We start from the raw sequence: 72089 nt of genomic DNA on the forward strand, positions 1-72089 counted from the left end.
GAAGCACAAGTTTTATGCAGTACAGAACTACAGGTTGTATCATCAAATTAATCCCTCTCAACCGAGCTGTCAACTTAGTGTGCACAGGATTCTACAGCCAACATTTCATCACAAGCCTTCAAAACTGAAACTGAAGATTTGGAGTTAAGATTATAGTATCAGAATTCGAAGAATCATTGGTTCATGTGGTTTGTTTAACACAAATAATTTGACGAAATTGTCACGTGAGTGCCAATGGCAGATCCCAAGTATTTCTATCCATCACTTCTCTGTGCACACGGTTTGAGCAAGGCAATCAAGACTTTTGGCTTTTATTTAATTAAATGCTGTTAGCTTGCTATTGTTTGTATTAATAATCCACACGTATAGACGCAAAGATATACCGGCCCAATGATTTACTGTACATTTTCAAAGCTGCATAGCACTGAGCTAAGCGTAAGATTGACTGATCATGATCACTATTGGACAATTTGGCCTTGAAATCCAATGAAATTTTCAAAGATACCTCTGGAAAGTCTAAATTTCACTGGTGGCCCCAATGAATTTTTATTTTCGTAGTCATGATCAGTTTTCATTGGACAAATCAGTAGCTATAAACTGAAAATTAATTTCATGGAGTATTCATTGGTAAAGTTTCAACGGGAGTTCATAGGTCTTTTCAGAGGAGTTTTCAAAATTGGGGTTTCATGAGAACTCTTCCAGTAGTGTAGTTTAGCAAATACGCGAACTGAAATTGACCTCTGATAGTGACCCCTCGCACGTGAGAGAGTATGGAAGCCATAAACTTAATTGCATAGCTGGTCAAATATCTATGGTCAAATCGACTTCAACCAGTAGTCGGCTACGCCAGACTATTCAACCAGTGGACATGCCAGGAGTTCTACCAGTTGTAGTTCTGCTTTTCCTTGGAGCTCTCGGCTCGTATGCCGTACACGACATACCTGACCGATACGACTTCGGTTTGAACCTGCAGTTCGATGGCCACCCCGAGGCTGCTACATTTAAGTTCTTCTATACTTATGACCGGGACAATCAGCTGTTGAGGATGGCGGTGAAGGTTCTGAGCCTGGGATGGGTGGGAATTGGCTTCTCCCGTAACGCAATGATGCCAGATACAGACATGGCTATTGGATGGGTAAACAATTCTGGAGTTGGTTACCTACAAGTGAGTTAGGAGTGTTAAGTGTTCATGTGTACCTCTCGCAGATAGCTGTGAAAGTAGTGTAGAATATTCCCACCCTCGAGTTGATGTCGACCTCACTGATACGACTGATGTGGCCCATGGGGTAGCTAGTCCGCGGCTAAAATTGCATATCTCTAATGGGATAGCCGGCAGTACCTCACAAATAGCTACTTTTATTCGTAGTGTTTTTGTAGTAGTTTTGTGCGCCTGTGTCTCAGTTGTACTGCTGCTGTTAGTTAGGGTTTCCAACTCGAAATAAGAAGGTGTTTAGGTACTTTAGTTTGTAGTTCTGGAGATTTTATGAAAAGAGCTGAGCATCATCACAACAGTAGCAAGTTGACAAACATTTAATACTCATGTTATGTGCACAAGTATTGTAATTATGAACATTAAATTACAGTAAGTTGTGGTGTAACAGCAATCTCAAGGTGCAGCCAATAATATTTTGCTGCGGAAATCCTATATGAGGGATGTACATAAAATTATTATGCTGATATCAAATGCTGCAAACAATCCAATAACGAATTAACACTTGTTTACTTTATCTTAAAGGTAGATCTGTTTGAAAATCTCCAGAAACAACAAAATGAATCACCTTCCTATTTTGAGTGGAAACCCTATGTTAGTTTGCCCTTTCGGGGAACATGCTTCCATGCCCAGCCTTTTGTGCATCATCCCTTGCATGTGGTTTGACAAAAAGATAGTAATAATAATGATGACGTTCAAGTGCAAGTCATTAATTAAGTACCGTAAACGTGAAAAATGTTTGCAATAGTGATGCACCGATAAGAGATTTTGCCGATTATCTGATTAGCCGATATTGAAAATCATATATGGCCGATACCGATAACCAATCCGATGTTTATGTTTACCAAAATTTCACACATATTTTGTAAAATTGTCACTTTCAAACTTCATTTTTGTCTTATTTTTATGAAAACAATACCATCAGGGTCAGTAAGATTAATCGGCTAAATAATCTGCTAATAATTACCAATACCGATATTGCTGAAATTTGGCCGATAAACTGATTTCCGATTATTTTACTGATTAATCGGTGCATCACTAGTTTGCAATTGTATTTTCATGGATCATGCTTTTTCCACTAACTATATATTATGGCTATCTTATTTGGTCTCGACGAAAAATTTGCTTCGAGGACAGCTAAAAACTGCGAAAATTACATCCCTTAAAAATTTGTATAGATATTATTATAATTATACACTATGTACCCAGGATTGCGTACCACCAGTTTTTAAAGGAACAATCCTCGTTAACATTTTTTCTTTGTAGTCTACCATGCAAGTGTTGTAATAGGCGGCACAGTACTGGCTCTACAGCATCACATCTGCTACCCTCTACAGTTTAAATGGCTATAGAAGACAAATCCTGATTGGCTAAGTATCTAAGCTGGTAAATCGGCATGAGTTGAATGGTACAACAGTGGTATCAGCTTCATGGGTGTTTCATGTCACTCAGAAGGTATTTGGGGTTCTCAGCTTATGTTAAATGGCGATGCTGTTGGTTGACTGGATACAGATGGACGGTTTAAGATAGGCATGATGATTGTAGCATGGTTTTCTGAGTCGTTACATGATGAAATATGGTGGCAAATTTACAAAATTTGGGACTTGTAAAATCACTTTCACATGTACAATGCTCATGCTGTATTTCAAGCATTTTTCTGGTAATTCAGTCTATTTAGAGGTGTATTAGCATATCCTTTTATTGCCTACTAAACGTTGAAGAGGTTAAATCCTTTGTATTATTAAAACACCAGTTTTACAGGAAACGTTTACTATAACTAACAAAAGATCATATATTGAAGTACAACACAGATTGGTGTGTTGATAAGTGTTAACAAAGTCAGTACGCAATCCCAGGTTCGTAGTATATAATATCTACGATGTATGGTACATAGTAGTTATACTGTTGACTACCTTATTAATATTTAAAAATATATAATATTATATAGTCGGTATGCATTCACCTGAGCATTCACCTGAGCCCGCCAAATATAGTACTAAATATCAAAGAGTTGAACATGTGTTCACCCCAAATGGTTTTGTACTGGAACAAGCATATTTTCATGTTGTAAACATATTTGTTTGCCTGAAACATCTATACTAAATGTGTGGGATATTTTTAAAGCCTCACAACTCACTTGTTCTTGCCCATATCAAAGTGCTTTTTTGATAAACTGTTCCAGCATTTAATTGGCTTCACAGATGTTTGGGCAGCTGGCCCATGTAGCAAGAGTTATTAACAAGAAACGAGGGCTTGGGTGAATGCGAACAGACTATAGTTATACATTCATAATAGGTGTCTTCAAGGATTTGAAAGCTTGAATTGACTTTTGGCATAAATAATTATTACTGATGTCACTCATGGTGTTTAAATCATTGAAGATACCTATTGCTAGTGCCTAAGTGTTTTAGACAAGGCATAGAAATAGTGAGTTGGAATCGAGATTTTCTATCGTAATCAGTGAGCAAAAAATGAGGGCATGGCAAGCTATGGAGCATTGTAGAGGTTTAATTTGTAAAGTTGCTAAAATTTGTATTTGAGGCTTTAGAGATACATGAGAATGGCAGCAAATGTGAGTCTAGTTCTATATATGTAATCAAGATGATGGTGAAGGCTTTAGCTAACCAACTACCATGATCCCTGCTAACAGAGTAGCTGTCTGCCTGAATACAATTTCTTTGTCAGTATAATCACATCATTTTGCTTTGTGTTTAGCTACATGTGTTGAATAGATTTTCGCTACTTTTGGTCTCATTGTGATTGTAAACAAGATTGCAGGTATCTTACTAATAAACGATTACTCAGAGTGAAACCATAGTACAAGATTTGACAACTTCTCAGCAGGATGTGCTATGTCATTGTGGTTGATTAGACATTTTAAGTAACAGAATTCATATTTTGTGGACTGCCCAACAATACAATCCTACATGTTTTGACCTCATGATCTCATACCAATCTGACATACTGTATGTGTTGTACCAGTATGTAAAGTTTGTAAAGTTACTTGACAATGTAATGCGTTAGCATATTACTCTATACTTCTGCAACAACGTAATACGTTACAGTTACTTATTGCTCCAAATGAATATTAATAATGCATTTAAAGTACTTTTGTTGTAGCCAACTACAGTGTAGTCTTGTGCTTAGACCTCATCCACTGTGTTGAGTTGGGTCTGGTGACAAATGCTAGTTTTGGGCCCTATGCCATTTTTCTTTTCTTACCAATCAGACACTTTACTTCAGCTACAATGCGATTTGATAGGCTAGAACGACCATCCTGAACCATGGATAGCTACATATGCATAAACAATATGGTGGCGGGACTAAAAACCTTAAAGTCTTACATAAATCACCCTAACCCTGGAGTTGAACATTATCAAATTATTTTCTTAGCGAGAAGTATTTTGACTGGAACTGAAGTCCTCAATGCTGCATTGTTTATTTCCATTTAATAATGTAAGCCTCTATTACAGAATATTCTACATGTTTTGTGTGACTTGAATTGGTCAAAATAATTACATGTAGCTACACCTATAGGTAAAGAGTTCCACAATTTCATTGCTGGGTATAGAAATTAAATTTTTTGCGGCTTAAAGATAAGATTTTTAGTTTTGGGGGATGGCCAGCCAAGAGATTTCAGTAAACTATAGTGTTGTTTATCAAAAACTAATCTGCATAGCAGCTCTGCTCTGGAGCATTTTAATTCCGTGAATGTCCTGAGTAGCATGAGGAGCCCATATTGTGGAAACATATTCTATTATAGGTCACATAGATGTTACGTAGCAATATGGTTCAATTGATATGCTTGAGCAGGGTATCAAGTTATGATGACATAACAATGCTAGTATTGTAGACAGTATTTATTATATTTTTTCCAAGTTAGTTTAGGATCTATTACTACTCCTACTATATCTTCATGACTTTTCATGGACGACTCAAACCTACATAGTAGCAGCAGAAATAAAATTAATTAGATGCTCAGAGATACACATGTATGCAGTATGTAACTGTAATATGTTTATAAAGTGCTGAGGTGGTAGCTATGTGTAGGTTTTCACCAGTATTGCTAAACAGCAATTACAGTAACAATTTCACCTTATGTGTTAATTGTCAAGAACTCTGCACAGTGAACAATGGTCCACTCTTCAAAACTTATTGCAGTTCTGAATCTGTTAAAATGTTTATTATTATAGAGCTGCAGTGACCAGCACTGAAGGTCTTACAGTTTGATCAACACACAAAATGACATACTGTTTACTGTGCTGGCAGCCTTCATACAATCATACGTGATGCAATGTTTTACACATGTATCTACTCTTAGTACTCTACAGTCTAGAATACATCTATAGCATGTTTGCATTATATTTGTAGGACCGATATGCCTACCGACGTGGTCTACCCCGTCTAGATGCTCAACAAGATTTCATACTGTACAATGCTACTGAAACAGATGGCTATACTATTATTGAGATGGCCCGACCGCTGGAAACATGTGATACGCAAGATGATATCACTATTAATGTAGTAAGTAATATACATTGATACTAAATGTATATGTACAGTGTATGTGTAGCATATGTAGTGTGTGCGTACGTGTGTATGGTGTGAGGCAGCATAGCCAAGTGGCTATAGAATTGATGTTGTAATCGAAATGTTCCAGGCTTGATGCCACGTTACTGTTGTTGTTTCCTTGAGCAAGAAACTTCCCTCACATTTGTCAACTGGGGAAGTAACATTGAGGGGAACCTGGTAAACAAATGTCTTATCTTTGTCTTGCTTAGCACTGTTGAGTTGTGGAACTTTGGGTTCCACAGCCATTCTTTGTGAGACTCCTGGAGGGTTCTATTCATGGCCCAGGAAGATTTGTCTGCACAAGACTCAAATGCAGGCTTGTTTTTGGGACAGTGGTTTGCATGGCTGCCGTCAGCTTTGCTTTTTTTGTTTGTGTGTGCATGTGTAGTGCAGTGTGTGCATGTGTAGTGCAGTGTGTGCATGTGTGTGCTTGTGAGTGTGTGTGTATGTGTGTGCATGCATGCATGCCTGTGCCTTTGTTGCCAAATTCTAATGGTAGGCCTGGTAACAGACCTCTAACATGTTGGTGGTATAACTAATACATCACCCTTGGCCCTGACTGTATGGAGGTAAGTCAGTGTTCCCTTGCTTTGGATGTACACAGTTCTCCAACAATGGGACTTACATCATACGTACACATTGGACATTGCAGGAGGGGGTGAACTTAGGAAACTCAGGTTCCGTTTGTAGCCTATCCTCCTTCCTTGGAAGTGTTCCCTCACTCACTTGCCCTAAATATCTGCTTGTAATTAGGTTGCTAGCATCCCTTTGGGTGGATCTCTGCATAGGAAGTCAAGAATGTGTGCGTGTGTGTGTGTGTGCGCGTGTGTGTGCGTGTGTGTGAGGCAGTGAGTGTATACATGTATACATGTACATGTATGCATGCGTACCTTGAATGTGTAACACACACACATCACATAGTGGGATATGGTATGTGTGTTATCATCTGTGTTGACATAAACCTGTTACTGACACACCCATACTGTACTTCTCTCTCACACACAGGGTGATACCATGTACCTGTTGTTTGCCTACAATGATAATGATCCGTCTGGTGAGGATGATATTCTAGTTCATCAGTTCCGTCAGTCCATGATCATCAACTTGTTTGGAAATATTGTGGAGCCTCCTCCACCAGCAAATGTGTCCTTCCTTGATCTCCTTAATGAAAATGTGTGTATAATGTATAGCATTGAAAATGTGCATTATGTAGCTTAAGGAAAATGACTGGTGTCTTACAAATTTGCCAGGTATTCCATTACCTGAGTATAAAATACATTTGATAACACTGGCTAATCACCAGAGGTCACAAATAGCAAAATATTCAATCATATTGTATCCACTGTAAGACACTACTAAATAGGAATTTGAACCCTGGAATATTAGGACATTTTGATAATGATGGTTGTCCTGAATGTATTGATATTATGCAAGTTCTGTTGTATTTTGTTATAGGTTACCATTCCTAGTGATGATACTACCTACTGGTGTAAAACGTTTCGACTGCCTGATACAATTATCAATACTACACACTACGTTACTGCTGTAAGTATCCTTCCTGAGCCATTTGGTAGATAGGGTAGGGAAGGAGGGGTGGCCAATTAGTGTTGATATACTCAAAATATTGCAATCATATATTGTGGTGTTCTTAAAGCTGATCCTGGGTAGGTAAATTGAGACCGCTTAGGTTAAAGGTGGTTTACTTACGTACATATTGTACTAGTTGATGATTCTTGTTCATTGTGTAATAGTACAGTGTGTGCAAATCTGCAATGCAAGACTTAGTAAAACTCAATAACAAGTTACAAACAGGAACTAAATATGTGACCAACCTGCAAAAATAGGGCATGTGGACACATAAAATTTGTCGTGTGTTTCAAACTTTCATGACTCATAACTTTTTATGTCACCCATACAATTTTCATCCTTATTGAATTTTAAATTTCCTAATGCAAATAGTTAGTATAAGGGAAAATTAGGAATTTCAAGTCTGCCGGATTAGGGATCATAGTAAAAGGTAGGGAAACAAGGGAGGTTGCCTACACCTGCAAATATACTAGTAGACTTTAATCCCTAATTCAGTCTATACCCGTGACTGAATTAGGGATTAATGTCCACTAGTATATCTGCAGGAGTAGGTGAGACCTCCCTTGTTTCCCTACTATTTACTATGATGCTTAATCAAACCTATAATTAAAATCCTTTATACTGTATAGAGGGAAACATTGGTGGGGGTAAACTTTAGTGGATAGCTATCTAAATTGCATTTGAACTTTGGCGTATTCAAGTACTTTAAAGTTCAGTGGCGTAGGAAGATATTCAACTTATGGGTGCCCAGTGGTAAAGCTGAAGACAAAAAAAAAGACTCTAGCTGATAACAATGGCTGCATATTGTATTGCTGATAATCAATTTATAACTACATAGTTGACTACTGACTGAATGAATACTGTGACTGCTCTATTAGAGTATCTCGATCATTTCAGTAATATATGGTACAGTGTGCTGACACCGTTATAGTTACGCCACTGGAATATTTATGGGTGCCCAAGCACCCATGGCACCCATACTTCCTACACCCCTGAAGTTAGGCAATCTCAGGCACTACAAGTAATTGGTGAGTTAAACTTTGGCGGATTTGTAGCAAATTGCCGAATTTGCCAAAGTTTTCCTCTACCAAAGTTTTCCTCCATACGGTACTTGTTTGTTACCTTTTTGTAACATTATTATGACTGGTGAACACATGCATACCACATCAAAAGAAATGTTTTCGTCTGAATGCACACCCCAGCTATAAATTACTGCCTCGAAAGTGAAGTGGCCATTATGCTTCACTTTCAGCTATGTTCAGCCCATTACACAGTGCTACAAATGAAGGAGAAGCCCCTCTACAATCAATCCAGTCACCACGATAAATGCAGACAATTTGCATGCTTCAACTATCAATTACCAGCTGACTTGGAAGTGGCTATTATTAATTTGTTTTCAGCTATGTTCAGCCTGATTCTCAGCATTACGAACAAAGAACAGTAGGAGAAGTTCCTCTGCAGTCACCATGGAAAATACGAATGATTTCCATTTGCAAATGTAGGGAAGCCATTGCATTACTGTGAATTGACACCTTGAGCTATCAGCAAAAAGAAAGGGGACAAAGGTAAGTCCATGATGCGTGTATTGTAGTACATACTGCAGCATACCAAAAGGCACATCTTGGGATGTAGTGACATCAGTCAAACAGTGAAAAAATCAAACCCGTAGCCTTAGCCAGTGTTGAGTTACACTTGTCTAAAGGAAGTCGTTAGTCAGTTAGTAGAAAATTCCACTAAATAAAAAAATTTAAAAAAAATTGTAGCATCTTTGAAAGTGCTTCATGATCAGGTAATATTGAAGACACTTTTGGGCTTGGTTATACCTAATCAATACTGCCAAGGTGCCATGAAGGTAGTGTGAGGCTTGTTTTAGGGTGATATTTTTGGTGAGAGAAGCCCAAACCTTCATGATCCATAATATACAGTATTACTGTACTGTGTGATTCCAGTACTAAGATACTATTGATTGTGCCCACATGCCCTATTTTCACAGGCCCAGTCACATATTACTTCGCTTGACGCATTGTACTACATACATGTATTATTATGCAATTGATTAACACAGTTACATTATCAACTTCACAAAGTCAAGTAATTTAAAATCCTAACTGTTATATTAGAGTACTTATTAACTCTGTGTACATATACATATGTTATATTAGAGTTTATGAATGGGAAACATTTCAGCCACTTTTTAAACCAGGCGTGCGCCCACAGCCGGCCAAAGGCCGGCTGTGGGCGCGCGCCTGGTTTACTGTAATTGTTTCCGTAAAAGTGTGTGTGTGTACCTATCTACATATCTACCTATCTACCTATCTACTTATATGTTTGTCTGTACATACCCACGTGAGCAAAATCATTAAATAATGGTAAAAGCAGCTTTTACGTAAGAAGTAAAAGTGAAATGAAGTCCATATCAAACTTCTGCACAGGTGAACTTTGCTCTGAGGTGGTTTCTTTTTGGCGGACTGAAATATGGGTGTGGCGACTTTCCTCAGACTACCTTCCCCTTGAGGTTTTCAGGCGCCTAACAACTGAAAAACAACGGTGCAGGCCTCGTACACTACCAGGAATAGCCTATTGCTTCGAGTTGGAAGGGGGCGTATCCCTTACGTATGCGAATGAAAATGAAGAGCAGCTTTGAGGCTTTGTTGAGAGAATTTGTGGGAAAAAACACGTTAGTCACACTATAAAACAGTTTAGAAGATACTTCTGTGCGTAATATGTTGGTAAAAGCGGTTTGTTTACCAAACGGTTCCTTAGCAGTGCATAGCAACGTAATTGAACGAATTACGAATATTTCATGAATTACGAAATACGAGAATTAGCTAATAATATTATTGCACAACCCAAAACTAACCCTATTGTAAAAATATTAATAGTAATACATAGTTGGTTAATTCATAGTAGCATATACTGTCTATAGTTAATTCCAGATTAGTTAGCTAGCTGCATGGCACCTGGTTTTTAGAAGTAGCACAACATCAACTTGTTTATATAGCAGTAAACCGTCTGTTTTCATACTGCAGAAGAAAGTGATTGTATTCTTTGTGTCTAATCCATACAGTTTGAACCAGTGATAACATCTGAGACCACTGCCCATGTCCACCACATGTTGGCCTACAAGTGTACTGATCTGACTGATATTGTTGGTGCTAACAATGCTGATGGACCATGCCATTCTGTGCAAGAGGAAGCTAGAGATTGCCAGGGTAACTTGTTGATTGCTGCGTGGGCTGTTGGTGCTGGGGTATGTGTGTATATGAATGTAAATATGCCACATACTGTACATTATTATGTGTATTTGTAGTGTACGTACTCAACTTGTACATACACCACGAATTAAAGTTCAAAAAATTAATATGAATTACAACTCATTATGAATCACAACAGTTTAAAAACATACATTTTACCATGCCCCATTCTACTGCTACAGTGTATTGTTATTATGTAGTTAAATATTGGTTGAAAGTTCTGGAATCACAGAGTAGTTAACAACGTACTTATCACAACGCAGAATGTTTAGTCTTTGATTCAGGTGTTGGAAGTATATTAATACTAATAAGTGAATACATTTACTTTTCCTGACATGACAGATTAATATTCTAGTAACAATCCCTTGGTCTGAACAAGAACTCATAAATGCCGCAAGGCACTTATTGCACCTTTCAGCGCTTATGAGCTCTTGGTCTCACCAATGTTGCTGCACTATTACCATGTAATAAAGTATCTACATGTGTCTGTACCACTTTCAAAGAATAATTGAAGATGCAACACCCTACATAAGACCTCTTATGCAGAATCAAAATTATGAAAGGTATTGAAAAATCAATATGTTCTATGTTTTGTACCTGGTCTGCCCCATTTCTTTTGGTCACCCTTGAATCTCAAAGAGTTTGTTCCAGTCCTTGTTCAGAAAAGCTGCATTGCCAAAACGTGAACATATATATATTATTTACTTGCAATAATATGGTAACTCTGGTTCCTTGTAATTGCTTATTGAGGAGTGGTGTAAACTTTGTAGATAACCGTAAAGCAGCTGAACACACTTATAATGTAACTATGCATGTTCAGTACCATAACACACAGTAAACACCCACTATAACTGCATTAATAACAATACAGTGAAGGTTTGTATGAGTTCCTAACTTCAATAGCTTGGCCTAGAAACCCCATGACATGACCACCTCCACCATTTCAGGTGAACCTTCAGATGACTTCAGCCAGCAATCCCTAGATAAAACAAAGCTCAAGATTCTGTACTATATATAAACTACGGTACTGCCTAAGTCAATGTCACACTCACTCACACACGCAACTTTGCTCAAGATTTTAAAAATCGCTAATTGAGGGGTGTGGCAATTGGTTCATTCGTGAGACAACGTGGCAGCTGTTTCGTTCATGAAAATTGCAAGCAAAACAGTTGCCACACCCCTTAATTAGTGATTTTTAAAATCTCAAGCAAAGTTGCGTGTGCGAGCGAGTGCAACATTGCGCTTGGGCAGTACCGTACATGTTGTAAACTACTTTAATTACTGAACTAAAATTTCTAGTACTTTCACTTTAATTTTCACAGTTGCAATGACTGATTGCTCAGCAATACCACATGATGGGCATTAATTACAGTTGCTATTTAAAGTCATAGTGTTTTCATAGATTGCATTAGTATCTACTTCCAGACACGTTATAGTCATTGTTATATTTCATGGTTGTACACTTTCGTGGCAATGCCAAATCTGATCATTGTGATATCCATTTGTAAAGTTCATAGGCATTTCATAGAAGTCAAGAAGTGATGAAATTGTAGCTAGTATTGATCATTTCATAGGGTTTTCATGACCATGTAAAATAGAAAAAATAATTGAATGGGTGCAAAGAAATCCATGCCGCCACTTTTCATAGGGAACTTGCAGAGTCACTGCATTACTGTTGTCACCCATGTGTGTAAATCCATAGACATTTCATAGAGTATGTGATAACATTCATGGGAATTTCCCAACACTATGTATGTACCGTGAATGGATCAAGACACACGGTAGTGTGTTGTGCGGCCAAGAAAGCCGGCGGCCACACCATGAGTATATTAACAGGAAGAAGAAAACAGCCTATTCATGCATGCATAGTTCCATGGCCCCTTCTCCAAAGCACACTATTTTTGCATTATAGCTGTCCCCAGGTAGGATACGCCACACAGCAAATTTGATTAAATTTGCAACAGCCATTAGCGAGATATCGTTGTTCAAAATTTCATTTCAATTTCTTCATTTTTTCTTCTTCTACGGGGGGCTTCGATTTCTTTTCACACACTTTGCAAAAATTGCTACAAAATGCAAAAATGTAACTAGATTGCCTTGATTTTTGGCACAAATGAAGAGCATGTAACGGTGGATTCATGCGCCAAGTTTGTTGTGAATCTGAAGAATTTTCAAGGAGTTATGAGCATTTATTCATGTAAAAAAAGTGAAACTTCTATCACAGCTGCAGGGTAAATCGAGTATAGAAATAACTTGAAAATTAGTGTGTAGATAGGCTGATCATTGCAGCAGTGCCTTTTGATAGTTTGAATAACAATAGAGCTACAGTGACAAAGTTATAAAGCAAAAACCAAGCAAGTCGGATTGAGATACTCTAATAGAGCAGTCACCATGGGGTAAAAAAGGTGTGCAAAAAAAAACAACAACTCACCAGAGTTTGAACCAGGGACCTCCATACCTAACACCTGCATCCTTAACCACTGAACCACTGCTACCTTGGCTGATCACCTCACTTAATTTCTGCTTTATAATTGAATTTTTTTTAGTTGAAATCTGCTTATATTCAAACGTTTGTAATTTCATAGATCTACCAATATAAGTACTAGATTGTTCTAGAATATTCTATGTATGTTCTATTAGAAGTCCTCAAAAAATGTGCACTCTGTTAGAGTATTACAATAATATTATCAAATATTGAATTAAATCATGCAATGAAATACATTTATAAGTCTGTCTTCAATAATCATCATTGTATCTACATAGAAAAGAAGAAATGTGAGTAAAAACAAACCTCGAAATCAGCCATAGGCTGGTTTTGGGGCCTTATAAAGTACAAAAAGAAGTGAAATCCACACAAAAACAGTCAAGCTGTGAAAAAGTGGTGCGAGCTTAAAAGCCTGGGTGAAAAAAGTTGTGAAATCAAAGGTGGTGGCCAAGAAATGGCTGCAATGATGTTAATGCTCAAAAATTTTAATAATGGCTGTGTGCATTGTTAAAAGTTATTAACATTAACATCATTGCAGCCATTTCTTGGCCGCCACCTTTGATTTCACAACTTTTTTCACTCAAGCTTTTAAGGCCGCACCACTTTTTCACAGCTTGGCTGTTTTTGTATGGTATTCTAGTTACATATATATAACCTTGTGTTACCACGTATACAACCAATTCCTTTCAGCCATAATATTATGGTATGCACCAAACAAAACGTATACGTATGCTGTTGTACATTTTGCGTACTATTGCTGTTGCAACTCAGTGGTGGATATTGACGTGTGTGATGTTGTGTAATATGATGTAACAGCAGCATGCATGCAGATGAGTAGGTTGGGCTTATAAAACGTAGTGTCTACATTAAATAAATGCCAAGGTTTTGGCATGCTTATGCATTGTATATCTTTGTGAAAAAAGAGTATATGACCCTGGTATATATTAAGGCTGAAACGAATAGTACGAATATTCGTTATTCGTTCGTTAAGAAATATTCATATTCGTTAAGAAATATTCGTTATTCGTTAAATATTCGTTAATCGGATAATGTACACATTTAACCTTGAAAACATTTTGACAACTGAAAACTGTCATTTTAAAATATAATTTTTCATCTTAATAATACATGTAAAGGACTTTTCTTTTTTAACATTTAAAGTTTTAGTAGTAATCAAAGTGATTTTGTCCCTTTCAAGCACCTAATTATATAGAAAATTCTTAAAGAATAATACGTTAATTCGTTCGTTAATTTGAAGAATATTCGAATACCTAAAATTTAATATTCGTTTCACCCCTAGTATATATGTATAAATGCATACATGTATTGCATATACATCTAAAAAAATTGATTTGACCATTGTAAGGATCAAATATAATAATTGTTTATTATGCACTGTAGAAATTTGTCTATCCTGGAAATGTGGCCTATCCTATTGGAGGAGAACGAGGGGACACATATTTGCTAATAGAGATACACTACGACAACCCTGATAATTTGGAAGGTCTGTATAAAATAGTGGGATATTTAACTGAATATATATAATTATGTAATTTTAGTATAGAGTATACTTAGAGATGGCGAATACATGGTAACATGTAGTTTGTATTAGGGCTGAGCGATATTATTGTTTTAGCAATATATCGCGATATTTTTAAAGTATTGATATCGCGATATTTTATTATTAACTATTGTGTTACCATGCCTGTACATTAAAAATCCATTTACTAGGCTAAGAATCTTTGTAAGTCATAACCTGGTTACCCTTGCAGAGAGGTGTGAACACCACAACATAACCACAAAGCATGTGTTCTAATAACTGTTACTGTAAACAAGGATGATAGTGGCTAGTTTGATGTTACCTTTAAAGACTTCCTAGCAATACACCATGTAGCTCCAGCTATGATTGACTTATTTGTAAGTATCGTGAACTATTCAGTATCGTGAATAGTGGCGTTAGTATCGACCGTGATACTAAAATGGCAGTATCGCTCAGCTATACATGTGACCATGCCTGTGATAATAGGGCATGTGGGCACATGATTTTTGCCTACTTTTTCCCAGTTTCACCACTCATAACTTTTTGTACCATTATGCTATGGCATTGCAATTCTCAGCTCTTAGTAAGCATTTAATTGGCGGCATGATGCAAGTTACAGAATGGAAATATACGTTTCCAGTACTGAGATATGATCTGTAGAGTGATGAAGTGTAGTTTGTGCCCACATGCCCTGTTTTCGCAAGCCCGGTCACATATGTGGCTTGTGAATATGACACTATATACGTAGCATCATGGCTCCTCAATTATTCAACTTTTCATTACTTGATTATCTGAATGCTTGAAGTAACTGGTTTATTCTATAAGAGTAATTTGTTGACAGGCGTACATTCTATTAAGTTCCAGTCGGCAACATAATGGGTAACCAAAACATCAGGCATTGCATCAAGCATAATAGGTAGGAATGATTTTCAAAATTTAAATAAAATAATATTATGTAGTGCACATGTTAAAAGGTCAGCCAACAATGAACACAGTACATACAGTTACGTAAGTTATCTGTTTGTTTGCTTGTACTCATATATCAAGATACTCTAATAGAGCAGTCACTTACTACAATAAACAGAGAAGGAGCTGTATTAAGTGTATGCCTTGTTGAAGTGTTGAACAAAGCACTGTAGATACATACTTTCCCATGTCTAGTAACACTCTACAATATTTACACCATGCATTCTATATATAGCCAAATTGATTGGGAATAATTGCAGACACATTCTGTAGCTGTGTGACAGACACAACAATAGCTGACTGAAGTTAAGTGACTGCTTTGCTTCTGTAATCAGGGGTGGATCCAGGGGCTGGCAAGGGGAAGGGTACAAACAGGCCAGGAGAGGGGTACAAACAGGCCAATTGTAGATGGTTGGAGAGAGCCAGATTCTCTGTTCAGTGCTGCATTTTTGAAGTAGCAAATGATCACCTCTTACTAGTGTCTCACTATTGTTTTTACCATTTTGGCCTTTCAGATGGTTGTGAAGTCATTAAAAGCTCTTTAAAGGCTCTGAATGTCTTATACAACAGCAATGCGATAATTATTTTTAGAGGCGCTTAGTACGCACGAAGGTGCTGGGTAACAATTTCAGAGCTACGTATTTTGACTTTGGTTCGCTTTGATTTCAAGTGAATTTCTAATAAAAGCTAGTAAAATGTGCATATTGTCTTGAGTTTATAAACTGATCTTGGCCTGACAAAGTTTATTAGCTAGCTATTTTAATCAGAAGTATGGCTGACTCCTCCACAAGGTGAGGGGGGGGGGGGGGGGTGCATTTTCCCCCAATACCCCATCCTGGATCTGCCATTGGTAATTATGCTGCTATTTGGGGATAGCACATATGTGTAATTATTATAATTATTATAAAATAGTTACATGGGCACAATGTGGAGTCCATGACCTTTATAACCCAAAAGGCCAAAATCTGTAGCGCACGAGGGAAGTGAGGGCGCTACTAAGGACCTGAAGGTTTATAAATTTCATGGACTCCACATTGTACCTGTGTAACTGCTTTAGACTCTATTTTACATTACATTCAGATTACTTACCTCATCCACGACTGTTTCTGCTGTAGACTCTGCAAAAGTGGCTAGTTTTCTTGCGATAATACTAGTGCCATGGTAACTATGCATGTTCACATGACAAACTCGTTGTATCACTACACATGAAAAATGCATACTGATTAGATTTTTAGCATATGTTATATTGTGCCTGAAGGTGTGGAGTATATTAAAAAACAAGGTGGAGCATCTGAAATTTATTACCCACCCAAAACAGCCTAAATAGAGTCTAAGATATATTTTATAGTTATATGTACTACGCTTACGAGGGATATGACTAAATATACGCATAATTCATGAAAGTGCGTAGCACTCGAGTGAGAGTGTATATATTTAGTTATATCCCGAGTAATCGTGTTATAACTGTATATTCTGCATCCCAGTAGATGGAACGATTATACTGTAGTTAGCAATTTATAGTGAAACAGCACCTGTTGAAGATTGAAATCAGTAGAAATCCTTGACATTTTAGACAGGATTTTGCAGAATGTACCATAACATGGTAAGCGTAGCCCCAAAGTGTGGTATATACTGCAGTTTGCTGTGGTATATCTGTTATATACCACAGTGCAGGGCTTTTGATCTCAACCACTATACAGTGGAACCTCTCTATTCCAGACAATTTGGGACCAAACATAGTTGTCCTTATTGTAGAGGATCATAGAGGTTTCCTTAATTCAGAGGTTTTCTTTTTTTGCTATTATACATCATTGTAGTACTTCTTAAAGCATACACAATAGTTCAGTATAACAATTATTTTGTTCACACACTATACAGACAGTTATCCATTGCAGATAAGAGTATTTCATACAAGTGATATCACACACCAGTGAGAGAAGTTAACCAATACATAAGCATGTGGAATAGCTAGCTAATATTGTCTCACAAAGAATCATTCAATGTTGAAAAGCATACACCCTAGTTCAATATAGTCACACACTAGAAAAAGTCATCCAATGTGGATTGCTTTGTGCTTTGTAGTACAGAGCAGTGGAGGCATACAACTTCATTACTGAGCTTAGATGTTTCTATAGCCATGTCTGGATGACCTTTTCTCTCCAAGAAGAAAGCAACATCTTCTAATGCTTGAACTGCTTCTGGATAGGTTTTCACCTTAGAAACTATTTCTATGTCACCTGTATCATCTTCATCGATATTGTCATCATTGTCATCATTCGAGACTGGTTGTTCACTTCCATCATCATTGATCCTAGCGAAGAATTCTGTTTCCCATGTTTTACCAAATATGTCATTACAGACTGGGATCTCATTATCAGCATTAATAAACTCGTCAACTGAATAATGCTCCTGGGTGGGGTTGACCTGCTCTATTAAGCTCTGTAAATCTGTCACATCAACACTGTTATCTAAATCCTCAAATGGGTCTTCATCACTGTTGCTGCCACTAGTGACCACATCAAACTGTTTTGTTGAAATACTTGCTTTGCGGAAGCATTTCTTGACAGTATCTGATGACACCATTTGCCATGCTTGAGCAATCCACCTGATGGACCTAAGAATGTTTACTGATTGTACAACATCATAAGCCGAGGAACATTCCTCAACTTGGGAAAGTACATAGCGTAACAAAAGCTTATGATAATATACTTTGAAAATTTTGATAATGCCAAGATCAAGAGGTTGAAGAACTGCTGTTGTATTTGCAGGTAGAAATGCTATCTTGATGTTGCTGTATTTGCTAACTAAATCCTCAGGATGGCAACCAGCATTATCCATAAACAAATTATCGAACGAGATTTTTGCTTCAAGCTGTTATTTTAACTTTTTGAGAACAGTGTGCATAATCTCTCTGCTCATCCATGTGTTGTTTTGATTAAAGTAAGTTACTGGTAAGTGTACTTTGATAATGTGTTTAAAGCATCGAGGGTTTGCTGATTTCCAGACCACGATAGGCTTTTTTTATCACCAGCAGCATTCACAAATAAAGCCACAGTTACTCTTAGCTTACTTTTCTTCCCTCCATGACAAGCTTTTCCTTTCTCAGCTAGTCCTTTTTCAGGCAAGGCTCTCCAAAAGCACCCTGTTTCATCAATATTCCAAATGTTTTGGGCTGTGTATCCCTCTAATATTTCGGGCAACCGTTCTTTCCATGACTCAACTGTTTTGCCTGACACTTCCCCTGATTCACCGCAAATAACCATCTTCTTGATGTTATGTTTGGCTTTCCACTTTTCCAACCAACCATAAGATACTTTGAAGTCATTAATGTTAAGATGCTCTGCTATTAGTTTAGCTTTCTCTATTAGTGTAGGACCATCAGGATAAATATTCTTTCGTACTGCAACTAAGTACCATTCATACAGTGCATCAATGACCTTTGAAAAAGGAGATTTCCTACTTCACTGCACAGAATGGCAGGCATTAGCAGATACATTACATTCATATTGCTGAATAATTGATGCATTTTCTTTCAAAATGCTGTACACTTGCATTTTACCACAATCACAACTTCAGCCAAACTTCTTGCGTTGCTTCTTGTTCTTTTCAGCTTCCTTAACTAATTCATATCTGGTCTTCAATGTTAATTCTTTCTGTCCTTATTAGCGTGTTCCATAGCAACCTTCAGTGACAGCTATTGGCACACATGATTGAACTATCCAATCCTGTGGGTGACGAGTCTGGCTCCTGGAACAGGATGGCTAGGGTTGAAGGCAGTGATTGTTATGAATTTGGTTCATTTAGTAGAGGATACCACACTTACAAAGACGTTTGGATCCTTAGAATTGGTGAAGTGTTATTATTGAAACGGGAGCTTGAAAACAAAGTGGACAAGAATGCAGTTGCTGTGACCATCGGTAGTGGGGAAGTTGGAGGACACGTTCCCTACAATTTAGCTCTGCCTTTGTCACAGTTCCTTCAAAGAGAATTTAACAAAGGCACATGTGAAGTTACAGGTGACAAGCTTAACCGAGGAGCTGGATATGGTATTGAGATGCCTTGCGTATATCGTTTATATGGTCCACAGCCTTTCATCGCTTGCTTGAAAACACGTGTAAAGAACTTACAGAATAAATCACTCGTAACATTGTAATGTAGCTAGTTATGTGTCCATTCTTAGAGGTGCATTTATGCACTGTGAGAATCTATGAGAAGTGCACGTGATTGTCCGCAACACGGAATAGAGAGGTTCCGCTTTCAGAGGTTTTGTAGTGTACAAATAGTATGGGAATATTTAGGACCAATGAAAATTGTCCGCATTACTGAGGTTTCTGCGATTCAGGGAGTCCGTTAAGAGAGGTTCCACTGTATATATGTATATATATATATATATATGTGTGACCAGATTTTACAAAACCGATCCAAATCGGACATCAGGCAAAATCAAACTAACACCACCAGTGGATAGCTACACTATCGTACTACTAGTTTTGACCCTCAGTACTACTCAAACTACTCGAGGCTGGTTTTAACAGACGTCTTTTCTGGGTGGTGTGGAGTGCTCAAATGGCGGTTTCAGGCCTTGTGAAGGACCTGGCTTGGAAAGAATCAGTGGTTTACTGGTGGACAGCCTTATAATGTTGGCCAGACGTTTTCTCTGTTGATTTTGCTACATATCAGCCACTAAGGAGCCAGCACAGCCCTGTAATCTTGTGTCTGGACTCCAATCGTGGCCTGCCTCCATTTTGAGGTCTATCTCTTGTCCACCCCGCCACCCCCCACCCTCCACCCCTTTGTGAGCACTCGTGATACTACTTCGCTCGTCCAACTGCTCAGATTTTCTATCTTATTTGGTGGGAAACTCTACAAGCAGCTACAAGTACTGGAAGTGGCCTGAAAGGTAACAGATTGATGCATCTTTTATGTAAATTTCATATGCGTGCTTGCTATTTTTGGAGACTTATGCTGGCTTCAATTCTTTAAAACCGTTTATCTCGAAACTTCTAATGTGCGATTTGGATCGTTTTTCCAAAATCCAATCACATATATATATATATATATATATATATATTTTGTTCTATTCTTCCCATTGGTGAGGTAAGTGCATAGTCTAAGAATTCCCTCCTAAAATGAATGGTACCAGCCCACTTGCTGCCATTAAGATGGCACCAAAGCAGTAACACACATTCTTGACAACAATCTGCTGTGTCTCAACATGGTCTCCATTTTAAGACATACTGAAAGCTAGTACTTAATTGTGCATGCAAACAAACTACACACAGAGGAATCTATCATTCGTAGGGAGTATAAAGCGTAGAGCTGCTCTCAAAGCAAGAAATTGGTGGTACTTAGTGGACCACACAAGACGTGTTATCTCTCGATAACCTCGAGTTTTAGCTCCAGCACTTCACATGATGAAAGCATACTATTACAAGAATAATTCTACGTATCAATAAGTGGAAGCGATGTACAAGTCGAAATATATGGCATTTATAAGCAGATGAGAGCCTTGTTTCACCGTTCGCACCAAGCAAAGAAGCCGTAAAATTGATATATGATATACTGATATGTAGAATTATTCAGACACTATTGCTTATCATTCGTACAAAGTTTCGTTGTTGTTCAACCCGTATCTACAAAGAAAAGACCATGTTTGTAACAGGTTGTAAGGTGAGTCGAAACAAATAATAATTATTAGTGGCGCTTGTTTTCACATTGTCCAGGTTGTTAATTTTATTGTTGTCAACATTATGAAGTTTTTGATACAAGTATGAGTATGAATGATGATAATAATGCTTAACAACATATGTACATTTTTAGGCAGAGTTGACAATTCTGGTTTAAGATTCTCACTGACACAAACACCAAGGGAATTCAATGCTGGAGTAACTGGAATTGGATCTATCATCAACTCCAACCTGTTTATACCCCCTAATGCTGGCATATTCGATGTTTTTGGCTACTGTCCATCAACTTGTACTAGGGAAGTGAGTAGACATAATATTCTTATTGGTATTATTTTTACCAAATGATTAGTTTGTAGCTAGGGACCACCGGTTATGCCTTTTATTTTACCTATTGTGCTATGCTTGCAGCAGCAGTGCTAAAATTTTTTGCCTATGCCCAAAATTATACTCAACATTTATGCCTCGGTTCCTAATAATTTTATTGGCAAATAGTAAGTGGCTGAAGCTTGTCAAAATGCATGTCACAGAAAAGTTTGACATACTCTAATAGAACAGTCAGCTAACTGATTGTTCTATTAGAGTTAGCAACCATTCTGTTGGAATATTATCTGTGATATGTACTTGACAAGCAAGAATTATAGTATATTTTGGCTATTATGCTAGCATTATGCTCAATGCTTCAGGAACCTAATATGTTTATAATGATGTCAGCATAATCTGCAGGTGCCCTGTTTGTAGCGTGCATACTGTATATAGAAATTAGGTTAGGTAATCCAAAGGCTGTGGTACATGTTGCTGTCAGACCTTCAGTGCTGGTCACTGTAAAGTGTTAATAACAATAACAATATATGTACATATCTACTGTATTTACTCGATTTGTACCACACCCTCGAATAGTACCACATCATGGTACTATTCGAAGGTCTTTATCCTTGTTTCTGAAAATGATTTTAAATTGTACCACACCCTCCAATAGTACCGCACTATTTTTAATACTTTTGTAATACTCTTTACTAGTGCTCTCATACCTTTAGTATTAATGTCCATCTTGATTTAAGAAAGGTATTGTCCAGTTAAAACTTAAACAGGTGTCACACAGTCAAAATTCTGGATATTGGTTAGTAAATTGACTACGTACGTAGCATGAGGTATGACATATACTCATACAAGAACTTGAGTGAAAGAAAAGTCTTGTATAGAAGAAGTAAGTAGCAACGTGTTGCCATTTTAAAAATAAAATTATAATGTAGAATAGCTATAGTAGTGGCAGGTTTACAATATTAGCAGTGCACCCTTGAATAATACTGCAGTGTGGCACTATTTGAAGGCTTTTACCCTTATTTTGGGTGGGGCAAAAAAAAAAGTACCTCTGAGCCACAAATCGAATAACTACAGTATGTGTGCACAAAATTAAATGTATGCTTTTAGTGAATGTTGTGATATTTTCATTGTATGATGAAAGTGTTTGTAGCAATCTCTTCTTTTTTCTTGCATTCTAGTTTTTCTCTGAAAATGGAATAACAGTGTTTGCAAACTTACTCCATACTCACACAGTTGGTAAGCATGTGTCACATACACAGATTACTACAGCTTATATTAATTTTATGTATCTATTATGTACATAATTATGATATCAAGATGTCAGTGTGGTCCAAGATGCAGGCTCACCACACCAGTGTGTTATTAGCAGGAAGAATATCATGCCTACATAAAGCACAGTACATTAACATCAAACAGTACGGTAGTACTGTTTACGTAGGGATCCCCCAAAAGTGACACGTGCTTTCCAAAATTCCGCCTTTAAAAGTCATCCTAGAGACAACTTACGCCATGAAAATCACCTTTATGGAATAATATCAGTCCATCTAACATGAAATACAGCATTATAAACAAGAAAATACTTTCTGTTGACCAGATATAGAATTTAAAAAGTCTCCAAAACTTGAAATTTTGTCTCACTCACTCACTCACTGACCACAGTTGCAAGCCTAGAGCCCAAATGAAATGGTGCACGGTCACCATTTTATGCCACACGGTCACCATTTTATGCCACAACAACAAACTCACCGGTGGGATGTACCTTTTAGGGTTCCGATGAGTGTACGCCCTGTGCGCCTTGTCTTTCCTTTTATCTTCAGTCAGGTTGGTTGTCTTCTTCTTCAAGCATCAAAACCATACCGAGGCATTAATTTTCTGTATCAACACTTTTCTGAAGACTCCACAAAATTATTTCAGAAAGTGCTTATGCTGCTGAGAGAGCAGGGCGCTTATAATTTCAAGTGTTGCATGTGAAACATTAAGGCTGCTGAGTTGTCACTTCAACTTTTGCCAACGCCTGGACTGCAATCAATGAAGAGATTTGCTTTGTTACTTATTAGATGGACTGATACTCCACGGCTTGGTCCTCTGAACACACTGACTCAACCACACGGTGAAATAAGGCGAGTGATTGGACAGTACTCAAGTGGAAATTGTATTACTTCATCCTGTTAGTCGAGACTAAGCTCCTGACAATTGAAAGAGCCTGTTCGTTTGAACAACTTCCTGCCCGGCTGTATAGAATGCGGACCATCGTACTGAGACAGGTCATAGATCTGAGTGGTGCCACTGCTACTACGAGGTAAGTTATGCACGTTACTGCAGGCCTATGTGCTTCCAATTTTGGCACAGTACGTACTTTTTAATAAGCTGTACAGGAACTTAATAGCTAGTTCACAAGTTACACTGTAACTAGCTGTGCTAGCTACAACAAAGAACTAAACAAACTAATATTTAAAAAAAAAATGTTAATTTAAAAATGGAGTAGAGATCTATGCAATAAAAAGTAGTGAAAGAAGAGATGATATTACAGCATAACTTGATGGGGAAGTCCCTACTTTGGCAAATTAGCTATAATTTCTCAATGTCAAAGTAGGGACTTCCCCATCAAGGTATGTGTAATACCATCTCTTGGTTTTACTACTTTTTATTGCATAGATCCCTACTTCATTTTTAAATTAACATTTAAAAAAAATACTATAATCTATAGCCTATCCGAATTTCCAAGTTTGACGAGTCACAACTCATCATGTGTTTAATCTATTGTCAAATTACATCCAGGAATATGTTAGGAGTGTGAAGTGACCAGATTTCAGGCTGGTACCATACTTACAAATTAAGTTGTTGATTGCCAAGTACAAGTTCGCAGAACTGGTCACATTTTTGTTGTTGTCATTTATGTGTCATTGCTTTATATTTTTAAAATTTAAAAAAGCATCATCACAGCGTGAAATTTTTGTCAACAATGTACATTTTTAAACCTACTGTAATTGTTTTCGTAAAAGTGTGTGTGTGTGTGTACCTATCTATCTACCTATGTTTGTCCATACGCACTCACGTGAGCAAACTCATTAATGGTAAAAGCAGCTTTTACATAAGTAATAGCGAATGAAGTCTGTATTAACTTACATACAGGTAAACCTTGCTCTGAGGTGGTTTCTTTTCGGCGGTCTGAAATACGGGTGTGGCGACTTTCCTCAGACCTTGTGAATTACCTTCCCTTCGGGTTTTACAGGCGTTTAACAATTGTAAAACAGCAGTGCGGCCTCGTAGACTACCAGGAATAGCCTACCCCTTCGAGTTGGAAAGGGGACGTATCCCCGACCTACGCAAACGAAAATGAAAAGCAGCTTTGAGGCTTTGTCAAGAGAATTTGTGGGAAAAAACAGTATAGTCAATCTATAAAACAGTTTAGAAGATACTTCTGTGCGTAATATGTTGTCAAAAGCGATTTGTTTAACAAGCGCTTCCTCAGCAGTGCATAGCAATGTAATTGAAGAATTACAAAAATTTCATGAATTACAAAATCTGAATTATGGATTATTGCACAACATAATGAAGTAGTTATATAGTTAGTTAATTCCAGATGTGTTAGCTAGCTGCATGGTGCCTAGTTCTTAGAAGTAGCACAACATCAAGTTGTTCTGACTCAATAGTGTATGCTTGTAGTATGGGTGTGAGTGTGTACATTGTGTATAACATATTTTATGTGCTTTTAGGCCAATCAGTGTCTCTACGACAAGTTAGAGGAGGAGTGGAACTTCCACCTATTGATCAAAACCTGTTTTATGATTTTGACTACCAACTGACTAACCACATTACTCCAAGAGTTGTCTTGCCTGTGAGTATATGGTGGTTGTGACCTTCACAGCAAAACCAGCATAGCTTGTACAACTGTGTATACTTTTCTAATAAAATGCAATGAATAAAAATGAATTTAATGCTTCATTTACACCAATTATTATTAAATTTTAATGTGTATAATACCTCATGGATTACCAGGACTGCAGGCACATGATTTCCTTGTTTTGTGTTGCCTTGGAGCACATTGAGAAGAGCAACAGTTCTGTAGGATTTAAAAGCCTGGCTAGCAGTCACTTCAGTGTATCTTGCCTGGTATATGACATAGCACACAATCAGGGAAATGTAGAAATACCGCAATAGAAAATTGTGTCATTCATTCCTGGTGACATGTCGTTACTGTATGTACTGTTACTAATAATAAAATGAAAAGCAAAGCAGAACCTTGATTATCCAAACTAATTGGGGGTAAAGGATGTTCATATAATCAAACAGTACATAAAATTGAACATCCATACATTGATATATGGAGCTTTGCTGAACTACTCTAATAAAGCATACACAAATTTAATGTTCTGATTTAGCAGTCAATTTAGTGTTAGGATAATTCGGTTAATCAGTGTTCAGATATAACAATTCCTAATATTGAAGATGTTTGGAGGACATTACAATGTTATACAGCAATAAGTACATATAATAATCGTGTCAATGGTGAAAATATGACCATCATTAGCAATGTCTAGCCAGTATTTTGCTCATTGCTATTACTTGCCTATTGTGCCACTAAATTTTCCAGAATTGACACATCCTTTGTGAAGGTTGGATGAGGAACTATAATGTAGTACTACTGTACTTCGAGGTAAGGTGTTAATACTGTGCCCACTAATACATGCATTAATGCCAACATCTATGTATTTCTGGCTCAGCCACCATGAATGTTGACTCAGCATGCAAGAATAGGTGACTAAGCAATCTAATATATAGCCTCTGCATTATGTGTAGTACCATGTGTAATAGTATAGACAGCTCTTGCCGATATGTCATCATACTTCTTTTTTACCATTTAACATAGGGAGATGACCTCATCGTGGAGTGTCGCTACAATTCAACTGGACGCAATTTTACAACTTTTGTAAGTCTTGGTAACTTTGAGTACTCGTGTGGTTGTCAACATATGTAATTGTGACCTGCTGAGCTAAAACCCGCCGTTATCACAAAATTCTATTTTGCTAAAACCATAATGAAATAAACTGGGTAAAAATGAACATGCTATATGAAAATTTTGCACATGTTTTAATCGCTTTAGTATGTAATGAAACAAAGCTCAAATCAGTAAACCCTGTACACCACCAGATTCTCCTGTTCATTGGGAGCTTTGTTTCATGTTTGTACAGTGTATGGTGTAACACACGAGATATAGCACTTATTTATGATTTGGTAGACATGGAGACATACATGGAAACACCATACCTTGATCAATGTACCAGTTCATGGTGAACAGATTGAGCAAAACCTTGTCTTTGTAGTTTGTTTCAGTCATGAGTTACGATCGATTAAATAAGTACCTGTATTTTATTTGCTGTATTGTTGCAGCTATATAAATGTTTATTCCTGTTCCAACTGTGCAACGCCATAGCTCCAAGGTCCACTCCTTTGTTACTATAGATAACAGAGAAACAATAGAATTGAATTTGAGGAATGTGCAAAAAAGGCCAGTTTTTGCTCAGCGTTTAACAATTATGTAATTGGATCTTCAAAAACTTGACACAGTAGTCCACTCTTTGAATTCAATATTTATAATCTTATTAGCCAAGTGTTTGTTCTGGTGGAGTTTTAACCTCATTATGTAACCATTTTTGCACAAAAATAGGGACCAGCAGAATTTTAAAATCTCCTTATTATCATGGTGTATGTATCGCAGCATTTGTGACTGGATTTTAGAAAAACGATCCAAATCGCACATTGTAAGTTTCAAGATAAACAGTTTAAAAGAATTCAAGTCAGCATAACTTGCCAAGAAAAGCAAGCACGCATATGAAATTTACACAAAAGATGCATCAATGTATTACCTTTCAGACCACTTCCAGTACTTGTAGCTACTTGCGGAGTTTTCCACCAAAATAAGATAGAAAATCTGAGCAGTTGGACAAGCAAAATGGTATCACGAGTGCTCACAAAGGGGTGGAGGTTGGTGGGGAGGGAAAGAGATAGACTTCAAAATGGAGGCAGACCATGATTGGAGTCCAGACACGACATTACAGGACTGTGCTGGCTCCTTAGTAGCTGATATGTAGCAAACTTTTAACAGAAAAATGTTTGGCCAACATTATCAGGCCATCCACCAGTATACCACTGATTCTTGTCAAGCCAGACCCTTCACAACACCAGATACTGCCATTCGAGATTTCTACACCACCCAGAAAAGGCGTCTGTTAAAACCACCTCTAGTAGTTTGAGTAGTACTGAGTGTCAAAACTACTAGTACGATAGTGTAACTATCCACTGGTAGTGTTAGTTTGATTTTACCTGATGCGTGATATGAATCGGTTTTGTAAAATCTTGTCACATTTGACAACATCCTTTGTTTTATGGGGTATGCCGACTATACTGTGCTATCATACTGTATGGTACCCCGAACCACAGACACCATGATAATCAGGATACTGGTTCTATCACACTTGCATAAAACATATATGTACATTTAATTCTACCCCTGAAATTTTAGATGAAAACATTTTGCAAAAAATAAAATGCCCAGAATAGAGAGGGTTCCACTGAATAGTGGCTTGTATATTCTTATGCCATAACCATTGACAGTACATACAATTACATAAGCTGTGCAGTAGTGATTGAACCCGAACTTATTTGTGTTATCAACAGGTACTACTGTATGTTATACAATTCGAAAATGCACTAACAACTACCAGAGAATTTTTTTACTCAGTTGTAATATATGTGACCCACTGAGCGAAAACCATCCATTTTTGCAAAATTCAATTTTGCAATAAACTGGGTAAAATAAAAATATGCACGTTTTAATCACATTACTGCACTAAAACAAAGCACAAATCAATAAAACATATACACCAATCGATTTTCGAAAATCTTTGTTTCATGTTCGTACGTATAGTATATGGTGCGTGAATTATGGGCTCTTTTATTTATGAGGCTTAGAAATAAAGCTTACCATCATCATTAATTTTCTTTGATGAAATGGCCTTCTTTTTCATCTGCGTGGAGACTTACAGGTAAAGCACTATAATCTACATTATTTTCCCGATTTAACTGAGCCAAGCTACATATTCGTAGCTTGATTCAATCGTGAGTTATGATTGATTAAATAAGAGCCTGTGATTTATTTGCTCTACTATACTTATTCCAACTGTCTATCGCTATGCATACCACATCACAGAAGGATGAAACTTACTACTTTGTTACTATAGATAACAAGGAAGTAATAAAATGGAATTAAAGAAATGTGCAAAAATGACTGGTTTTTGCTCAGTGGGTAGCATAATTATATTACATCCTTTTGTTTTCACAGGGTGGGGAGAGCACCACTGAAGAGATGTGCTTATCTTTCATATACTACTACCCGGAAGCTCCTATCACTTACTGTGCATCCGTCCCCAGAACAGATCAGTATGCAGATTGGGTGCAAAAATATGCACCGTAAGTTAAAATGTGGTGGTGGTGTAAAACATACGTATACTGTATCTGGTTGAAATGTAACTATGTGCTTTCTCATAGGGTCTTACATGTAATTCCATAAATATCTCTGCCCAGTAAAACCATAATGTGTATGGTCCAGGTACTTGTAAATGTTACTGCATTAATGATCCCAATAATAAAACCCTTGTTGAGTTCAAGAGATGATATTGCAAGTCTAATCTCTTCTAAAAGTCATAAATTAGAAGTAAGACTGAATTGAAGCTGCTAAAATTTGAAATACTTTAATAGAACAGTCAACTACTCTAGTAAATGAGGAACAAATATCAATGTTGGAGCTGAAATTGAACTTCTTCTGCACTGCTATTTCACCTGTTTGCTGGCATACAAATTGCAATTTAAGTTGAACTTTTATGAATTGAAACATTAAACATCAATTGATTTTCAAAATAGGGATACGTGGTTTATAATCTATTACTACCCCAGCAATCTTTTCTTGTTTACAGACTATTTTCAGCGACCCCTAGTCACTTTTGAAATTTTAACTTTTAAAATTTATCTATTTATATTTTTAACTACATGGTGCAAAATATATACCTCAAAGTAAAAACTTACATGCCTGTAAGTTTAATGCAGACACTAGCTATCAGGGTCTATAAAGTTCTCACATTGGGGGTTGCTTTCAACCTAAAGCTTCTTTGCCACACAAGTGTTGGGTGTGCGGGCATACATATAGACAAATATACATACTGTAGATCGGGAAGTTTCCATGTTAAAAAAAATTCGAATGTGATGTTATATGAACTTAAATCATGCAAAAAATTTTCTACTATGAAATTTTCCTGCTCTGTACCTAGTGTGCGCTTACAAGTTAGTAATCGTAACTGATCGTAATTGAGTGCAATTAACTACATTTGTAATAAATATATGCCCCCAGTGTGTTTTTACTATTTTTATATATTCCTTTAAGATCGGAACACAAGCTAGCCTCATGCGCCTGGGCTCATGAGACTATAAGCACAAGCCATGACTGTTGCTATTTGGAGATCCAGTGTAGCATACGTATCTACACCTGCACCACTAGCTAGCTATTGTATTTGAAAGCAGTGAAGATTAACACATATACAGAGGTGTGTATGTGCGTGTCTGCAAACAGTGATTGAAAATGAGGTGGACGAAGAATTGTTCTGGAGTTTGCTCATGGCTCAGTACTCTTTTAATTTGCAGGAGCTAGCTATAAAGGATCGGTATACACTTGACACCAATGTAGCTATAACTTGGGACTTTCCCAGTGACTTCTCATAATATGCTTGTGTGAATGTGACAGCACGATAATAATCATAATAGTAATAATCATTGTACATCTATGGCTCAGTAAGGTAGCGAGGTTCTCTATACGCATGTAGACTATGTAGCTGGCATGCAATAGCTGCAGCTGGTAGCATTAATCTTCTGGTTAATTTGTATTATGCTCCACTGACTCAAGGATCCACTGCTAATTTTTTAGCTGGTGGTTGCCAGGTTACCTGTGAAGACAAGAAGGAGAAAACAGTATGAAATACAAGTGACTATGCATCAGACATGGGGCCAAGTACATTTAAAAGTACTTAAGTAAAGTACAAGTACTTTTGAATTTTCCAAGTACAAGTACAAGTACTCCAGCAGCAATCAAGAGAGTACTTAAGTAAAGTACAAGTACATGCTGGAAGTACTTAAGTAAAGTACAAGTACATTTTGCTGTAGTAAAATTTATGCTGTATTCAGTGTATTGTAGTATGTAAGTGTGCCTAGGGGGGTTGGTTTTTGTCAACTATTCTCTCTCTTAAACTCTTAAAACGCACTAACTTGAACAACAGCATTGGCGACATCGTTAATCGTGGCAACATGATACACAGTAAGGTTGGGGAAGGCAGTAGAAGAATCGCAAGAAGTTGTAAACTGCACCTTCATACAATTTTGATATTCTCATTGTACACCCACTGTGTACAAACTATGTACAATGTTTGCAGCACTTACAAGTACTTTAAGTACTCAAGTATACAAGTACTTAGCAAAGTACTTGAGTATAAGTACAAGTACATTGGGGAATTTAAGAAAGTATTTAAGTAAAGTACAAGTACTTTCAAATCTGTACTTAAGTGTACTTAAGTATAAGTACTCATGTACTTGGCCCCATGTCTGCTATGCATGCATGTTATATACCGTATAGCTGGTAATTTTCGAAAGGTTTTTATTTTCGGATATTTCGAAGAGGCCCTTCTCTTCGAAAATAAATTCCCACGTCCGGTTGTTTTTCGAAAATAAATTCCCACAAGTGAAAGCAACCGTCCAACTTTCGGCGATTCGTTCGTGTATTCCTCGAGTTTTAGCTCAGTATTGCTGATGATAATGGGTAACTGTACCAATAACCAAAAAACAGGTGATCCAGAATGGGAATTGATGCCGTCTGCTCTAGAATCTATGGTGATATGAGCTAGCTATGATGGAGCGTGATCGTGCCAGTGAGTTCACTCCACCTGAGACTCCCTCAGTCTTCTCTCCAGTGCACAGGAATGGAGATTATTCCATCAGTAAGTCAGTTTTTGGCAAACATTCACGCATTTTCATAATTTGTGACACGAATTTCCGTTTATTTGAAATCCATCCGGACTTCGAAATATGCACTCTTTGAAATTAAAATCTTTCGAAATTCAGATTTTGCTTGTACGAAAATTTCTGTTTCGAAAATAACCCGCTATACGGTACTTTTGTAGGTGTAGCTGTAGCCAGTAAAAGTTGTGTAAGTTCGCAAAAGTAATTATGCGCATCCATAAATTTCCACGTTAAAATATTTTTGTATGCATCTTAACTTTTTGAAATTATACTTTGGAGTTTAATCATAATGCAATTTTATAACCCGGAAATTTTCTGATCTAAGATACATAAAAACATTTTTTGGGGCAAACAATTTGGTAAACCAGACATGCCTACAGCCATACATCAGTTATGGGCACATGTCTGGTTTAAGAATCTGCAACATGTGCTTTGTATTAGAACATTGTATATAGTACCATAATTTCTGTACAAAATACATAGTGTAAGGTATAGAATTACATGGATGAGTTACATATTGTATGTTGTAACATTTTTCAAATAAGCACTTCATTACTGCAGTAGCATTCAAACATCTGCTCATAAGTATAGTTAAAAGTCTATGTTAAATTACATGTATTGATTTTACGTACATGCATTTTAATATTCTCATAGGCAATTTCAAGATGACTATAGACAAATTCGTTTACTAGGAGAAGCCAGTGATTTCTTTAATAGTTTCCAGTGGACTGATCAAGCTTTCCGTGATATTGAAGATGTGAATCTGAATGGTGTCCAGTTTATATTTTGTGGATCTGAGGTACTGTATGATTTTATGTTCTAGCCATTAGGTATAGTATGTTACCATTTCGTTTTGTTGTAATTTGGTGTAATTTTGCTCTCGATCTTATGATTATAATGGTAACATACTGTACCTAACAGCTTTTATATCAAGCCACACGGTAGTGTGTTGTGTGGCCAAGAAAGCCAGCATGCCACACTATGAGTATATTTACAGGAAGAAATAAATTGGAATTTTATGTGCCCACATGCCCTATTTTTGCAGGCCCAGTCACAAATGCAAATGCATACCTTGATTGTCTTGAGTTTTGGTACACTTTAAGAATGTATTGCTGCCCAATCACGTACCACGTTTGGTGCAAATCTGATTAATAGTCATAGAGCTATGGATGATTATTTGCATTAAAAAGGTTGACTTGTTGTCATGCCTACAGGGTAAACCACTTATGGGAATAGCTTACAAATTGGTATGTATATAGGTTAACCATCGTAGCTCAAACCTTTTGTGGTGTAAAAGAAATGGAATTGACAGCTATAGAGTTACAAGGCAAAAGCCAAACAACTGTAAACCATGGGGTCAAAATGTTCTAATAGAATGGTCACTGCAGGGTAAAAAAGTTGCATGAAAATGTTGAGAAGAAAAACTTACCAGCGTTCAAACCAGGGACCTCCACACTGAACACCCAAATCCTTAAACTCTGAGCTGCTGCCATCACTGCTGATCACCTCACTTAAATTCTACTTCATAAATGAAAATTCTAGCTAGAATCTACTCATTAGTAAAAAAGGGTCATAATTTCATACATCTACTAATAGAAAATCTAGAACATTCTATGTGTGTTTTATTAGAAATCTTCAAAAAAATGTGCACGCTATTAGAGCGATACAAAAGTAATCAAATAAACTCTGCTATTACGACAACTTCTCTAGTATTCCATCGAATCAAAGCCAATGACTATAGCTATTTTGGTACAGTAGTGCACTACTATTAAGCAGAGTGGATTATAACAGTCGGCCATCAGACATTTACCGACCAAATAGCTTGAAGACTGCCCAATTACCTACTGAACTGATCAAGGATAGCAGACTATTTTCTACTAAAAAAACTGATATACTCTAATAGAGCAGTCAGCAACTCTAATAGAGCAGTCAGCAACTCTAATAGAGCAGTCAGAGTTTCTAAAAACGTATACCTAAAAATGCAAAAAAAAAGTCTGACTTGGGGAATCGAACCTGCACCTTTCAATGAAGTGCAATCTGTACCATTCTACCATATGTTCACACACTGTTTTAGTGGTTTCTAAAGGGTTTTTGGAGTATATGACCATAATTGTTATAGATTTTACATTGGATAATTTCCATGTTATAATACGGGATGGCACATCATCGACCAATCCCACCTATACTGCTCGCAGTGTGGCGGGATATGGGTGAGAGTGTACCTGTTGCGTGCCGAAAGATGGTGAACTATGCCTGAATAGGATGAAGCCAGAGGAAACTCTGGTGGAGGCCCGTAGCAATTGTAATGTGCAAATTGATTTTCAAATTTGGGTATAAGGGCAAAAGATTAAATTTGCAACAGCCATTTGTGAGATGTGGGTGTTCAAAGTTTCATTCTTCATTTTTTTCTTAGAGTGTAACAGTGGATTCACGTACCAAGTTTGCTGTGAATCTGAGTAATATCCAAGGAGCTATGAGTGTTTATTCACGTAAAAAAAAGATCAAACTTCTGTCACAGCTACAGAGTAAACCAAGTATAGGAATAACTTGAAAATTGGTGTGTAGATAGGCTGATCATCATAGCAGTGCCTTTTGATAGTTTGAATAGCAATGGAGTTACAGCGACAAAGTTATAAAGCAAAAACCAAACAAATGTAAAATCATGGGATTGAGATAGTCTAATAGAGCAGTCACCACAGGGTAAAATGGTGTACAAAAAATGTCGAGAAAAAGACCTTACCAGAGTTTGAACCAGGGATCTCCATACCTAACACCTGCATCCTTAACCACTGAACCACTGCTACCTAGGCTGATCACCTCACTTAATTTCTGCTTTATAAATGAAATTTTTTAAGTTGAAATCTGCTTATATTCAAACGCTTGTAATTTCATAGATCTACCAATATAAGAACTAGATTGTTCTAGAATATTCTGTGTATGTTCTATTAGAAGTCATCAAAAAATGTGTACTCTATTAGAGTATTACAATAATATTATCAAATATTGAATTAAATCATGCAATGAAATACATTTATAAGCCTGTCTTCAATAATCAAACAGTATGGTCATACCGTTTAAGTAGGGATCGTGGTAAATGTTTCGTGTGCTACCCAAAATTCCGCCTTTAAAAGTCATCCTACAGACATTTTACACGGCAAAAATCACCTTTACGGAATAGTACTAGTCCATATAATACATAAAACAGCATTAAATGCAAAACACTTACAGGTGGCTGGATATAAAAATTTTAAAAATCGCCCAAAACTCCAAATTTAGTTTCACTGCCTCACTCACTGCCTGACCACAGTCGCAAGCCTAGAGACCAAATGAAGCAGCGCACAGTCACCATTTTACGCCACAACCGCAAACTCACCAGTGGGATGTGCCTTTGGGGTTCTGACAAGTGTATGCCCTGTGTGCCTTGTCTTTTCTTTTATCTTCAATCAGGCTGCTTGTCTTCTTCTTCATCCAACGAAACCATATCGAGGCGTTAGTTTTCCATATCAACACTTTCTTTAAGCAGCCTAACAGATGCCACAAAATTATTTAAGGTGCTTAGAGTATGCTACTGTATGGAGGTACTCCACGATCGATTTATTGATCGAGATCATGTCCTTTTATGCTAGCTGTATTTGTGACCACACACCTTCAAGTTGGTAGGCTGATTTGAGATACTCTAGTCTAATAATCGATCAAAACCACGATGAACACACCCTTTTTAGGAAGCACACATCTTTTGCAGGCTGACTCGAGAGACTGATACGGCAGTCACCCTAATAGAACAGTCACATGTTTATAGCTAGCTGTATGCTTTAACAAAAAACTAAACAAACCAGTATATCAAAAATTATGAATTTAAAAATGAAGTAGGGTTTCAAGCTATAAAAAGTAGTAAAACAAGAGGTGAACAATGCTAGTTTATTATTATTTAGTTGTTACAGCATAGCTCAGTGGGAAATCCCTATTCTTTGGCATGGTGTAACAATCATTTTGTGTTCATTGCCAAAGTAGGGATTTCCCACTGAACTATGCTGTAGTAATTACCATTGTTCATCTCTTGTTTCACTACTTTTTATCGCTTAGATCCCTACTTAATTTTTAAATTCGTAATTTTTAATATACTAGTCATCATTGTATCTACATAGAAAAGAAGAAATGTGAATAAAAACAAACCTCAAAGTCAGCCATAGGCTGGTTTTGGGCCTCATATAGTACAAAAAGAAGTGAAATCCTCACAAAAACAGCCAAGCTATGAAAAAATAGTGCAGCCTTGAAAATCCTGGGTGAAAAAAAGTTGTAAAATCAAAAGATGGCGGCCAAGAAATGGCTGCAATGATGTTTTAATGCTAAAAAAATTAATACCGGCTGTGTGCATTGTTAAAATTTATTAGCATTAACATCATTGCAGTCATTTCTTGGCTGCCACCTTTGATTTCACAACTTTTTTCACCCAGGCTTTTTAAGGATGCACCATTTTTTCACAGCTTGACTGTTTTTGTGTGGATTATTATGTATGTACGTGGCTTAACAATGATGCAGTGTATGGCTGCTGAAAGAGTTTTGGGTGTCAAAATACTCACATCCAAGCTTTGAAAATCCAATTTTTTTCAGGGGACATGCCCCAGATCCCCTAGCTTGTGCACAAACATTGCTATGCAATGTCAGATCATGTCAGGTTAATTTTGACTTTGATCTGACCTTGACTTTGGTCTGACAATCTACTCACCATGTTTAGGCTACTACTTTGTTCAAAGGTATCAAGAAACCATACTGTACTGTATATACCATGCTACCACAGGAAGTTACTATGAATTTGCTGGTACACTAAGCTAACAAAGACTATTGCATTTCTACATTACATATCTGAAACACTCACTCACTTTGAATTGGGCATGTGTCTATTGTGCTGGCATAATTTATTAAATGCTATCCCACTAGGGACCTGTGAGAAGGCTACAGCCTGTGAATACAGGGAGTCTGAAACATGTAACTGAAATGTTGAAGAATGCAGAAAAAAAATTCCAGACCCAGTAGTGACTTGATCCCCAGCAACATGCAGTCTAGGCACTCGCCAGAGGAGCCACAGCAGCCGGGATCTGTGATCTTAATTTCAGGAATATTAGATAGTTGAAAGAATTGGGAAATATTCCAGAATAATCAAAGCAATAATTGGTATAAAATTATATGTTTTCCGATGCGAAAATCTTTGGAATACACCACTGAAACAGTGCAAACATAAAAATGGTTGAAAAGATCGAGATACTCTAATAGAGCAGTCATGTAATTCACTCTAATAGAGCAGAGCTTTCTAATGTAGCAGTCACTTATATATAATATGCTTATATTTCAAATATTAGATAGGGAATAGTTTTTGGATAATAGGTGAATAGTATAATTGGAAAATTTTGGAGCATAATTTTATTTTCATTGTACAAAACAATTTGCAAATTGAAGGTTTAGTTCTTGAGATATGGAAACCATTTAGGTTGTAATTGCTAATGTATGACATGCATGATCATTTAGCCCAATAAAATGCCATGCATGCAGATAACTCACTGGAACTTTGAGTAATATAAAGACAATTACCAGAGAAATTAAAAAAAAAGACCAGATGTAATGGTTTAGACAGCAGTTTAATTAGAACAGTGGCTATATATATTCTATACTGAATGCTCTATTAGAGTATCATGATAATTTTACAAATCTAAATAGCTGAAAAAGTGGTCCAACCAATGTTGGACTGGGACTGTGGGCTCCGGCCCTGCCACATGCTTGTTTGCTAACATTTGCCAATACAGAAAGCTAATAAGACTATTCATCACTAAGTATCCTAAAAATTTACTCCGGCACTTTGAATGGGAAGCAGTAAAATGACTGGGCTGAATCAGCAACATTAGATCACATGACACAGTTCCCACCATGATTTGGTCTTAGCCAGAGCATTAGTATTCTTTTTCTTTCCATGTTAAAAATGGGCTCTTTTGATCCACTGGCACATTCCATACCAATAAAAAAACCACATGCTCTGCCCTCAGTCCTGTGAGTTGTGTTTACAAAGCATATAAATACCTATAAGTGTGTTGTATAGCTACTGTATAGTATTACTTGTAGTATGGTTCATGGGTAGATTAGGGTGTTACAAATCAACAGTGTTGGGAGTAACGCGTTGCGTAATATTATTACTTTTGTGGTACCTAAGTAATATAACGAAATACGCTATAAAAACAGGTAATATAACTCACTTATCAATGTAACGCGTTACCTAAGTAATATAGTTACTGTAACGAGTCTAATATTAAGTAATATTATTACTACAAGTAACGAACTTCCTAGCCACAACGAAGTAACGAAGCCTACTGAATGATGCTTATTCACCAGCTTCTTACTTATAACCAAGATTTGCACATTGTCCAACAACACAATCATGTCACGTGATAAGGCAGTAGTTTCACATGTGACAGCTTAGGGCCACGGACACGAAGTAATATAATATGTAATATTATTATAGTTACTTTATTTTACGGATAATATGTAACTGTAACTAAATAGTTCCGTTGAAAGTAAGATGTAATATGTAACTAGTTACTTTTAAAAAGTAACTTGCCCAACACTGCAAATCAGTTGTATAAGCATATACTGGTATACACCAGTAAAATCTTTAAGCCACACAGTCTGGCCAGTACATAACTCAAAAAAATCAAACACTTTTGCTAGGAAGTGACAATGCAAACTATGAGTTTGTCAAAGCATCAATTGCTAGGGAAGATTATTATATTGCTGTGTTAATTCAGCTATGAATATCTGAAACACTTTCACTCTGAAGAAAGTGTGAATCACAAAAAATAGACCAGTTATGTGAGTTTTTCCAGAGATTTAGATTTCTTTACATGCATAACAGAGTATCTGAAAGGAGGAAGTTCATGTGGCAAGTTATAGTCCGAGCCGCATTTGCCATCCGCACTTTTGTATGGGATTCACGATAGTTGTTTACCATGAAAATTCTTGGGCATGCCACTAATCTTATCATATTGATCAATTTTTGTTCAAATAATAATACGTTTAAATCCTCTACTAGTGAACTACCTATAGATAGAAACATTGTCCCCCCTTGGGTACAGTTCTTAGTAATATCCTCGTAATGTTAGAATAGTGTTCTTTCACCTTTTGTGCCACCTTTGATCTGTGCATATCCCATACCACCCATGAGGTTTGTATCTGATTGTGTAGCCCTCAAGCGTCATATTTACAAATTAGATAAAATCCTCATGGGTGTGTTAAATTATTGTATAACTGCAAATGTAAGGTCATTTCCAATAAACAACCAGAGCAATACTTTAAGGTTTAAATTTTCATATACTCTTACATCTACCCTTTTGCCTTATAAATCATTCCAATTGCCATAAAAATAATGATGGAATTTTGAATCTTTTTGATTCCAAGTTATTATTCTTAAAATTACACTATGTTATATGTCAAACAGAATTTCTAAGATTATCTGTGATACATAGTACTTTTGTAAAGAAGTCACTGTTGCTCATTTGTTTTCAGACGACTGGTGATGACGGTGGCTTCCTAGGAAGAAGTGAAAGGCCTCCACCAATTAATCAGCCATATGAGCCACCGGATGTTTGTTCCACTGGAGGAGCAGTAGTCCAGTTTGTGTATTCTACTGTACTTGTAGTCCTGATGGCCATGCTGCCATTTCTGCTGTAGATTTTTGTAACTCTTTGTACTGATAGACTATTAATTACTGTATATTGTTACTTTTATATTATTGACAGTTAAAAACAAAGGTAGCATGTATGTGAGTTGTTTTATATTAGTAGAATTTGAATGTTGCAACCTGTTGACTGTTTGTTTTCTTTCAATCAATACAGTTGAAGGGGTCAGTGGAAAAAGGGGGACTTTTGCCATTTTAGATTTTCTATTTTGTAAAATAAGAACAGCTTGTTTTAACCAAGTGAACAATGTTGTCACTAAATAGACAACAGAATTTATTTATTTGTTTATTAAGGCTTTACAGCACAAGTGTTGAAGGGCTGTAGGACATTTGAAAGGAGAAAAATCTATGACTGGACTTCGAACCTGCAGCCATCTGATTAATGTTCAAATGCTTACAGGAGTCTGCCAGGCAGTCAGGATGTTTTCTCCTTGTCAATTTCATGTATATGTATCCAAGGAAAAGCTCATGGCAGTCTCAATTTAATTCTTAGCAAATATTACAATAATTCAGTTATGTCCCAAAATTCTGTTTAATTCCCATTCTAAATTTTCAAATGGCACTTGTCCTTTTTTGCTGCTGGCCCCTTCAATTTTATTGTACTCTTTGTGACCAGTTTTATTGCTGTTATTAAGAAAACTTTATTACAGTGGTCCCAATTAATGACCTTGTTATTAGTAATTTCAAAAGGGGAAAAGGGAACACAAAGAAACTAGCTACAAAGCAAAAAGATATTTTTAGGATAGTAGTGTAAACCACAAATCCCTATCTAGGATCTTTGTCAAGAAATGTTAATTGAATAATACCGTATTCATATTATTTGAGATGATTGAGCCAAAATAGAGATTTGTGATTACATTCTTGTTTTGTGTTTGTTTCAGCAATGCCTATTCCCCTTGTGTCATATGGATTTGTTGTATCGGTAATAAAGGTTGCTTTGGGTAGTTCACAGTAAAAATTCAAATGGATAAATTTGTTCATGACCTCCATGGGTAAATTTGAACTACAGAGAGTTTGGTTAAAATGACCATCTAAAGCTAGGTGATTGTAACCGGGGTAGGCATTTGAACTAAAGTAGTCAATATAACCATTCACCTAGTATGTTGAATTAACCTATTTTGGTAAATTCAGTGTGTATTGTTATGTCAGCTATAGTAAAGTTTAGATGAACAGCTACATGGTTACATTGGTACACTGTCGTTAGGCACCAGTCTATTATGCTTCTAATTTTGCCTATTATGCTATGCTGCAGTGCTCAAACTTTTTGCCTATTATGCTCATAATTATGCTCAATTTTTCTGCAGTTCCCATGTTTTGTTACTTTCTAATGGATAATGATAAACTTTGGCTTATGAATAACTGGTTAAATGTAAAAGTTAATGCTCATTATGCATTAAGAATTTGGCTGGATTGTAAACTATAATAATAGTCATGTCAAATAACTATGCTCCACTGAGCTAGTCTGGCGTAGCCGACCCTCGCGCTACGCGCGCGGGTCGGCTACGCCAGACTACCACTGAGCATCAACTGTTCTGTCCACCTTTTTCAGTGACATGCATTACAGTATGACATAATTATTCTGCCTATTATGCTAACATTATGCTTGATGCTTTCAGGCACCTATTAATTATGCTCAAAATTATGCCAGCATAATAGGCTGGTGCCTAACTGTTGTTATGGCATTTGTGGTTAACACTGTTACATTCCACAATCAAAAGTGAACATGGAGAACATAGGTTTTATATACAATTTGAAAACACTATAAGATCAGGTATGTTTAAAGTACCGTAATTAGCTTTTTTTTTCGTTGAAAAATATTGTATGCAAAATTTGTACAAAATTTTTTTTACAGAAGATCAAACTACTCTAATAAAACAGTCATTCACGTAAAAATCATATGAAAATATTGTTACAAAAAAATTTTTATCATGAAATTCTTTTGTACGAAAATAAAGCGATTTACGGTAGTAAGATGTAGTATGTAACGATATGTGTCATAGATAGATTAATGTATGGGTTACTAGTGATGATGGACTCGATAATTAATGTAAACAACCAAACAAATATTTTGTGACAAAAGTTAATTTTACAACAGATGGTTAGAGCGACCATGATAGCAAGGTTATTTCAAACACTTAGCTAGAGGTTGAAGAGACCATGGGACATCTGGATAATATGACTATAAAGCAAGCACATCCTGGGTCATTACCACCAAAAAATCGGTCATTTGAATTGCAGGAACAACCCAAAAATTTGGATCATTTGTACCTATTTGAATTTACAATGTGACATTCTACACATTATACAGTTAACCTTTAATCCTTTTACTCTTATACATATTTGTTTACTTCTCTTGTAATGAGATTGTGAATGTACCCATACTGCATCAAAAACACAAATGCTGTCAGACTTAATGTTTTTGTTTGAATGTACGTATGTCTCAACTATATATCAGTTGCTGAGAAGTCATGAAGTGGCCATTACGTTTTGTTTTCAGCTATGTATGTTCAGCCCATTACACAGCACAAAATTATTGACAACAGTACGAGAAGTGCCTCTGAACTCAATCCAGTCACTACAGAAAATATATATGAATGATTCCCATTACACATGTGGTGAAGCCATCACGTTTGACACCTGTAGTTGTTAGAGATTGGACACGAAGAAGGACAAAGGTAAGCTAATAATATTTTGTATTGCACTTTCGAGGGTCACATGAAATACTAGGTGGTGCTTAAGTGTGTCCAACCTGGACATATCAGGCAAACCACTCATGTCCATGTTACAACTATAAAATGTATAATATATATATATATATATTAATCCAACAACTGAATGTGTTACTGTATAATACTCTCAATAGCAGCTTGACATATTATATTGAAATACGTCAAGCGATTAGCCAATAGAATTAGTATTACACTTGTTTGTCAAGGTCCCATGACAAAAATCTATAATACTAATTTGATTGGCTAAAATAGTGGTGTGTTTATATTAGAAGTAAATGTCCGATTTGACAACTATTGTTACCATAGTGATAGATTCCCCAAAGGTATGACACAATATGGTTACTTAGCAACGGTTGCTAGGTAACCGTTGCTAAGGTAAAAGTCTTTTGAGACCATAGCAACGGTTGCCAGGCAACGGTTGCTAAGTGTGATTGATTTTTGCAGTGGTTATTTTTTGAATTTCTGTTGCCTAGTAACAGTTGCTATGGTTGTCGGATTAATTTGCAATAGGACGGATGGCTGTGGTATTCGGGATTAATAGTTCTCGCATTGTAAACAGGAAGGAAATAGTGCTCGGCTTCGCCTCGCACTATTTTACTCCTTCCTGTTTACAATGCTCGCACTATTAATCCCGAACACCACAGCCATCCGTCCTATTACATATACATATATAATCTTACAAAAAGTTCATTGACTTCCCCATGTTTAGTTGTGAAAAGAAGTTGAACACTGTTATTTATTAGTCAGTGTATCATTTGTTTAATTGTCAAGTTTACACTTAGAAACATCACACAGAATACAGGAATGATAAGCATAAATTTTAATCAGCATTGACATTGTGCTACCATTGGTGTTTTACATGCAGTGTATGGAACTGAATGATACAACTATATAACCATATTCAGTATTGTATGGACAGTGACTGATTTCAGTTAATATTGAAGAACTCATTGTTGATGTTTCATAATGTTCAGCTCTCAATAGAATGAATCCTATTTTGTTTTTAGGCATACTTTATTGATGGTAGCTTATATATATGCAACTCTATGAGTGTTTCCATTGAATAATTTTAGGTAGTGAGTGATGAAGTACACAAGTTTTATCAACTAACAATTGATATTGGAGAAGTAAATTTATCAGTTTGCTAAAACCTTTTACTTACTGTATAAAAATTGAGGTGGTGTAACTAGAAGCATTTATTGTTATTCTTCTGCTATAAGTACATGGCAGTATACAAACATGTAAGTATGTATTATTATGTGTTATTATGATGGTTTTTTTTCATTGCATGTAAAAACTGGACATACAAGCACAATTAATGTACACCTTATAGTGTCCTAAATACTGGAATACATTCCATAATTGGGTGTGTTATATACCAATTAACAGTTTAATAAAGGATGAAAATTGGTCGGGGATGGTATGAGTTATGTGAATGTTTGATGTGCCACATGTTTGGTTTTTGCATACTCCAATCACATTTATTAGTATAATGTATATGCTATAATGGACACAAATTTTTTCCATTGCTAGTTTGCTCACTGCATGTAATGTTTAATTTCAGTACTTTGAGAAGTATACGTGACATATTTGCCTATTCAAAGATGATAGGATTAAGTTTACTACTATGGATGGCATTAATTACCCTAGTGCATTCAATGATTTCGACAATTTCTTTAACACCCCAAGATGATATTAGCAAGTACAATATTTCTGATGTTCACTTACAACTTGGTCCAGGAGACTACCATCTCACTAGTGATTTGGTGCTTGAAAATGTTAGACACTTCTTATTAACTGGTACAAAATACACTACAATAAAATGTGCTACTCCTGTAGGGATAATTGCAATTAATGCTAGCTTTCTTGTTCTGCAAAATTTAACTTTGGTAAATTGTGCAAAACAACATGATGTACACATCATGCCTTCTTATTTCACATATGGAAAGATAAAGCTAGAGAATTATAATGCAACAATCATTCTTCACCATTGCATAACGACAACAATCAAAAACATTAAAATAATTGTAGAACCAGGCAGAGTTGGTATATTAGTTGTAACCACAATCGTGAACTCTATCATGTCAAACATTACAGTCATGCTAAATTGTTCTGATCATTCAATACGTCATGACCAACAGGTACAAATCAATGGCATTTTAATTTATCAGCGCAACATTGCTTTAGAAAGCATAAAAAGTATTCCTGTTAAATATCGTATGACTGACATCCATTATGATGTAAATGAAGCATGCTCAGCTCTTACAAAATATGTAATAGGAATACTACTGTTTAAAGACAATCATAAAATTTCTATTACTATCAAAAATACAAAATTTGATGGCTTATACAACACCAGCGCATTGTATTACTACGGTGGAACATGTGGTATCAATGTAGAGACCAGACTAAATGTACAGAATGTTGGCGTGTCTAACAGCATGGGAAATTCACTGCTAAGCATGTTTCGCATAATATTATACAACCATGTGTGCTTCAAAATTGCTTTTTCCAAAGAAGAATATTGTAAGCAACAGTACAACACCATTAACTTTATCAGTTGCAATTTTGTAAACAATACTAACATGAGAACAATGATTTATATGGCTCCAGCAAGCACCCGAGCTATCACTGGGTACATTAATGTCATCAACAGCACATTTTCTTACAACAAAGACCTCCACTTTATTAATTCAGAGCGTTCATCTGTGATATTATGGCAACTAACAAATTTCATTTTAATTGTTGATACGAACATATCATCAAATTATCATCACAATGGCGACAGCTTAATCTCTATCATGAATGGTGGCATGTTAATTGCTTCATCAACAATAATAACACATAACCAATATTATGAGAACATACTTAAGCTCCACCTGTCTGGATTGTTCATCAAGGGAAATGTTGTAATATCTAATAACTTTGTACGACACATATTGAAGGCGTTTAAAGATGGCTCTTACTTTGCAGTGATGGAAAACACCACTGTAGCCATTACCAATAACACTGTGTATTCAATAGTAAAGCAGGATCAAAGCTTTGCAATACAATCACAGAGGATCTGCAGACTTCAATTTTACACATCTACTGATAATACAATGGACAACAACTTAAGCATTATAGGAAAGATTTTTAAGATTAGGATAATGGACAATATGTACATGATATCAAATGATTTTTTGGGTGAAGAAAAATTGCTTATTAATTGCCAATGGATTGTTGGATCTGCTTTTCATACTGCTAAATCTGAGGCTGTTTATAATAAGACATTAACTATAAGAAATACAGTAATAGGAAATGGCATTCAAAGACCTATTCCTTTGAGTGTTTGCCCTTGCTCAGATGATATGTTGAACTGTTCTTGGTCTGATTTAGGTCATTTGTCACCTGGACAAACTTTACATATAAACTTTATCGTATTTGGGCGATGGTTGAACATAAAAAACCGTGTTACAACTTTGGTAGTGAGAAATACAGCAGAAGATGACTGTAGCATTGTGGATGCTTCACAGCTGTCACAAACCCACTTCAACCACAGCTGTAATCAGTACAGTTATACTATTTGGCCAAGGGATGATGCTGTAAGAGAATGCAAGCTTTATATTGGCTTAAGTGGCATGCCAGAAATGTTTTTTGTTCAAATAAAACCTTGTCCAAAAGGGTTTACACTACAAGAAGGTAGACGGGCTTGCTATTGTGATCCAATATTAAATTCCAAATTCTTAGGCATCACAACCTGTAACTTGGATGATGAGACCATTCATCGTCCAGCAAACAGCTGGATATCAGCTAGTACTATTAACAGCACACATTCCTATCTTGTGTCTTCATATTGTCCATTTGACTATTGCCTGCCTCAATCATCACATCTCAACCTATCAAATCCTGACTCACAGTGTCAGTATAACAGATCTGGTATGTTGTGTGGACAATGCCAACATGGTCTAAGTACTGTGTTTGGTTCATCTCAATGTGAACGCTGCTCCAATGTTTATCTGTTGATCATAATACCAATAGCAATAGCAGGTATTGTACTGGTGATAATGCTTTTCATTTTCAACCTGACTGTAATCAATGGAACAATTACCGTAGGGCTACTTATTTTCGAGGATATAAAATTTCGCGGATTTAATAGAAACTGCTTTAAACAAAAAATTTCGTGGAAAAAATTTCGAGGTTACCGGAAAGCAGCGAAATTTATTAACTAGTCGCGATCAGCGCGTGTCACTACTTTGTGGAGATGAGCGATCGATTTGAGCACTCGTCCGTGATCCGAGGATATCATATTTACAAAGATATTTTTACACCAACAATTGGAAAAACGCTCCAGGGCCGAAGAGAAACCGATAACGACCACGATGATTATGCTGTTGCTATTACGGAAGATGATACTATCGTTGGCCACATGCCTCGCACCATTTCAGTACCATGTGACCTGTTTTTACGAAAAGGAGGCACAATATCATGCACTGTCATGGGTCCTCCTCAGTATTCAAGGGATCTGGAGCAGGGTGGGCAAGATGTACCTTGTAAGTTAGTATTTAGTGGCCCCGTGAAAGATGATTTCAAGCTAAAGGTACAAAGGTTACTGCAGAAGGCGCCCAAACTGGAACGTTTCGCTTGCCTTGGAATTACCCCACTAGCAGCACAAAGTGATAAGAATAACACCCAAACTACAACCATTAGGCCCCTATTTGGTGATTATTAGTTTCTCATTCACCGCCCGCATCCTTCTTAAGCTACCGCATGGTAAGCCATTATTTACTCTGCGCATGCTCAGAAGAACACGTGATACCAAACTGTTATAATTTTTGTTGATGAACGCTACAATGCGCTATATATCACCAGGAGAACTGTTGTTTTCCTTAGCAAATTGCTGCAGTGCCAGTTGCAATCGTGCTCTATCGACTTCATCAAAGCAGGCTTTCAGTTGACTGTCGAAAAACAGTTGACGATCACGAAAAGTAGTGAAGGAAATGTTTGTAGTAAGAAAAAAAGACAATTTGGACAAGGTCTGTACATCAGTGTGTTAATATTATAAAATAATGGTATAATGGTAATACCCTCCCGCCCGCATCATAATAATTAGAAAGGCTGGATGAGAAACTAATAATCACCGAATAGGGGCCTTAGTGGGGCACTTAGTGCCTCGAGCAGTGCAGCACAAGCTAACTGTGTACCAGTTCGTAACCTAACTGTTCATGTATCTAGCACTCCCTCTATTGAAATCGACGATACTGGCTCATCTAGTGACGAATCTGATGGTGAAGAGGAAGAAGGCAATCCTAAAAAGAAGGTTCATGTTGACGGCGAAGAAGTTATAAATCTTTTGGAAGGACAGTGGTTACAAATAGAGAAATTTATTCTTACCCCTTCAGACCGGAATATACTTGTACAAGGAAAGCGCCTTAATGACCACCATATTAATTTTGCGCAATGTTTGCTTAAAAAACAATTTACAGCCATTTCTGGATTACAACTATCTCTGCTACAAGGCAGGAAACAGCAAGCCAAAATTAAGAATGGTATACAGATTGTTTACTTGAATAATCGGCTTCATTGGTGTGTTGCATCTACCATGTCTTGTGCCAAGAATGAGGTTAAAGTATATGATTCTGTGTTTTCCTCTCCGGACTCAGAAATGAGAACTATTTGTTTAAATCTCTTTGATATCACGAAGAAGCCCAAGTTGAGTTATCAACCAGTCCAAAAGCAGGAAGGTGGAGATGATTGCGGTGTGTTTAGCATTGCTTTTGCCACAGGTTTGCTACATAAGCAAAATCCTGTCAATGTACAGTTTGCACAAAGCAGCATGCGTTCACATCTGTTGCTATGCTTTGAACAGCAGGTATTGACACCATTTACAGCAACTGTGTTGTAGCATTATGTACTGAAATTTTAGTATACACATTGTAAATTGATTGAATAATAATTATCAAAGATAGATATTACATTGTTCACAAGTTATTAATGTACAATAATTGTGTCTATTTTATTCATTCATTTTTGATGCCACATTTGCGAAATCCATTTTTTATAATGTCTGGCCTACTGGTCATGTATTTGTACACGTTAAGCATCCATTGGATGCCAAGGGGCTTCACGATCGACATTTTTAAGTCTACTGGTACTAAAGGTGTTTTTTCATCAGGACGTAACCTCATTTGTTGGCACATACGTAAGGCATACCAATCTTGAAATTGGTTTCTTAAGAATGCCTTCACTGCCTTATTGATGCTGACATCAAGAAGTTGCAGTCGATCAGTGCAGTTGGCTGGTACTATAACAATGTAAATGTGCCTCTTCTTCAGCATCGAAGTGATTCTAGGAGTGCACTGACCTCGAAACCTATCATAGACAACCAAACAAGGAAAGTCAGTACCCAACTGCAACTCAGCCCTCTTTGCTTCAAAGTATGGGAAAAGGATTTTTTCTAGGTATCTCATGACAGTCATTTCGTTTGCCCAGTGATTCTCAGTAAAGGTTACATCCCAGTCAGAAGGGACATCATCCAGGGGAGGTAAACACTTTGGTGTCTTGCCTTGATATATCAGTTGAGGTGGTAAGAATGTTCCATTCATAGCTCCAGCAAACACAGCAGTGATCTGTCGCTTATCATTTGCTCCAGCTATCGCAACTCTCTTGGCACCAGTCTTTTCCATTGTCCAGTCTGAGACAGGGACATAGTGTATGCCAGTTTGATCCCAATTCACAACAAGGTCATCAGGAATTTCTTCCAACTCTATGATTGCTTGAGCATCAAATACAAACTGAGCTTTGCGCTCTTCAAAGTCTACAGGAGTTAGACTAGCTTTTGTCGTGACTCTTCTCTTTGAAAATCCAAGTTTTCTTAGCCTTCCCTTTGCCCAGTAGGTTGACAGTTCTAGGTGTCCACCATTCTCCTTTAGCCAGTTGCTGTCATGGTGTAAAACTAACCCCTTTGCTGCAGCTATAAGGACACTAGTATTTAAAACTAGACCCATTTGACGGATTTCTGTGACATACGCTTGCAATTGCCTATCCAAATAGTCTCCCAGAAGTAATGGTCTACCTCTTTTCTTGTATGGAAGCTTCTTTACGACCATTTCTCTTCCTTCTTTCTTCCTAATTTGTAGATCTTCCAGATACTTATCTCTCCACGTGCGCACACTGCTTTCTTTCACCTTGCGCGTTGGAAATAGCCTTTGAAAATGTCTCACTGCAGCAGCTACTCCATGACCAGCAGCATAATGGCCGATTTGCGCCCTCTCTTCATCATTAAAGTGTTCATAAGCGCCCCTCTTAAGCAGTGTTCCATCATTAATTGAGCCCATCACTCGCTCAACCTCTTTGTTAGCAGCAAGAATTCCACCCGAAGATATCGCTTTAGATAAACTGCCAGAAGGTGACGGTAAAGGAGCCTTGACCTCTCGTTTGAAGTAATTCCACAGTGTCATTTCTCTACTACTGACCACGTGTAACAGCTGCTCTACGACTCCGTAGAACTGAAAAATTACTGAAAATTTACAAGGATAAATATTTTCGCGGTTTAATGATTATCCGCGAAATCCTCGAAATTTTTTATCCTCGAAAATAAGTAGCCCTACGGTATTACATTAATTTTCTATGCAAACATCATAAACATCAACATGTCCATATTTTCTCCAGTTTGCTATCCAGCAGTATGTACACTTCTGTCATTACTTAACCTTGACTTGGGCATCACTACATGTTTCTATCATGATATGGATGACTATGCTAAAATGTGGCTACAGATGATGTTTCCAGCATACCTTATAATGATAGCCATTATATTAATCTTAACAAGTCGCTACTTTACTATAATACAAAGAATGACAGCTCAAAGAGCACTACCAGTACTTGCCACACTATTCTTATTATCATATACCAAGGTACTGCGGACTGTCTGTAATGCACTGTTTTGGTATTCTGACCTTACACACTTACCCAATAATACAAGCAAACTGGTGTGGTTGGCAGATACTAGTTCTCCAGTGTTTGGGGCAAAATTTTCAATAATGTTCATTGTATACTTATTTCTTCTCCTCCTTCTACTTCCATTTAACTTTGTCCTCCTATGCAGAAGATTATCAGCCACAAGATTCATCAACACATTTAAGCCACTACTGGATGCTTACTTTGGTCCCTACAAAGACAAGCATTATTATTGGATGGGCTTTCAGCTATTGGTCAGAGCAGTTGTTTATGGATTTTCTGCTCTCAATAGGGATGATAGAGTCATTGCTATTAGTATTCTGTTGGCATTAATACTGTGTATTCAAGGGTTTGTGCAGCCATTTAAAAATAAATTCAACAATGTACAGGAAACGTTAGTGCTGTTTAACTTACTTATAGTACATATGGTTTCATGTCATGAAAGCAAAATATTTGATGTTGCCATAGCACAGATCTTGATCACAATTGCCTTAGCATATTTTATAATTACCATCAGTTTTCTATGTTGTGTAAACAAATGTAAACGTACCATTTATTGCAATGAGTTGTTATCTCACATAATTCGTATGCTTCGCAAGATCCAAGACAGCAATGAAATTGAAGTGAAAACATTTAACAGAAGAGAATCAGATGTAAGCAACAATTATGAGGAATTTCGTGAGCCATTAGTTGAGTTTGATAATTGAAGTATATGTACACACATACTGCAACTGCACTGTATTGTACACGACTGTATTTGCTTCATGTTTGCTAGAGTTTATAGATTACTGTATAACCTAAGGGGGAAATTTTCACTGATTTCGTGGTTTTGGGGGTTACCAGTGAAAATTATATCCTAGACTTCCATAGTCTAATACATTTTGGGAGTGTTTGCAAATCCACAAAAAAAATTTATATTACTCAACCTTGAAAAATTTATCCCTTGAAATATTTAGGCTATAATAATGGTAGCCTCATCATGAAAACATTATAATTTCTAGGTGACATGCATTGATTAAGAATTGCCGGTCACATGATGGGTGTCCACTTGATAGAGACACTCACTCATAACATGTAATCAATAGATATGCACCATCTGTTATGTTGCATCAGTCTCAATATACAATATAATATTTACAATATTCACAGTGATGTTGTCATGTGTAAATTAATGATGTCTTTAAGATCACTAGTGACAGTTTGTTATTGATAAGAACCAAGTGAATGCTTTATTAGCATACGAAAAGTGATTGTTCTATTAGAGAGTATTGAACAAAGGAGCTATGTACAATGCATTTGAGTACTATATTGCAGTTTGTATTTCCACTGACTGCTCTATTAGGGAGTATCCATCTATTTTCAAGGAATCAAGTTCCATAGTTTGAATTATCTACCTAATGATGCTGGCATGATGCTGGCATGATGCTGGCATGATGCTGGCATAGCACTCCAGCCTCTTATGCTGGCTGGTTTGATGCAGGCATGCTTATATAATTGTCCGATGCATGCTAGAAAACTGTATGTTATGTACACTAGCCCAATTTATGCAAGACGAGTAACGTACTTTCTGCTGGTGACAGATAAGTTATTGCACTATGGATGGACTGTATTAATCACTCTCATGCACTATATGTTCAGCTGTTGTACTTTAAGCTAATGCGAAATTGTGATAATTTGCAATTGCATGGTTATCACATTACCATCCACAGTCTTAAGTCATATTTCCATACTCATCACTTGTAGCTATATACCTGTATAATATAGCCTCCTTCAAAAATGGTGGGTTTAAGTTTGTCTGATTAAGAAGCTTTTATCCATATTCAGTAGTGATTAGACTGGCATGCAGTTCTTTTATAATAAATGTATTATATGTTTGCCAGTTTCATAACAATGAGATATGCAATAAATTATGCATAGTATTTATTACATGCAGCAGCAGTGACTCATGATAATCTACACATGTGATTTGTGGAATGTGAATATGTGCATGTCCTGTACATGAGGTAGATAGCTCTACGTTTTGTTCAATGCATACTTTTCTAAATTCAGCTTAAACAACAATATATACTCCATGCACAGTTATTTAGTGATATGAATCATGATACTTATTGAAAGTCCTTTTTACTATACTCTTCTGAACGTAATTTTAAACTACTAGAGGTATACAGTCATGGATCTTTGTGAGTTGGCAAGTTAGTTAGCAAGTATTTAATTCTATGTTCTATAATAGTTAATAGCTATGTGATAGAAACTGCATGGGCAATAAATGCATGGGATGTTAGAGTTGTTGTAAAAGAACTACTGACTTATAGTAAAGATGTAATCATGTCCCTGCTTATGAGGTTGTACACAATGATGTGAAGATGCAGTCTTGTCCAGTATTTTCCTTTTTGTGGCTGAATTAATTGTAGATATTCAAAGGTGTAAAATGCTTCATCAACTTTATTATAAGCACTTCCTTGTTTTTCTTTTGCGTGGAGAGCTCCCCACACTAAACAAAAAGTGGTCTGGGCATGAGACTAGTCTACAGTAGCTATGTACAGTGACTTGTCTTTACAGAGAGGGTGTTTTTGGAGGTACAAGAGGAAACTTCCACATTTCCATAGCCTGAGCCTATCCACATCATGATTTTGAGATGAGGTCAGCAAGGGCAGAATTAGGGGGAGGGGGAAGGTGCATGGGGGACTGCATGAAGTAACAAATTTTACTATGCTTACTTACTAAAAAGATAGTAGAAGCTATACAGGTGCAGTTGCATCTAAAGCATATACATGGGCAATGAAAACATGGAAAGAGTAGAGCTAATCTCTTGAAAAAATCTGCCATAGTAAAATTTTGTGCTTCAGTCCCCCATGCACCTTCCCCCTCTTCTTAAATCTGCCCTTGCTGACCTCATCTCAAAATCATGATGTGGATAGGCTCAGGCTATAGAAATGTGGAACTTTCCTCTATACAACTTTAAGTTTGTTTGTGTCCTTCCTCTTGCCAGCTGCTGGATCTGCCCCTGGAAGCATACTCAGCAAGTGAAGTATGCTTTATCTAGGGGATCTGGGGGCATGCCCTCACTAGAAAATGTTGCAAATTTAGCTTCTGAGATCGAATTTGGCAATGATATTGACCGAATGAGTTTATTAAATTTTGTGAGCCACTTTATTTCTAGCATGTAGTAACTAGCTTTCGTACAAAGAGCACAGCATAAACACTGCAATATAGTTCAGTGTTTAGGGGAATCAGGAATTTGGGGGGTCACCAGGTGAAAGTCTGCTACCTGTATATAGTTGTCTAAGTTCACAACTATGTAAAACAGTTGAAATAATTACCAAACACTGGTTAGTCATTTAAGGCTGTGTCATGAGTGTTGATTTTGATTTTTGTGATTGGGTGAAGTCAGATTGTATCGATGGTAGAGCTTGATGCACGGGTGTATAGTAGTGATGACATAACAATGGGTGTAAAGGATCTACGGTAATATCTAGAACAACCATGTACACCTGAGTGTTGAATCTTTTGAATAAACAATTTGTGTGTACATGATAACACAAAGCATTAGCATATTAAAGATCTGCACAGGTGGATGTCCTTCAAGAAATAACCAGTTTAAAACTTACGGTATTTGAAATTGAATACTAGGGTATTTTCGTGGTTTTAGCAAAACAGGAAGTTATTTTTTATAAAGTCAGGCTTTCTAACTGGGGGTGTTTGTCCTGGCTGTGCATGCCATTTTGAAAGTAGAAATTTTTACAAAATTACACTTTCTGAGCTTAAATTTAAAGACAATTTTGAGTTTATTTTCCATTTGCTGGACATTTTGGTAACACCTTTTTGAATTGTAAAATAGTGTGGTGGATTTGAGCTTATCAACATGTTCATAACAATAATGATGAGTTAAGCATGCTATTTAGAAAAAAACTTGGTAAACGTGGGCTCTCAGATATACTATATGGCGTATATGCATGACCCTAGGAGATTTTTAAAAATTAATTAATCTGATAGTGAATCTGTAAGGTTGCATTTCCAGTTTTTAACCTGGGAATTTTTATATATTAGCTAACCACTCTTAGATTGAATCTGAGAGCATTATTGATAAGTTTAGTGTGCCATTTTAAAAGCAAGCCTACTAAGTAATAGTCATTCACAATCTTAGGGGGTGAGTCTGGGATTTTAGGGGGAAGGTCCCCCCTAACAAACCTAGAATAAACAGCGGTATGGCTTGAGTTCAAAGAGTTGTACATGTGGTTCAAGGAGTCTAGGAGTTGGTCTTTGTTCTTTATAGTTTAAAGAATTTTAATGATGGATGTTTTATTAGAGTAGTTGACTGTTCTATTAGAGCATCAGAACAAGTTTTCCTAATGTTGCTCTTTGGATTGGTGGTGATATCAATCTTCCAGATATCAAGTGGTGCGATGGTAGCATTGTAAGTCACTCTAACTCATTAAATTTGTATAACATTTTTTGGATTTCTTAGACAATAATGCTCTTTCCCAAATGGTAGATTTTCCCACACGAGACTCAAATACTTTACTGACATTTTTATAACTGATAGACCAGGTTTATTAGAAAGCCGATGGAATTAGTGATCATGAAGTAGTACTTGACACCTTATCCATAACTGCAGACCTACCACCACCTATATCTTTGGTCCCCTACAGATTTCAATCTTATTTGGCAAACTGCTGAGTCACTTTGTCAACATTTTATCAGTACACATTCAACATCAGTTGATATTCTCTGGAATGATTTTATGTCCAACTGTAATACTTGCATGGACCTGGTTCCAACCAAACTTTCTTCAACTAAGCACCACCAGCCTTGGATTAACAGCCACATCAAGTGTCTAACACATAAAAAGCGAAGTGCCTACTGTAATTATATACAATCATGCCCGTGCCACTAATACAGAATATGACTGGGCTAAATATAAGGATATTAAAAGACAGTGTCAGTATGAATGCCACAAATGTTTTAACCAGTATGTAGCCAATCTCATTGATCCTAACAGTAATGCTATCACCAAATGTTTAAGGTCATAATAAGAAAAAAAATAGATCACACAGGAGTTAGTGCGCTGAAACATCAGGGATCTACCTATACTGACTCACAGTAAAAGGCAGATTTGCTTGCAGACTATATACTTTTCATCCGTATTTACCCATGAAGATACATCTCATATTCCAGACCTAAACTAGTGGTGAAACATTACCTAGTATCCCACAGATTGTAGTGCATTCAGATGGTGTAACCCAGCTATTATCTAACATCAAAGTGAACAAAGCATCTGGACCTGATAACCTTCAAGCACATTTCCTACAAGAGGTTGCATATGAGATTGCACCAATCCTTACTGTTATCTTTCAAGTGTCATTATACCAAGGGGTTTTACCAAGCATTTGGAAAACAGCAGCAGTTGTCCCAAGTTTTAAAAAAAGGTAGCAGATCCGATGCAGGCAATTATAGGCCAGTATCCTTAACTTGCATTTGCTGTAAAATCTTAGAACATATTGTATATTCCAGCATTACCAAACACTTACAGTTACCACAAAGTTTTATGTGATGGGCAACATGGATTTTGACAGAAACGAAGCTGTGAATCACAACTGATCACCACCATTAATGATTTTGTCAAGTGTCTTAATGAGAAGGGTCAATGTGATGTCCTCCTGTTAGACTTCCGTAAGGCCGGTTTTGACAAGGTACCTCATACACGTCTTTTACAAAAACTTCACCATTCTGGAATTCATGGAGCACTACTACTCTGGCTTAAATCTTTCCTATCCGATAGATCACACTATGTGATACTAGATAACCAAAAGAGCTATCCAACCTCAGTATCATCAGGAGTTCCTCAAAGCACAGTGCTAGCCCCACTGCTCTTTCTATTATATATAAATGATTTACCTTCTTGAGTACGATCTAAAGTAAAGTTGTATGTTGATGATGTATTACTCTACTCCTACATTAAATCTGAAACTGATTGTCATGCATTACAAGAAGACTTATAGATGCTCTTGCACAATGGGCACGTACTTGAATTGGCAGATGGAGTTTAACCCCAGCAAATGTGAATTTTTGAGAATTACCAATAAGAAAACCCCTATTGTCTTCAATTACTGCATTGAAGCTGTACATATTTCCCAAGTTGCTCATACCAAATACCTTGGCGTAACAATTTTAAGCAACCTTTCATGGAATGAGCATGTGCAAAGGATTACCAACAAGGTCAAACAAGTAAACAACTTTTTGTATCGTAACTTACGCGAATGTCCTACTCACATTAAATGTAATAGTTACAAGATTATGGTTCGTCGACCCAGTCTGACAAAACCGGGCTATCGCCTATTTAAAAGTATCGAGAAATGCCGGTTTTAAGTATTTAGTGTGTTGTAGCTCGCCAATGGTTGAAGCTATGTGTACCAAATTTTCACACGTTTTACACCATTTCCTTACCTTCCAGAGCATCCACTGTGCAAGTAGCCAACAACTAAGTTTCCCGCCATTTTAGATAGTTTATAAACCGAAGTTGGCTGTATCAGGCGAGCTGCAAATTGGGTGGGAGGCGGGGGCTCTGGAAGGCGAGCTGCAAATTGGGTGGGAGGCGGGGGCTCTGGAAGGCGAGCTGCAAATTGGGTGGGAGGCGGGGGCTCTGGAAGGCGAGCTGCAAATTGGGTGGGAGGCGGGGGGATCTGGAAGGCGGGAAAGATGGTGTTCAAAAATTGAAAAGGAAGGCCAAGGGATGAATTAGGCCACGTTTTGAGCCATTGAGGTCTCAAAACTGGCTAAAATGAAAGGGAATTCACAGCAGAGGTAGTTATTCAACACCACAGAGCTGTACAGCCACATACAGTCATTCCTAGGCTGACCACAGCTCCACTGGCCAATGCATTAATAGTCTCGTGCCCAGACCGCTTTTTTTCTTATTGTGTGGGGGCGGAGAAAAAAGGGTCTGGTGGATCTCCAATACATTTTTTGTGCAGCCGGATCTACAACTTTTGGGGATCGTTGATTAGTGGTGATGAATAGCAAAGGTTTGTTAACGAAGCGACAATAGGAAATACGGCGCGCGTTTGCTTAGCAAGGCTGCATCCTTGGGTACGCGCGCCGCATTTCCTATTGTCGCTTCGTTAACAAGCCTTTGCTATCCATCACCACTAATCAACGATCCCCAAAAGTTGTAGATCTGGCTGCACAAAAAATGTATTGGAGATCCACCAGACCTTTTTTTCCCCGCCCCCACACAAAAAGAAAAAAAAGCGGTCTTGGCACGAGACTAATGCATTAAGGCCCCGCACCACACGTACGGATCGCCACTGGGCTCGGGAAAAGCAGCCAGCAAAACCAGACCACTCAAGTCTAGCTGATTTTAAATGTGGAATTAGATAGTTCATTCATGTAGCTGTGTGTCCTGGGTGAAAAATCGAATCTGCTGACATGGGCGATAAGATCGGTTTTCTCAGACTGGGTCACATATATACCCACCAACTTCGCGCTTGAGCAAAGTACAAATCCGCACAAGCGCCAGCTATACCTCGCACCACATTCAGTGGTCAACAGCTTAATATTTAATACTGATAGCCATCTTGTGGTCACGTCGACTGATGTCAGTAAACAGAGTATAGATCCTTGGACATGCAGTAACGCAGTAAGCTGGTTGTATATATGAACAATATTGTTCAGAGACTGTGAGGGTTTGCATGCGGTTCTTTGAGAGGCCCTCATCTTGCCAAAGCGGTGCCGTGACATTTCCGTCGTAGGTAATGGGCGCCGGACTTGTATCTCTACATGGCCCGTGCCAATGAAGGCCACGCTGAGTCGGCTAGTATACAGTTATACACACATATCTCACTTTCGTGGATTCTCGCGTAATGTGTTCCCTTCTGCTGAGAGCGCCAGATCCCTCGGCCATTACATTTTGTCACTGAGTGAGTTTGTTTAACGTAAAGTAGCTACTGTCAGAGTGGTGTCACATGATTGTGAAGACGTACTGGTACGGATAGTGCATGCGTGAATGCTAGGGATTGTACCTTGGTAATATGCTATATATATAGTTACGCCGGAGCGCTAAATAGCTACATGATCCGGCATACGTATAGTACAGTAGCAGTATGGCTGAGGCGTTGTCGAGGGGCTTGCAACGGTTTTGCCGGGCCAATTATAACATGATATAAATTTACTAGCTAGCTATTAAAATGCTATGCAAGGGGGTGTCACTCAGGCTCTTGCTGTAGGTAGATCTGCGACCGCGGTCAAACTCTAAGTCAACGGTCAAGGCCACAAAATAACTCTTACAGTGGGTCAAGGGTCAAGACGATACAGAAGGTTCGAAACCCACAATCGAAAACTATACGTAGCTATTATCAAGTTTACGGAATTATATACGTAACTTACAAAGAAGTAAGGATCTCCAAGAAGATGTTTTAAAGCTCCAACAGGCATTTCGCCGTAATTATAATGATTTTTCTCTCACAGCTGCTGGTAGCACGCACTAAGAAAATATTATACTAGGTTACAAGCGCAGGTGCATATAGGAAAATAGAGAAATAAGTGGAGGTCAAAAGTTCGACAAGAAACGCTCAAGTCACAGGTAAAAGACGATAAACGCTACAAGTCAAGGGTCAAGGTGAAATTTTCTCCGGTCAAGACTTTGACCGCGGTCGCAGATCTACCTACAGCGTAAGCCGACGTGACACCCCCTTGCTATGTGGCTACTGTATAGCTATACACTCCATAGCTTCGCAAAATGACAGTAGCTATACTAATGTCAGTTTGGGAAAACAACAGATTTTCTACTAGATTTAACAATTATTGCACTTCATCACTGTATGTAGTGGTGCTATATTTAAACAGCTAATTATGAAAGGTGGCGACTTCCTTTCAATGTTATCTGTGTTGCTATGTGGAAGCCACACGCACACATAATTACATTTCTATGTATAATTATAGCAATCTACAACAGCCCTATATATAGTGAAGTCTAAGCATATTATAGTTACAGCTAGTAAAAACAAAGTAGTGAAGGTCACTACGAAATGTAGTGAACGTCACTAATAATGTCTGCCACAATTAATACTCACTATTTTTGTGTAGTGGCATTCACTACTCTTTTGTAGTGACCCTCACTACATAGTAGGGAACATCACTTCATGGTAGTGAAAACTAATAGTGAACATCACTACATGGTAGTGACGTTCACTACAAAATTAGCAGTGAACGTCACTACACAAAAATAGTGGGTATTGTGAAAGAAATTAGTAGTAACCTTTACTAGTTTGTTTTTACTGTATACAGTAGCTATACAGCTAGTTGAAGATTTGAATAAGCTATTTTGTCGATAATGTTTTGCTATTTGCATAAGTATGGGTAAAGATCAGCAAAACACAAGTCGTATACAATAACATTACATCTGCACATCATCATAATTGTGTCATTAGGCAGTGCATTTCAACGAGCTATTACTGTGTATTTTTCATGTTGGTACAACAGGACTGAAAATTTTGACTTCATGCAATAACATCATTTACATGCAGTGTACACTGTACCTGTTGCATGAAGCATGATTATTATGAAATCGCTATATTATTATCATCACATGATGATGTGAAAGATAACACTCAATTGCAAGCTGAAACCATGCACATTATTAATGTTAAAGCTGAAACTGTACAATGTTATACACTGCATAATCATTCTCATAAACTAAATCTTGAACAGTTATACATGATATTCACCACATGTAGCTACTGTATACTTGCATGAATGTGATCATTATATCCATGCTCTGTACTGTGACTAGGCACTGGCCTATTATGCCCGAAATTTTACCTGTTATGCTTTTGAGCATTGCTCAAAAATTAAGCTTATTATGCTCAAAATTATGCTTTCAAAATCAAGATTATGCTCTAGAAGTGACTATTTTATTAGAGTATATCAGCCTTTCTGACTGCTCTATTAGAGTAAGTGACTGCTCTATTAGAGTATCTCGATCTTATTTCTGCAAAGTGTGAATAACCAACAAAGAAACGGTTTAATAAGTTATATTACGTGTTTTTGATTATAAAATGCACTAATAATACTATTGGCAGTGAATATTTGCTTTCTTTCAGTAGCGATTTCCAACCTACCAATTTTTCACACATATGTTTGCTACTTAAATTATACACCTTCAATAAACATTTCACAAGCTGCCGTTCCAGTAAATGGTAGCCAATGCTTCGTACTTTGTAATGCACTTTACTGGATTAAAATCCATGCGGTATTTATTGAAATACAGCAAATCAAACTTTGAGAAATAAAAATCCCCATACGGAGCCCATACAAATAATTGCGTACGTAATTCTAATTGGAAGAATGTTTTTTTTTTTTTTTTTTTTGAAGATATAAAGAAAATTGGAAGAATGTGGCACCTGTGATAGCCGAAGTTTCCGAGTGTTTCCGCGTGAATCTGCTGCTGGTGAGGACGAAGAAAGTGGTTCTGGGCAAACCGTATATGCTGATTCGATTTTGTCATGTGTTTTTTGATTGGAGGACGACTGATGTTGGATTACGATGGAAATATGGCCCTTTTAAAGGTAAATCGTCATCTAGCACTGCTCAGAATTCAGCATTACAATCACCCTGGACTTCAAGGCATCCCCCTGCATCGATGCAAGTATAGTTTGAAGGTGAGCAGTTTGTTGTCTTGCGCGGAATTGCAAAATAAGGTTCAAGGTTTAGCATAATCTTTTCAAAAGTGGAGACTGCATGGCATGTGATACCAACCTTAGTGGATGGCTTCACACTTACCTGTTGTTATATTCTGGTGTATTTACTGCTGTTTTGATCCAGTTTATAGCAGCTTCAGTGATTGTAATTTTGATCAGAAACTTTTTATAATTTCTCTTTTTAGTATAGTGATGTCATTGTGTTATATAATAATTATCATCCTTAGTGCTTACAATGTGACAAATAAAGCTGATCAGTGTCCAAACAAATCTATTTTAGAAATAATGTTGCTCTTACATTGTGTTTTTGATTGTCATGTTTCCGAAGTATGTGTTAATTGTGACTTGTGATGCCAGTACTTGCCATGTTATAAAATATTACTGATTTTTCTAGTTAGTTATCCCTAAAAATGCATTAGGTACCTGCGTATACTTAGTATTACACAATACACACAGTTTTATCTTTGAATCACTTGCTTTATTCATGTAATATTCTGAGTGGTCAGTCTACAAAGAAGTGGTCACTTTTGAGAGGTTTTACTTAGTTCATATGCTGTTCTTCATAAAATAGATATGTGGTGAAAATTTCATGTCATTATTAGTTTCCTATCTAGATTTATGACGCTTTGAATATTGTGTTTGGTGCCATGCAATATACATAAAAAGCAATGAAAATGCTGTACACAAAAATCATCACACTGTTAACTTCTTTTCCTTATATCTTTAGATAGGAACCACTGATTGAGGTGGAGTTTGCACTAAAATGACCCTGAAACAATGCACAATATTTGTCATACTAATGAATGTATGGAATGTTAATTATTTAATTTAGTTGGAAATCTCTACTTTCAGGCGCGCGTATTGCGCATTTAAATAATTTTTCAAACATCGTCCCTATTATCAGGGGCATAGCCAGGGGGGTTCAAAGGGTTCGGACGAACCCCCTTTTCAGAGTTAAGTTTTTTAAATCGTGATACTGGTTAACTAGAACTGAATTAACTTACACAAATCCACTGAAATGGGTAGCTACAGGTCTTCAGGCAGAGGAATTCAAGTACCTCTACTCGCTATTGCAAATGAATTTATAAGAATACACATGTTTACACGTGTACACGTGTAGGGCAGAACCCCCCTTTTGGAAATCCTGCCTACGCCCCTGTATTATGCTGGCATTATGCTTGATGCTTTTGGTCACCTATTATGCTTTAAATTATGCCGGCATAATCGGCCGGTGCCTAACTGTGACAGTAGCTTGCATGTACCAAACTAATTGATGGTCAATACAACAGCACCAATCCTGTCATACATACTGAGTTTCTTTATGCATGCAGTACAAGGCAATGGTTATTATAGTGATGTGATCCACCACATCCTTTACTGCATATATTATATTATTGTTCATGCATTAATAGAGCTATATGCTGATAAGTAATGTTAATCAGTAGTTACACTTGAAAATAAGGGAACTTGCATTATTTGTGTTTTCTGGACACTTGTAAATTGTCGCAAAAGATGTCTTTCGCATGCAAACTGAGCTAAAAAATCTGGAATCCACAGCCTTGATAGGTAGGACACTGTCATGCACCTTTGGTAGGTCTGATGGTCCTTAACATATGTGGATTTCACTGCATAATATTGAATGCAAACTGGTCAAGTGATAAAGTAACGATGTTACAGTATAACTACTGTATTTGTGTGAGCTAAAGAAATCCTCTTTTGTCTCTCCTGCCTTTATAAACTGCACCAGTTCTAGACACTGATCATGTTCCCATATATTACATACGCAGTTTCTCCATCCCCTCTTCTTTTTTTTTCTTTTCTTTGTCACCTTTCACCTGTAGCTCCTTTAGGACCAGTTAGTCTGGTAATTTAACTGCTACCCTAATTTCTTTTATATCCTTTGATATTCCATTTTTCCTTTAGTGCATTGGTCCAGAGATCTAGGCATAAAACTTAACTGAATACGATATACTGTACCTGATTCCATTCCATTGTGATATATATCAACCCAAGCTCAAAGATACATACTGTAGCTTACTAACACATGTGCAATGCACATAGTCTATCTTAATAAAGAAACACAGACATATGTGATACAGTAAATTTTGTCAAGTGTGATTTGGAATTATATTAAGCTAGCTTTTGTGCTTTTCTCTTTCCCATGAGCTACACCATTTTTAGGTATAAACAAAGCTTACTGGTATAGTTTTATTACAAAACCTTTTATTTTAGTAAATGGATTCTATACTCTCTATCCAAGTTGAAATAAGTATACAGTACAATCATTTGATTATTCAACCAAGAATTGAGAAAATAGTGATCATTTCAAGTATAGAAGTCTTACCATTGTCTATACCAATTGGTACTGCTGTATGCTCATAATTATGTTCAGTAACAGTTTCAGTTTTGTTGAAGTAAGCAATTTTATGGCATGTACAGTATTATGTAGTGGAGGTTTTGTCTTTACAACTTATGCATTTTACCTGTTCCACAATTGCTGTTCCTTTAGTGCTCAGATTCTAGATTCAATTCTATAGTGTCTATCAGTCCCAGGGGTAGATCTAGGATTTTTTGAAAGAGGAGGCTAATTATAAGCTGGACAGGGGCATAGGCTTTCGGCACTGTTGACTAGGGTTATTTACATACAGCATATAAGCAGTTCAAAATAGCCTTTATACACCTGGAAACACTTGGCGCTGTGGTAATACACCAATTCTCTGAAGTAAGAGGTCAGTGGTTCGATTCTTGCTGTAAACAAAAAAATTGGGTTTTTAGACTACCTTTTTGCAACACATTTTTATGAAGCGTTTTTTGACTGTAGGGTATTTGAGTGTTCGATTAGAGTATATTGATCTTTTTCAGGGTTTTCAGCCCCACTCCAGGGGATAATTTTGGCAAAATATCATTCTGAGGGGGCTAATCCCCCTCAGCAGACCGAGGAGGATTCAGCCCCCTAGCCTCCAGCCCCACTGATGATGGCATATCACAAAATCCTCAGACGGCCACTCTATAACATCTACTAATGTACATACCTACTCCTACAATCAGTCTTCTTGGTCCCTTGTCACCAGTGTTTTACTCTTTGGTTTCTCAAGTCCAGAATAACCTGGATCTCCTGCAATGACATGGCTAATAATTACATGTATGCTATCAGAATGAATGTAGGCTTACATTATGTACTGTATGTTGTACCTACACTTCTATTGGATAGACACCAGCCTAGGAGAATAATAGTATGTATGAGGCATCAAACATAATGTATGAAACTGCATGTGTGAAATGGTAAAGGATAATCAGTCAGAGAACAACTATGGTCATTTTACTAGAGCACAATAATCTAAGATTGCCAAATGAACATTTCCATGGGGAGAAATACTTATAGTGTAAACCCAGTAGTTTCTCACAAGGTAAAGTTTACTGATACTGCCAGAGTGCAAAAGTAATATCAAATTTCAGGGGTATCCTAATAAGACAAAAAATGGGAGTAATCATGGGTTGAATTTTTTGAGCACTGCATGTAGTGTAGCATAATGGGAACCTTAAAAGCATAATAGGCTGGTGCCTACCTACCACACTGCTAAGGATCCTTCCTGGGTTGATTGATAAATCAATTTAATGAGATGAGGTTTAAACAAAAGGTTGAAAAGCTTGTGAATGCTGCAGTAGCTACAGTAGATGCTTTCAAGTTTTGTTGAGAGCCAGCTATTGGATATTATCACTAATGTTACATAAGCAACTGCACTTCCTTATTACTTCCTGTACACTATTACTTCCAAGTTAAACATGTCTAAAGGAATTGTAGTATTTTGTAAATCTTGTGCCTAACCTGATTGTCAATCGAATGCACGAAATAGTGCATGATGTCAAGTAATGTGGAAGTAGCAACACTATCTTTACAATAGTACTAGTGCTGTATTTTGTGTTTTTTCTTTCGATTACATGAATCAGTATAATTATATACAATTTTCTGTCTTTTCTAGCCACACAAATGTATTTTTAATAACTGTACACACTGGGTATAGATGTGTATTTAAGCTTTAAAAAGGCCATGAAAAGTTAATTATATGTTTCTGGTTCCTTTCCTGGTCATTTTTTGCTGAATGAATTGCACAATCGCAATGTAACATTTTACATCTGTTAAAAGGTTTTCATGCCTAGCAAATACCCTTTTCTTATAAAGATGCAGAAACCTTGTACATTAACTTTGTTTTCTAAGTATTGCTATGTCAAAAGTAGTGTATCACATCAAAGAGTTGCAAAAAAAAGGTCTGGTCACCTGGTCAATTGACCACAAACATATAATTAACTTTGCATGTCCTCAGCAATACTATAGTACAGTCCTATTGAACTACATAGAGAAAACTGCTGTATGTACATAGTTCGATCTGAAATGTATATTATTTGGTGCAAACTGCACATGATAATTCCCTTGTGCTATCATATGGTGGACAAGGTAATGTTCCACATCTTCCTTCTGTGAAATAAAACAAGAAATCATCTTGGTTAGCTGATGTTCCAGGCACATATTTAAATGCAGTATCCACACAAGTAAATTGAGTACGATGATGATTATAGTGTTCAGCCATAAGATATCCATAATATTCTCTGGTCCATCCTGTTGGGCAGTTGTATTTAGCTGGGAGCATGTAGACTGTAGAACGTTGAGTGACATAGCAAACTGCACAAGGTACATCAAGACTGTGCACTCCATGTACATGACTGTTACTATCAGTTAGTGTTTCATACTCAGCTCCATACATCAGTGATCTATAATACTGATTTCCACTAATTGGAGTGAGAAAGTTTGGATCCAGTGGAAGACATTGTGGATTACTACCACCACCACTTTGTGTATAATCAGATCCTCCTACTCTTCCACTATATACTAGTTCAGCAGTTGATGGACACTTGTCATGTCCCCATCTTACATACACAGCTCCTCCATTCCTCTCTGGTTTGTCACCTTTTACGCCCTTTTGTCCTTTAACTCCTATTTCTCCTTTTAGTCCTCTTGGTCCAGAATCACCTATTCCTCCAGTTTGTCCTATGTATATAATAATCCTCATGGTGAATTAACATTGCGTAATACTTGTACTTGTATGTAACAGAATTAATTGTGTGAATGATTTTATATACTAGCAACCAACAGTTGACTCCTTTTGTTGATCAATTTTTAAAATGTAATTAAATACAGTAGCTTTCCTTATGAAAAACTTGAAGCAATTGCAATACAAAGTTGTGAAACTTAAACACGAGTAAAATTTGTGGATGAAAAAGATACCTCTCACAAATCTGGACACATTGAAATACAGTATCTATGCAGAATGCACACAATATGATTGCATCATAATAAATGTTTATTATGTTATTTTATAAAAGTACATGTAGTCAGGGGTATACTTAGCACATACTGTCAATGTGTGAAATTCATGCAATAGTGCTAATACCTATATGCACATTGCAGACTCAGTGCAAACTGGGGAAACAAATCACCTGGCATAGCTTACTTGACGATTGACAAATATTATACTTGTTACAATTAGCATAATACCTTGCTCTCCTTTAGCTCCTTTCTTACCAGATTCACCAATTTCTCCAGCAGGTCCTCGTAATCCAGTGTCACCTTTATCATTGAAAATGTACATAGACTTAATAACTAAGTGTTTATTGTATTTGTTACACACACACGCTCACACTACACTACAAAGTGTCTGTGCGTGTGTGCGTGTGTGTGTGTGTGTGTGTGGTGTGTATGTGTGGTGTGTGTGTGTGTGTGTGTGTGTGTGTGTGTGTGTGTGTGTGTGTGTGTGTGTGTGTGTGTGTGTGTGTGTGTGTGTGTGTGTGTGTGTGTGTGTGTGTGTGTGTGTGTGTGTGTGTGTGTGTGTGTGTGTGTGTGTGTGTGTGTGTGTGTGTGTGTGTGTGTGTGTGTGTGTGTGTGTGTGTGTGTGTGTGTGTGTGTGTGTGTGTGTGTGTGTGTGTGTGTGTGTGTGTGTGTGTGTGTGTGAGGTGTGTGTGTGAGGTGTGTGTGTGTGTGTGTGTGAGCACGTAAGACAAACTTAGTGTGTGAATATGCACACTGCACTATACCATGCACTCACACTATACACACAAAGCCTCCAGCAGCCATGCAAAACACTACTATTACTACCCAGTGAACCAGTACTGGGATGCCTGTACACCACTCAGCTGGCACTCAGCAAGTATGTGCAGGCAAATTCTCATGGACAGTAATGACTTGCAGGAAGACTGTCCAAGCCTCCTGGAGAGAGCGCATGTCACTTGAAGTACACCCACACCACTAAGTGAGAGAGGAAAGTTGGGAATTTGCTTTCTGTGAACAGGCCGACAGTATGAAGTCAGGTTGAAGTACGTATATTGCAGGTGTAGTGTGTAGATGGTATTCCAAGGTTTCCGGGGCCATGCCCCTAACAAATTAATTTTGAGACTTAAAAATCTCAGAGACTGAATTTTAGACAGTGTGTTTTATGGGTATACGTTTACTTTTTGTTCTGTTAGATAGTTGACTGCTCTATTAGAGTAAAAGTAGGGTCCATGTATATATGCTCCCCCTTTCCACTGATATAGGAAAGCATGAGAGGGAAAGCACAGGAAAAATGTGTAGAAAATGTTAATAGTTAAAAACTGATATATGCAATAATTTATATACACACTCTGTACCTATTAATCCTCTCGGTCCCCTATCACCAGTGTCTCCTCTTGGTCCAGTATCTCCTTTTTGCCCACTATCACCTTTAGTACCTTTTGTCCCATCCAGACCAGCTGCACCTTTGTTTCCTTTTTCTCCAGTGTTCCCTTTGAGTCAGTTTTATAATGCTACAATACACGCACAATTGTGTCAACAAACCTTGAATACCCTTTTCCCCTCTTTCTCCTCTGTATCCTGGATCACCTGTCACACAATAAAGACTGAAATGAAATCTTGTATGTGCTATCACTACCTCATTATAACGGTAAGGAGATCACTGCTTGTTTATAATTTCAAGTAGTAGCTATGTAGCTATTATAGTGAAGATTATTGGTCAAGTATATACTACACTGTATATTAAACAAAAATATTTCTAGTAAGTCTAGGTATCTATGGCAATATACTAAGTAACCCACCTAAAATAAAGCAATCAGTGTGCTGAGAAATTTGGTTAATTTTCCTATTGCCTATGATGTGATTAAAAGTCACTATTTCCATCTCAAGATGCTATGCATTATAGTCATATGATTTTGCTCTAGATCTGTTCATAATTATGTATATGTTTAAGTATTGTCGTGAGTACCATATGATAAATACAGCATGAGGCACATGGCCGAGTGTTTATTAGCAAAGAGGCCATATTTTATGAAATTCAAAGTACGCTTTTTCCTTTGATCTCGCCCACGCAAAGTTCTATAAATCCAAAAATGTTAGCTAATAACTGAAAATACACATTTTAGTTTGTGTTAACATACAGTAAATTGAAAATAATAATGTGATTAATATGTTGTATCATTATGATAGATACTCCATGAAGTTGCCTATTGGAACTCCTAATTCAAGCTATAACTTGAAACATACCTGTTTGGATATAGTTGACATTTTCATAATATAAATACATTGTGAAATTTTAAAGAAAATGGGACAACTATGCCTGCATCAAATATGCCAGCGTAATACTAAATGCATAATAGGCTACAGTGCTATGCCCACAATCTTATAGCATCATAATTCAAATCTAAATATGGAGCTTAATTTCTTGAAAATAGATTGATTTTCCCTAATAGAGCTAAAATAGAAACTGCAGCAAAGCACTCAAATGCATTGTAATAGTTCCTAGTATCAATACTCTCTAATAGAACAGTCACTTTGTAGTGAAATACTCTGATAGAACATTCACTGATAAAAATATTCAAAAAAATGTTGCTAATCTAGAGGCATAATGCAAGCATAAAAGGATTAAGGGAACACTGAAGAGCATATTAGGTGAAAAATTTGGGTTATTCCTAAAAGCATTTTGGACTTGGGCTAGGGACAATAATTATGTATCTACTATATATAGCTAGGGTAGAAAGATCCTTTTAAGAACCGGACGATACACTTAAATTGATTGGGATACCACCAAATGGCTAGAGATTGCATAAGGTACTGGTATGGAAAAAGTGCTCTGCAACAAGCTATGCAGTAGCTGTCAAATCTTTGATTCTGAGTAATGTTTCTATACAGTGGAACGCCTGAATTTATGAGAATACTGAACTCTACACAGTGGAGTATATAATACTCAAAATAATTTAACAGTGTACATACGTATATCCAAATATTTTGTAACTGATCTGGATTTAAGAAAAAGGGTCTATCACAATCTTCAATTTGCCACATGTGATGACTCATATAACTCCAGATTGGAAACGGCTATTGACTTGAAATATGGTCAGTAGTGAGCACTAACATAGCTTAATGGATGAAATTTTTTTCAGGATAATATATTTCTTGAGGTATGGTCTTCTGACTTCATACTGTAGAATTGGATGCGTGTGGAAGACCAGTTTTCGCAAATCCAGTCACATATAAGACACACGTGTTCAGCGAATGGAGGTTCCTGATTATGACAAGAAAAGTTAGGGGACTCAGTACAATGAGCGCACAAACATTTTGCTGAAGTGCATCAGTAAAGCAGTATAGTAGGGGACATGTGTCCTTAAGAAAATAATGTTTAAGATTCAATAATTCAAAGCAGTTTCTAAAACATAATTATCTTTATAGATGCTTTATTAGAATGCGTGACTGCGTGCTTTATTGCAGTATGTATCTCAATCATTGTACATGTGAGAATACCAGTTGCTAGGGCTCAATGCCTGCCACCTCTCAAAATTCTACCACTTGGCTGAAAGAATTTGTGTCCACAAAACTAAAAGCAGTTGGAGCTAGGAATGAACGTTAACACTGTACTATAAAATATCATTGGTATCAAATCTTTATCATTTAATTGATCTCTATATACATTCAGTATTGTTGCATTCCTAATTAGTGCCTTTTAACTCTAAAAAGCTAATAATATCACTTCATCCAAACTAACTGTTGAACAAGGTGGCCACATTACTTCACAATTGTGACTGAGTCTTCACAATTGTGATTGTGACCTTTTCCAAGCACAGTGGCGATCCGTACAAGCGGTCTGAGACCCCAATGGAGGGAGCTCTGGCCAGCTAAGGAATAGCTGTGTGTGAGTGTACAGCTCTCTTGAGTCGAATAAAGACATGTGCTATGTAAATTGCTTTTCATTTTAGCCAGTTTTGACACATTAATGACTCATAACTTGACCTAATTTATCCTCATATGCCTTCCTCTTCAGTTTTTAAGTGTACAGTGGAATATTTAGCTACATTACAGGTGTACCTATTATTCCCTTTGGTCCTCGATCGCCAGTGTCACCTCTTGGTCCTGGAGGACCAACATCTCCTTTACGTCCTTGTTTCCCTTCATCTCCTATTGGACCAGGAGGACCCCTGGGACCTGGTGCACCATCTTTACATTTACGATCATCCCCTGATTGTCTCTTCGTGATGTCATGAGTGGAAACAGTGTTGTCAAAACTATTAGTTTTCAGGGACTAATAAAAGTGAGATTATGTTATGTAATTATATACACGTACACATAATAATGCCATGTAGTTAGGAAGCAGTGCATCTGGCTGTGCATATTTAACCAATTCAGCTTTTAAATTAGATAGCCATTTTAAAACGACTACAGTAACTCAAATGTGACATCTACTATCTTATGTATAGCTATTCCTCTTCCAATATTATCTGAGCAGTCAATACATAAGTATATTTGTCCTAGTGGGTGTACCACATTGATAAAGGCACACGACATATGTAAGTACTGAACTATACTTTTATTTGTTTGAGATTATTGATGGGGATACAAGCACACACAATATTTACAGGGTAAACTATACTCTGTTGAGATTATTAGTGTTCTATAAACTGGTGCTCTGTTATGGTAATTCATTAATATAGTTAGCACACTGTCAATTAGCAATGCTGAATTAACCTCAACTAGCTGGATAGACTGTCATCATCATAAACTGCCGATAGCCTTCATGTGGTATGGTTGAGAGTGTGCATATCAGTATTTTAGTCAAAAATGCAGCAAGTTATACTTACTCTCACATAAAAAAATATAATATATATATTGGCCACCTGCTTACAACACATTGCACATGATTACATGGATTTCTTGTCTTCACCCCCCCCACCCCTCCATCAAACTTATTTACCCACCCCCTCATATATGATGTAGTAGAGGATTCAAGAACCTGAGTCCCAGATAGTGATTACCCATTCCTCACTAGGCCACTGAGAGTAGGCAATGAAGTATCAAGGGGGCATGATGAACTAGCTAGGCCATGGACAGAAAAAAAGCCACAAACAGAAAACAGCAGACGAGAGTGTTGCAACTATTCATGTACTGTGTCATGTACAATACTTCATTCTTATAGGCTATGTCTCATCTCTGTTTAGTTATCAATGCAGGGATCAGTGTCCTGGTTATTGGGTACAGTGGTACAGTGTGGGGTTCCTATGTATGTGTGGCTTGGCGGGAAAGGCTGTAGCCTTCCTATGGCCTTAGAAGTTTGTGTGGCTTTAAAGTTGGGAACTCCAAGTATTTCGCCCCCAAGCCTCATGCAATTGGGAGCCACAATTTGTGGCTTATCATATCAATGATTCTATTGCAAAAATTGTATAGGAAAACCATGGAACCCTGCACAACTACCAAAACTAAACCACCATTATTGGACGGCGATGGACAAGTGAACAATATCAGCTTGAAATAAATGGCTGATTGTTCAGGGTTCTTTATTTAATGACCAACATTAATAAATTTTAACAAGGCTTTACCTTCGTGCACAACATAATACATGAAAGTCTGTTCAGTTGACAATGCTACTTGTGTAACTTGCAGTGTTTGCTTCATGAAGCTATTTCCATGGAATACTTGTTTGCATCATATAACTATTAGTAACTAGGAAGCATAATAGACTAGTGTGCGCACTGTGCAGTATGTGTGGCTAGCTGAAGACCCATTTTCAGAGGTGCTTATAATCTCTAATTGGTATATACTTCATAAGAGGTGTCATGATGATGAAAAGTGGATTGGCCATGCATGGCTTCAACCTGTGTTTGCAGAGGCATCTAGTACAAGTATAGAATGTATAAACATTGAGAGAAGTGCATAAAATTTCAAAGTCCAGACAGGTTCCTTGAGTCCAAGGTCTACTGTTTATACACACAGTCTGCAGCATGATCATGCACTATTTAGTTCAGTTATCCATGAAACC

At 37.0% G+C, this 72089-nt stretch overlaps 2 protein-coding genes across 2 annotated transcripts; one reads left to right on the top strand and one right to left on the bottom strand.

Moving 5' to 3' along the window:
• Positions 1-781: 781 nt before the first annotated feature.
• Positions 782-39523, top strand: LOC136237752 (DBH-like monooxygenase protein 1). The gene is made up of 13 exons (XM_066027965.1): positions 782-1165; positions 5582-5734; positions 6788-6955; positions 7238-7327; positions 10437-10619; positions 14510-14612; positions 21435-21601; positions 22801-22858; positions 25339-25460; positions 26493-26552; positions 28965-29092; positions 32336-32480; positions 39230-39523. The coding sequence occupies exons 1-13, from the start codon at positions 812-814 to the stop codon at positions 39392-39394; spliced, it is 1896 nt and encodes a 631-aa protein (XP_065884037.1). The 5' UTR covers positions 782-811; the 3' UTR covers positions 39395-39523.
• Positions 39524-64751: 25228 nt separating this feature from the next.
• LOC136247877 (short-chain collagen C4-like) lies at positions 64752-70415 on the bottom strand. Its single transcript, XM_066039700.1, has 6 exons — positions 70401-70415; positions 70145-70358; positions 67628-67672; positions 67441-67575; positions 66314-66385; positions 64752-65806 (listed from the first exon to the last, which is right to left on the bottom strand). The coding sequence occupies exons 1-6, from the start codon at positions 70413-70415 to the stop codon at positions 65160-65162; spliced, it is 1128 nt and encodes a 375-aa protein (XP_065895772.1). The 3' UTR covers positions 64752-65159.
• Between the last annotated feature and the right edge of the window lie 1674 nt (positions 70416-72089).

The sequence above is a fragment of the Dysidea avara genome, chromosome 1, assembly GCF_963678975.1.
Source record: "Dysidea avara chromosome 1, odDysAvar1.4, whole genome shotgun sequence".
Lineage (NCBI taxonomy): Eukaryota > Metazoa > Porifera > Demospongiae > Dictyoceratida > Dysideidae > Dysidea > Dysidea avara.

Excerpts from the sequence above, each read along its gene's own strand:
- LOC136237752 (XM_066027965.1), top strand. The coding sequence starts at position 812 with ATGGTCAAATCGACTTCAACCAGTAGTCGGCTACGCCAGACTATTCAA. Across the intron at positions 7,328-10,436 it reads CTACACACTACGTTACTGCT|TTTGAACCAGTGATAACATC; the intron begins GTAAGTATCCTT and ends TAATCCATACAG. Across the intron at positions 22,859-25,338 it reads ACTCCATACTCACACAGTTG|GCCAATCAGTGTCTCTACGA; the intron begins GTAAGCATGTGT and ends ATGTGCTTTTAG.
- LOC136247877 (XM_066039700.1), bottom strand. Across the intron at positions 67,673-70,144 it reads AGGACCAAAGGGAATAATAG|GTGATCCAGGATACAGAGGA; the intron begins GTACACCTGTAA and ends ATTGTGTGACAG. Across the intron at positions 65,807-66,313 it reads AGGAGCTAAAGGAGAGCAAG|GACAAACTGGAGGAATAGGT; the intron begins GTATTATGCTAA and ends TTATATACATAG.